Source organism: Chinchilla lanigera, unplaced genomic scaffold (genome assembly GCF_000276665.1).
Source record: "Chinchilla lanigera isolate Chin_1 unplaced genomic scaffold, ChiLan1.0 scaffold00002, whole genome shotgun sequence".
In the NCBI taxonomy this organism is placed as follows: Eukaryota; Metazoa; Chordata; class Mammalia; order Rodentia; family Chinchillidae; genus Chinchilla; species Chinchilla lanigera.
The window spans coordinates 9,327,144-9,399,232 of NW_004955403.1; the positions used below are offsets into that span (position 1 = coordinate 9,327,144).

The 72,089-nt window shown below is 40.7% G+C and overlaps 1 protein-coding gene across 1 annotated transcript; it reads right to left on the bottom strand.

Annotated features, from left to right (window-relative positions):
* Window positions 1–25,471: 25,471 nt before the first annotated feature.
* Wdr75 (WD repeat domain 75) lies at window positions 25,472–56,063 on the bottom strand. Its single transcript, XM_005373322.2, has 21 exons — window positions 54,598–56,063; window positions 52,514–52,643; window positions 50,840–50,905; window positions 50,043–50,133; window positions 47,426–47,550; window positions 45,699–45,769; window positions 44,168–44,287; window positions 43,624–43,712; window positions 39,346–39,504; window positions 38,446–38,505; window positions 38,237–38,352; window positions 36,767–36,942; window positions 35,541–35,698; window positions 34,891–35,071; window positions 33,885–33,979; window positions 33,054–33,149; window positions 32,344–32,513; window positions 31,822–31,881; window positions 28,954–29,100; window positions 28,554–28,645; window positions 25,472–28,161 (listed from the first exon to the last, which is right to left on the bottom strand). Exons 1-21 carry the CDS (start codon window positions 54,681–54,683, stop codon window positions 27,957–27,959), a joined length of 2,493 nt encoding a protein of 830 aa, XP_005373379.1. The 5' UTR covers window positions 54,684–56,063; the 3' UTR covers window positions 25,472–27,956.
* Between the last annotated feature and the right edge of the window lie 16,026 nt (window positions 56,064–72,089).

Below are 72,089 nucleotides of genomic sequence, written 5' to 3' on the forward strand. Positions count from 1 at the left end.
GCATAGCATTGTTGGTGATTCAGCAAAAAAGAAAAAATCATGGCTTTAGCTAGAGAAAAACAATTCAGATCTTCACATCAGTGCCATTTCTCTGAAAACACTGCTTTTTAAATTTGCCTTTAGAAGAGAAAGAGACTGTTTATGAAAATTATCTCAATTACAAGGTTATGGGAGAATCATACCAACTGTGTCTGCTGGAGGCGTTTCCTGGGAATGAGATAATTCAATGTTTGGTTAGGCACTGCCTTCCAGATAGCACTCTCTGCCAGTTTTGAGGTTTCTGTGTTTTGGACTACAAACTGTCAAAATCAACGTCTGCTTACACAAGGACAGAGAATGGAATGTCTTTTCAGTTGAAGTTTAGTTTGTGAACGGGATGGTATATTTGCTGTCTGAGACTTTTTCCCTTTTCTCAGGAAGATGCTTCAAAACCAAGGCGACCCCATTTCACTTCTCGCTGTTGGAACAAGACTGCAAGACTGAGGTAGGGAAGCAAGGTCAGGCAACGCCGACAGGAACACTTTTGTTGTCCACAGAACAGTGTACATACATCCACAGTGCGGCTCATCTACCTGGGAGTGAGACGTTACATTGAGGGGATTGATTAGAAAATGATAGCTTGATTATTTATTCATTTACCAGATTTGTCTTGACCACTGACTGTATTGGCCCAGCTTCTGAGCTCAGAGAGCTTGTGATCTGTTGGCGGAAACCATCAAGAAAGGAGATGTAGCCAAGATAATATTCAGAAAACACAAAACAGATGCTATTTTAATTGCCAATAAATCATGATACCCTCTAGCTCCCCACAGTGTGAACACATAGCCGGGCTAGGCAATCCAAGCCTGAGCGGAGGAGGGAGTAGCTAAGGGAGCTACCCTCTAAGGATGAATAAGAGCTGGGCCTGAGTGAAGTCAGGCAAAAGCAAGAATAAGTATGAACTCTAGATGCAAGAGAGAGCATTTGAGGAACAGAAAGAAATTTAGCATAGCTGGATTGAGAAGGAAAGTGGCAAAGGCCGAGAATGGAGAAGCAGGCAGAAGCCAGGGCACCATGCACGTGTACCTACAGGGAACTGAGAGGGGGTCACTGGGGTGAGAACCGATATATGTAAGATCATCAGGTTAAGTTGTGTCCTGTTTGAACTTTAGAGTTTAGCTGATTTTCCCAGCAGGCAAAATTAGGCAATAGCTAAGGTTGTTCCTGTGACCCAGTTAGGAAGAGGACCTTACGTGAGCAAGAAAATGAAAAATAATTTGAGTGTCGGTTCTCACTGAATAGAATATAGGGAGTGGTGGGCTCCACACGGGAAGGACATTTGCACCTGCTCTGATGGTTCATGTGTGACAAGGGTGAACTTAAGCTCTGGTTCGGGAAAGAGGAAAAGAAAGTCTGAAGCAGCTGTGAAGATTTCCCTTCCTTACTAAAGGCAGCCCCCTAAAGACATGGGAATTAGCATTCATAAGAGGCTGTGAAGCTGATCCTCTAAAAAGACATAGAGACCCACAATGAGGTGGAGCGAGAGTGGGGCAGATCTACAGGGAACTGTACCTACAGTACAGTTACTATGGAACTGTAGGAGTCAGAGGTATCAGGGAGCTTAGTCTATAGTGTTGTCCAAGAAAGAGGAGTTAGTGTCAAAATCACACAAAAGAAATCAATTATGGGTCCAAAAATCAAGCAGAAATCCAGCGATAAGATGAAGAAGAGCAAAAAGCTCACAAGCAAGAGGATTTAAGTCTGGCATTTTTGCAACAAGCAGAATAATGATGCTTGGGGTCTCCTTCACTGGGTTGAATTTGTACAAACAGGTTGGCCTCAGTTAAGATAGCGGGTCATGGGAGGCAGGTACAAAAGTGAGGGACACTGTTGGTAGATGATCACTATTAATTAGAGCCATCACCTTCAGGAATCCTCATTCAGGAAAACCATGGTGACCAGAGAAGTTACCAAGATCGGGAACTGCTGACTGCTGGGATTGGGAACTACTGCCAGGAGAAACCCCTGACAACCGCAGCTAACAGCCCCTACACGGCCTGTGGCAGAGGCCTGGAGGACCAGGCCGGAAGGTGCATGGCTTAGCGGTCTCTATCCAGCTTTCTCTGAAATTGCAGAAGTCACTTTTGATATAAGACAAGGGAATAGATATGGAAAAGAATTGGTAAAGAGATTCTTGGTGGGGTTTTGCTTACACTCAAGCAGAACATATATTTATCCAGGCATTGTTTGTTTTATCAGGGGCCAGAAACTATTTGGGAGCTGTCTGATAGCATTTTCTTATTATTTTATTTTATTTTAGGTCTACTGGATGAGCTATGTTTCATGATTTAAAGTCAGATACAAGTAATCAAGTCATTTTAAATCAAGAGGAGTATATGAAATTGTTGAAATAAGGAACTAAACTGGGCATGGTGGTACATGCTTATAATTCCAGCACTCTGAGAGGCTAAGGCAGGAGGGTTGAAAGTTTGAGCCCAACCTGGACACCTTAGCTACTTAATGAGACCTCTGTTTGGAAAAAAAAACCCTAGGAACAATTGTTGTTAAAAAAGACTGATGATGTGGCTCAATGTAGAGATCCTGGGATGAACTTCTGGTACTAAAAAACAAAACAAAACAAAACAAAGAAAAAGGAACTAAATATTTCTGAGTCTTAAGTTTTCAATAAAATGGAAACACAAACACATTAAGTAATCCTTCATGTGCTTCTGCTAGGTTTGTCAGCTAAGCATTTTAATTCTTTTCCTGAAAAGAATTAAAATGCTTGAGGTGCCACTATGCAATTTTCTTTATTACTTAGTCATTAGACTAAAAATGAAATTAAGGTGGATAAAATTGTAAAGATATAAATTTTAAGACCAATTATAATGATGTCAATGGTTGTGGAAAGGAAGAAATACCTGTAGCTAGGCTGAAAGGAGTGAAAGAGAGCAAATATTAGATCTGAATTTCTTGGTAGTTAATGGCAAAAATAAATCATGCTGTACCATCTAGTTCTCATCATTGAACCTAAGGAATTATATTTTTGTTATTCAACAGAGCACGTCATCTTCCCAAAGTCACTAAGAGAAAAAAAGGTTTACCACAACACATTTTGTTCATAGCTTAGGAAAATCCAGATATGGCTATTTCTCATGAAAACCCTTTCTAAAATAGAGGGTAAGGTGTTCAGTCAGGTCCGTGTCTGTGTGAGCGCAGGTTTGTAATGGAAAGTTTTTATGCGATCTGATTGTTGCAGGGGTAAACTGTTGAGAAGCTGGGGGATGAGCGCCCCGCTGGTGACTTGAACAGCTCAAGCGGGGAGGAGCAGAGGGGGAGTTCCCAACCAAGCCTGTTCCTGATGTCCCAGGACTCCCAGGTGCTGGGTGGTGGGAGTTCCTCACCTCGCTGCTGTCTGTGTGGAGAGCAAAGTCAGAGTTCTTCTGTTAACAAAAAGGCTTTTTCCACCCCTGTCCAGAGGGAAGGTCCTTCTTACATTTTCATGGAAGTGGGCTGCGAAAAAGTCAGGCTTGGAAAAATTCATGTTTGTGGCCTCTGGCATATGATTCGAAGAGAATATAAAGCATGTATTGACTATTTGGATTAAGAAAAAACTGCTTAAACTATCATTTTCCAAGTCATGCGGTGGCATGGCCTGTTGACACAGCTGCCTTAACCTTTGAGCAAGTGTTTGTCAGGTGCGTTCCTCAGTACCATGGTGCTCGGGGGAGTGCTTAGGCAAAAGATTGCTAAGAAAATGTGCCACTCATTCTTTTTCACTTGGGATTCTTTAATGCAATAGATATAGATTTGCATGTAGCTTAAAAAACATAATACAGAGCTCCCATTTATAATTTTCCTATTTTCCCTCAATGGTACCATTTTGGAGAAATGAAGTATAATACCACCACCAGAATATTGGCATTAATACAATACCTGATTTTATCTAGACACTCCTAGCTTTACTTGTCCTCATTCTTGTATCTAGTTTTATGCAAATTTATCATGTGAAGATGTCCTGTATCTATCACCATAGTTGATACTGAGGAATCCTATCATGACAAGGAGCTCCTCTCGTTGCCTTTTTATAACGACATTCACTTTTCTCCAGTCTACAAACCTCACCCCCATCCTAATCCCTAGTAACCTCCGAATTGCCCTTCATTTCTAAAACTGTTACATTAATGGAATCATATGATGTATAATTTTTGGATTGACTTTTTCACTCAGCACAATTTTACGAAGATTCATCAAAGTTCTAAGTTTTTGGCTTAGTAATTTTTATGGCTTAGTAATACTCCATGATATGGATGTACCATAGTTTATTTAACTGTTCATCTGTTGAAGATTATCTGGGCCATTTTGAATTTTTGGCTATTACCAAGAAAGTTGCTATGAACATGTATAGATTTTGGTGTGAATGTAACTTAATCTCTCTGGGATAAATACCCAAAAGTGAAATTGCTGAGTCAAACTGTAATTGCATGTTTAGTTGTGTAAGAAACCACCAAGCTGTTTTCCAGCACAAAAAGTACTTTTCTACTTTCCATCAGCAATTTATATATGATCTAATTTTTTTTTTAATACCAGGAATCAAACTTAAGACCTAGTGCTTACCAGACAGGTGCTATGCTGCTGAGCTGTGTCCCTGGCCTATGATCTAATATTTGCACATCCACACTAGCAATCAGTGTTGTAACTATTTTATTTTAGCCATTCTGATGCATGGTATTTAGCTTGCAGTTTTAGTTTGCATTTCTCTGATAGCTGATGGTGTCTAATATGCTTTCATGTGCTTATTTTCCAACTATATTTCCTCTTCGCTGAAATGTCTGTTCATGTCTTTTGTCCTGCTTTTTATTTTTAAATGTACAACTTTCTAACTTCAGTGGTGAATTTTTATTCAAATTAGAAATACATATTAATATATGTGCAAGTTATCTGTCATGTTTCTCTTAAAAAAGAGAAGCTGCCATACTTCAAAAGTTAAACCTTATACAGTATTTGTTCTCTAGATTCAGTTGAGAACTCAGCAATCAGGGGGATGGGTTCCGGCACTCTCCTTAAAATTTATTGTTTTGGTTATCATTTCATAAAGTATTTGGACTCCTTGGGAATTTTATTTGTTTGTGTTCACTGGCCAATAAATTAGGTCAGTAGTGAGAAATAAACTTCAAGTGTTTGATGTATCTGAAGTGCAGTGTGTACTATATTCATCATCAACAAGTAGGCTCAGCTAGAAGAAAACTTCCAGGGGAGAGGAGAGTCCCCAAGACCCTGGAACCAACTAAAAGGTGCTGTGGGGGAGGGTTACATCCAAGCCATTGACGACAGAGATGGGTAAGGTAGACTCAAAGGACGAGAAGTGGACAGGACACATCTCCATGTAGTTGTCCAAGAAAAGAAGTCTTTGCATGTGACAAGGCCCAAAACTCTGTAGAGAAATACTGTGTCCTATTTCCTCCTTCCAGAATCAAACTATGGAGGGCAGCTTTGAGAAACCAGAACCCCCGGGCCGGTTGGTAGTGGGGAGTGAGCGAAGGAATAACCCTCTCCTTTTCACTTTTGGATTCTACACGCATCCATCTGATATCCGACCTCCTTCTCCGAAGTTCTCCAACTCTGCAGGGGACTGCACTAAAGGACTGACTTTTATAATTTGAGGGATGAATAAAACGTACCAAATATTTCCCTACCAAACTTCCTGCTGAGCTACCACAATCCTTTCCTCTTAGTTTTCACCTTCACATTTCTTAAACGAATTGGTCCGATTTCCTTACTCCCTCAGTCTTTGTCTCCATCTCTCTCCCCATACTGTTCTTATTAACTATCTCTAGGTCACAAAATACAATGGGTGCGTTCTTCAGCCTTCATCTTATTCCACTATTCAATAGTGGTTTCTTTCCTGTGACTTCATGTCCTTATATTGCCCCTTTGTCTTTCTACCCTGCTTTTCAGACATGTCTTCCTCTATGCACACTAAAAGTTGGAGGCCCTTTAGGCTAATTCCTAAGCTTTTCTCATGGTCTATATACATAGACATGAGGCGTCACTCATCCTCTTTTGAAGCTACCAAATTCCCCATGGCACTGAACTTACCAAATTATTCAAGCTGGCTGTTGTTCATGCTTGATCTCTTCTTCCCCATTCCCTTAAATAATTTTCCACAGTGTGATTTAAACAAAATCCTGCCCTTCTTCCTGCTTAGGTCCTCTAACGAAGGCCCACTGCCCTTAGATAAAGACTGCTTGCCTTGCCTACAATTGCCGGGTTTGGGCGCTGTGAGTACACACACCCTTCAGGTCCTGCTGTGTCAAGGCCTTTGCTAAGCCAGTTCCCTCTGCCTGCTATAGCTCTGCCCTCCTCTAGTTGTTGCCTAATTGTCTTTTATGTTTTTAGCCTGTGGTAACTTCCTAAGCATAGCTTCCTAATCAACCAAAAATAGAATAAGTCCATTTCTGACTTGCTTCACTGCCCCCTGATCTCTGCCCTTAAAGGGTTTTCAGTGTTTGTGTTTATCTTGGTAGTTATTTGATTAATGGGTGCCTTTGGTACTTGACACTAGTCTCCAGGAAAGAATACACGTGGCTGTGTGTCCTATCTATTCCCACAATCAAATACACAGGAGGAAGCCACCTGTTAGTCCTAGTCATCCAAGAGCTGGGACATTTTCCTTTTGGCTCTCAGATCTTCATGGAAGAAGTTTTCCACAGCCAGGGCACATGGAGATACTGGAATAGGACATCAGCCCCAGAAGTGAGCTCAGCTTTTGGTGGTCTTAGAATTAATTGTGTCAGGTTCAATTTTTAGTGATCTTCCTTTATTTAAATAATTCACAAAAGCCCAGTCAGCCAGGAAGTGTCTCAGATTTTATTGTTCGAATGTTTTTAAGTAACCTTTGTAGAACAATTTATAATGCATAAAGTATATGCATTTGACCTTATGTTGTTTGAACCTCTGAATATCCTTTGGCACGATCCATCTGTTCTTAAATGACAGGTGTAGCTAGTGCAGTGCGGCTTGGTGGGATGATGTCTAAGCCCCAAGGCCCTGACTGAGCTCTCTTAATTAATAAGGGATTGAGCAGGGACTTCATCACAGGTTTTGCCGCACCAAGTTCCATCTTCCTGTGACCATGCACTTGCTTATGGCTTCTCTGCATTTGCTCAAGTTGAATTCGGACATTATGGTTCACAACACTACAAGAACAATATAGCTTTTATGGAAAAAATATATCTCCTGATTTGGGAAATGCCTCCTTTTTTATCCATCTTTCTTATAGTAAAGGAGAGACAGTTGACTTAGGTAGTTTATCTTTGTAAAGTGTCCACATCTTTCGTTTTTTAAATTGATAATATTCAGAGGGAATAGTTGAACAAGTTTTTAGAAAAAATAAATTAAACCCTCAAATCTTCAGAAAGATGTTAAGGCCTATTATTTCTATTACTATGTTTTCATTATACCAAGTCTTATTTATGCTATTTCAGGTAATAATCTAAAATGTAAACTGATGATTGGATTGAGAAGCTTTTATAAAAGGTGCTTAGGTAACCTAAAGTGGATAAATATGTATTTTTTTCTCAGAATAAAAAATATATAATAATACTAATTCAAGTTGACAGTTACAACTTGGTCTTTTATTGCTGCTTGTGTAATTGTAGAAAAAACTTTGGTTATCCACTTCATAATTCAAGATTTGTGAATGGTAGATTAATAACTGCTGAGAAGCCAAGAAACATAGTTGAAACATGGAAAATAAACCTCTTTGATTTGGACCTCTTTAGATTTTTATCAAGTGTTTCTTCCCCTTAGGAAAAATTTTATGGTGGCAGTTAAAGACTCATTCTTAGCTCCATAAATAATTATTTGAAGTTATTTAAAATCACACATAGACTTAGATTTTAGTGCCAATAATATTAACACGCTTTAATGTATTCTCCACAGGGTCTCAATAAAGGAAGAAAAGTTGCTAAGGAGCTTGTGCAATACATGTGTTAAGTGCAAATACAATGAACTGTAAGATTTAGCACTACTTTGAAAACACTTCTTTCCTTTTTTGGGTCAAATGAACAAGAATATACCTCTTAAGCCAGCTCATTGGAAAAGAACACGGCAGTGTTTGAAATATAGCATGTTCATTTAAAGATATTCTGCCTTCAGAAAAGTTAAGCTCAGAAAGCTCCTGTATTATAGAGCAGAGGAAGCTAAATCCGCACGGTCAATTATTTTCTAGTTTATATTTGAGTCACTGGAGAAAAAGGACATCAAAGACATTTTGTTTACTAGTTATCTCAGTTCAGGGGATTTTAGGTCTGTGAGCATAAAAACTGCTTGCGAAATATCTCATGATAACGTGTGACTAAACTGATTTTAAAAGATGGAGGCTTTAAATAACAATTAGTCACTGGCAATTAGATATTTCTTTTTTAAAAACATCTTCAAACATTTTAGATTCTTAAACATGAATAGAGGAACACTCAAAAGAAAGATCTTTGTATTTTGTGTTAGTTTTAAAACAATTATACACTTATTAAATATTCACTTTGGGTAAGTAATTCCATTCAGATGTTTTGAAAAAAAAAACCTATGAAATGTAAAATATGAAGTAATTTGTTTATACTGAAATAGACTTGTCCTGGGTGAGCTGGGGGTCTGAGGTTGCAGTTTGCTTCTGCATTTTGTCATTTTCTATTTTTATTTTATTTTGTCTTCTGTGTTTATGCTTGTAGATTTCTTATTGTAGATAACTTTATGCCTAGGATCACAGCTTCCCTAGGGAATGTCTGCTCCTCAGGGATGTCCTCTGGATGTAGTTGGTACTTGGTACTTGTGTCCATCCCTGGAACCTACCTTCCCAATGTATGAAGGATGAGAAGTTGCTATCTGTTTTGGTCAGCACCCAGTCCTTCGGTACTGGACTACAGCAATGGTTGTGACCCTAGACAATCACAGTGTTGTCATACAGGGGAGAAAAACTGATTATAACAGGTATGACATCCTGGCTAAAGTAGTACAATTAGCAATAACAATCGCCTCAAACACAGACTGGCTACTGACATACTGTGGTGACTATTAGCCTGATACCTTTGACCATAGGAGCAAATTCCGCGGTTATATAACAAAACCCAGCATATACACAGAACCCTATGAAATTTATAACATTTATAATCAAGATAATTTACTGTAACAGCTTACATGAGCTTGATTTGGTAGGTTGGAAAAAAAACAATAATCTCCAGTGCACTGGTAAAAACCTAAGCTGTCAAACTCAGGTGGGAGACTGACTTCCTCAGACGTTGGCCAAGAATCAGTAGAGACTGAATGACAGGCATTGCCTCATGTAAAAGTGTAACGGTGTTGAAACTATTGGGATGAAAGTTCTTTATTCTCAATGTGGGACAAAGTGTTTAGTACTAAGAAGATAGTTAATAGTCTAAAGTTTTACAAAGTTTTCATAAATAGCTGCAGTTGGAAAAAATTATAAAAAAATAAGTGTGATGATTTTAATTCAGAATTCTCCTAGAAAAATCATTAATCTCTGTTTTATTCTTTAAGTTCCTTCTGAATTACCTCCTCTTATAGTTGCCTTACCCTAGAGCCAGTGTTGGAGAAAAATCATGTTCTCTAATGGAATTTCTAAAAATATATTTCATTTTTTAGATGCCAGAAACTAAAGAGAATTTACATTCTGAGTCATTAGTACCACAAAATAGAACCTGTGGTGGGTGGGTACCAGTCAAAATATCAGGTTAGATCGTTTTCAATGACTGTCAAATTACTAGAGTCAAACTTGTTCGAACAAATGTTTTACTGTTTTTGTAATTTTTCCCTTAATTGAAAATGATCAAACATTAGACAAACGGGGTTAAATGTAGTTGGACAATGTTTTTTCTTTACAGTTGATACCATGTGAGCTTTGTAGGATGACTTTCAAAATTTTAGATTTCCAGAAATGGATTATTACCATGAAAGGAATCACTGATCGGGTTGGAAGTTTCCTATTCCATCTCTAGGAGATAGGGATAACGTGTGACTTTACACAGGATAGTGGGTAGAGAGAATACAACTGACTCTCTGATGATAATCTGAGGTCTTCCTTGGCAAAAAGTTATACATAAGTGTGCAGTAAAAATGAATGCCTTTTTATCTCAGTATAAGCTGTGTGGTCTAAACTTGGACATTCTTAAATGCTTCCATGAGGGGGCAAAAAAAAAAAAAAAACCCTACCTTCAAAGATCTTAGCTTCTTTTATACCTTTAAAATTTTTACAGCAAACTTAGTAGTTGTTCTGTAGGGGGCAATGAATCTTAGCATACTATTTTAGATAAAATAGTTTAGGAAAAGCCTGCATGGTGCCTTGGGAAGCCTCCCGGGACAGTGCAAGAGCTAATTTCCCAGATCAACACTGCCCAGGAATGTCTCCCCAAGATAAGGGGGCGCCTAGGCCTAGGTGACCCTCCGTGACCCTGCCTGGGTAGTGCCATCTCCTGGCCCTAGGTAAACATTGTAACCCTAAAGGAATGCATAGGTTGTAAAAGAGGAGATAATGGGGGGGACGACATCTATCACGGTTTGACATGCGACCTGCAACTGACCTGGGGTCCAACAGGATGAGAGAAAGACCACGTGCCCACCGGGGTCAGAGAATGTAACACCCCAATCTGTTGTCAATGGAAACCAAAATGTATATAAGGGGAAACAAAGTTAGCCATGGGCCCCGCTTCCAGATTGGCAAAGGAAGTGAGGGTGGCTAGCCTCAAATTAAACTCTGATTTGTTCTCACTGGCGATTGGCGTCTCTTGTGGAATGTTTGGGACAGACGGGAATTTTCTGCCGTAACAGTTCTACAAATGCATATTTATTCCTTGTATTCATGCACAGTGTGCCCTGAGTTCAACTAAACAAACTCCTTTAACTAAATAATGTTAATATACTTCCCTTTCTGTAGCACTCGCTATCCATGGGCATACCCAGTCTCAACAGGGTTTCCTTATTTTGTAGTGACGTTTTGTGTAGTAGATGACTGCAGCTGATGATGAGTTAACCCATTCACACCCTCTGTGCTCCTGTTGTGTGATTTGCTGGTAGATAAATAACCAGAAAGACCATCTGACTTCTCTTCGATGCCAAGTATGAATTTTGCTGCTTGGGTTGAGAAATTTTTAGTGAGTCAGAAAATGGGTAGTTGCATTTAATCTTATGTAAATCAGCCACAGGAAACTTTTGCTATTTATTCTACAGTCCGTCTTTCCTATTTCCCATCAGTGTCCTCAGCCCACCCATAAGGCAAAGCTGCATTGAACTGGTCTGCATGACAAGCTGTATTGAACTTGTCGCTGGCTGTGACATGCCCACTTAGACATGGGGTTGAACACGTTGAATAGAAATTAAGTGTGTTAATGAACCATTGTCCGCACAATAAATACTATTGTCTGTCCCTTACAAATGGGGTATTGATTCAGTGTCGGTGGGGTTTGTTTTCCACTTCATGAGGTTGGACTGTTACAGATCCAGTCACACATTGCTGGCGACCTTACACACACTTTGAGAGAATCTGGCTGGGGCTTAAGAATGTGATTTGCACCTGGAGTCTTTAATCTTGTCCAGGTATTTCTTGCTTACAGGGTGACCGGAAGTGGTAAGTCAGCAGGTACATAAAGTCCCTTTTAGGGAAACCCCGTATAATCATTTACAAATGAACCAGCATGAATCACATCTCCTTCACAATGGCAACCAGGTAACCTTTGCTCTCTTCTCTATCTTAAATCTTTCCCCATGCTGTTTGGCTTCTACCCCGAGAACACTGCGGCAAGACTAAGCAAATGCTTCAGTTTCTTCTTGTTCTTGTCCTAACGCTCCCCGCATAGCTGCTGCTACCTTCAGATTAAAGGACTCTGCTATGGTGGCTGCGCTTTGCAAGATGACTAAAATATTGTTTTAATTTTTGCCTTACCGGGGATCGAGCCCAGAGCCTTTGCCCTGAATTCTATCCTCAGCCCCCTTTTACTTTTTATTTTGAAACATGGTCTTGGTCAGTCGCTAAGTTGCTCAGGCTGGGTTTGTGCTTGTGATACACCTCCTCAATCTCTCAGAGTACTGGGACCATAGGCTGACTTTGTCTCAGTTCATTTAAGTACTAAACTATACACTTTCCAAACTAACTGATCCCACTTCAATATGGTCAGAATTTTATTCTGTAGTTAGCCTGAGGTCCTCTATGCACTATTTGTCAGAATAATAAATGTCTACTAACACAAAACTAGAGTTACACCTCCTTTTGTATCCAAGAGCATCCTGAGGCCCCGGAGTGCTTCACACACCCTGAACATGGGAACTGACGCACACCACCCTTTCCTCTCTGTAGCTGGTGGTCGTGCTTCTCACTGACATTAAGAGATTGTGACTGTTGATGTCCACACCAGAGTCTTCCAATGCACGCCTGCTCCATGTCTATTTAAATGGTGGGCAGGTATAATAGAGAGAGTTACCACGAGGTAAATGATGGTTAAAGAGTTTTGGTGGCATGGCTTGGAAGCCCAACCACCAATTTCGAATTGGACATAGGAGTAATACATGTTTTCTGAAACAAGTAGCTGAATCAGAACTAAAAAGAAAGGCAGGGAAGATAAAACTAAACCCGGCACAGAAAAAGGCAGGATTTCTATTGTGTGTAAGGACAGATTTACTTGAGTGGTTGGGGTGAGGAAATATGTTTATTGGTTTTCAAAGCTGATCTGGTTACAGTGATTTCAAGTAAACTTTAATCAGGTAATAGTTAGAAGTATCTTTTCAAAGCAGGGAGCTGAGTAGTAATTGGATAAGGCGGGAAGATTAATACAAGAAGGATCCAAAACTGGGTTCGGACTTGGGAAAAAATTGTATTTTTTCCATCCTTGGGTTCATTTTCCTCATCTGTCTACTGATTCACTTCCATTAATCAATAGTTTGAACAGTTAACCAAAATGCAATAGGCAATGCTGATATGATTCTCCACTGATAGATAACCAAAGTCCTGGATTCATAATCTAAAATTTATTTTAAAAGATACTATTCAATGTATGCAGCCATAATAATTTCCTCTTACCCTTCCAAAAGAAAATCTGCTTAAGGAGGTGGGGTGGCAATAAACAAGTAGTTAAATCATACTCTAAAATTATTCTAGGGAGTTTTATACCCAAACCCTGGCTACAGACACCAACCCATCAAGATTGAACCATAGCACCCTCCAGCCTGTGCAGCAGCAGAGCTGAGGGCTGAGCCTGCAGGGTTCACAGAAAAGGGCTGGACTTTGTTAACTGAAGATTTTCTTCAGGCAATACGTTTTCTTATCGTGTGTTTATATAATGTATGGACTTCAAAAATGTTGTTCCCTCTTCAAGTCAAAGGAAACCGTTATTCATTTTAAGGAAGTCAATTATAACACCACACCCCAAAACTCCTCCACTCCACTTATCTAACTTGCCCTGGACGTTTTAATTCTTAAAACTGGCTTTCACATACTTTGTCCTCACTGAGAAAATAACATTGTAGTAAACATCTTTTGAGAGCCCCGGGGACTGGATTCCACTGTTTGGTTTGAATGCACAGGGAGAGCTCTGGAAGGGGATGTACCAGACTCTTACAGGTCAAATTGTGACCTCTCTGTAGGACAATGTTTTCCTAACATTTTTATATGGGATTTTGACCTTGTTTCTAAATATTAGCAATCAAAGGATTATTTATAGCCTTGATTGATGTTCATAGTTAAAATAACACTTTTAAATTTTCATTTGTATTACACAGAATACAAATGTTTTCTTTGAGGATAGCTTTTCTGTGTAAGTTACACAGTGATTTTTATTGCTGAGGATACCTCTATTTGACCTTTACTTGGGTGCACTATTACTACCAAATCAAATTTTCCCATGTTACATTTTGCAAATCTAATTTTTTTCCAAGAAGATTGTGTTCTTCCATTAATTATAATCCAACATTTATCATGCATAATTTTTTTAGCTATTTTCAGTTTTATTTTATGTTAATTATTTTTTCTAAGCTTAAATTTTTCTTCAGGAGGAGTGAGATGAAAGATAGCTTTTGCATTTGTTATTACTTCAGCTCATTTCCTAACTATTAAAATGAAACAGGGTCAGGACCACATGGGGTCCAGGTCATAGGAGGGAGTAGATACAGGAAAGTGTGATAGCTTATTGTTTTGTCCTTTTGAGATTTGAATCAAAGGATTATTTATAGTCTTGATTGATGTTCATCGTTAAAAATAGCTCTTTTAAATTTTCATTTGTATTACACAGAATACAAATGTTTTCTTTGAGGATAGCTTTTCTGTGTAAGTTACACAGTGATTTTTATTGCTGATGATACCTCTATATGACCTTTATTTGTCTTGGGGTCTGTGTCTGGTCGCTCACCTCTTTCTGGTACTGTTTCCCTGTTCTGTTTGCCAGTGGCTAGGAACAAAGGAAAGTTGCTCCACCATGCCTTTCCACCATGATATTTCTGCCTTATAGCCAGCTAACCACAGGCTGAATCCTCTTAAACCATGAACCACATTAAATCTCTCCTTCTTTAAGTTGTGGATACCATGTCCAGCAATGGAGGAGATGACTAATACAGGCAGCAACCACCACTGTGCAGAATAACAGTGACTTTCCAGTCCCCATCTTATTTGACCTCTCAGTGCTTGGTTCCTTAGAATTCTTTCTTCTTTGGACCACTGTAATATCACCAATCCATATTTCCCGCCAAAATTCCAATTTCTTTGGTTGCTTTTGAGAATTCTTTATAGGATTTTTAAATGTTGGAGGTCACTTTCTTGGTAATCACTTTCTTTTTATCTAATCTGTTGTTCCTAAGTATCTCCTGGATTACCAAGGGTTTAATATTACTTATATGACAATAACCTTCATAAGCAGATTTTCTGATATTGAAAATCCTGGAATTTCTAAATCCACAGTTGATTATGATATAGTTTTAATTTTGTGTGCTAAGGAATACAGTTTCCTAATGCTTTCTTAATGTGTTTTGGATCCATATTTGACAGTGAGATAACTTTCAATTTTTTCTGTACAGCCCTTGTCTAGGCTTTTTCAATTTACCCTAGCTGTGGAGTAGCTTTGCATTTGTTTGTTTGTCTTTATTTTTAAAAAGCGTGTTCAAGGTCAGAGATTAACATTTTTTGAAGTCTGGTAAAATTTGGCTATACAGTTGTCAGCCTGTTGCTAATTTTTAAGGGAGAACTTGGATTACTGATGACATTTATTTCATAGATATGGTATTTTCAGATTTTATGACTTCTTTGTTTGTTTTCATTTTTTTTTTTTTTTTGAGACAGGTCTTGCTATGTAGTCTGGGCTAGCCTTGAACTCAGTATTGCCCGACCTTTTGATCTTCCTGCTTCAGCTTCCTTAGCACTGGGCCTAAAGCATGTACCACCACTCCCAGCTCAGACTTTACAACTTCTTGAGCCATTTATGGTCATTAGGGTTTTGTTTTTAAGTCCTTTTTCTTTTTGTTTCCCTATTATTTTTGAATCACTTATATACATTTATTCATAGCAGATTATGGACATGGATATGGTAAACTGGAACTTGGTATTCATCTAACTTCCCTTCATTGTGTTCTACTGTTTGGATCTTAAATGCTCCCCATAGGCCCTGTGCTAAAGCCTTGGTTCCCAGGAGGCACTGCTGGAGAAAGTGGAACCTGTGCGAGGCAGGGCCTGGTGGGAGGTCTGTAGGTCACTGGAGCTGTGCCCTTGAAGGGATGATAGGGCTCTGGGCTTTCACTGATGAACTCTTTTCTCCCCAGTGATGAACTGAGCTGTTTTGCCCTACATGCTCCCACCAGGATATGTTGCCTCACTCCAGGCCCAATAATAATGGAGCCATTATAATGGCTGGCTGTCACTATACCGAACCAATGTGCTTTGGCACATTTAAATCATGCTCCAGTCTGGATGAATTTGCATTTGAAACTTTCTCTCAATTTACCTCTTAAGTGGATGAACGCTGAGGACTGACCCAAAATAAATTACGTGAGTGTGTGTGTATATGCAGGGGGTGGATCACTACTGAGCTACACCACTGGCCCATAAGCTACTTTTAAAAAATATTTTGGGAGAATTAACAACATTGTGAAAGCCTGACTTTAAAAAATGTTCAGAAATTTTTGTAGAATTCCATATGGTTATGGAATTTATGAAAAACATTATCTTTGAGGCTCATGTTCTTCATGCTCAAAAAATACTTTGGATTCCACATGAAGAGCAGAGAGTTGAAGACAGCAGGATTCAGAAGTCCCAGCTTCTGGAGTAAACACACTAAGCTCTGGTCCTTCTGAAATCAGTATCACTGTTATAGCAGGAAACCCCAGCCCGGGAAAGAAGATTATAACTCCCACTTTCATAACTTCCTTCTTTTCCTTCTGCCAACTAAACTGGAAAAATAAATTTCTATGGCTTGTTTCAACTACTCTAATGTGAAAGATACTTTTGGATGCTACTCAACAACTATTTCTTTCTTGAACTCAGAGCCCCAGTCTGCTGGAATGACGTGACATATCAGATTTCCCCCCCAACCCTTCATTCTGTCTCCATAGTGAGTTATACATCTACACCTTTTGGTGTGGGACTTGGTAGCACTTTCCACTGGAGTAGGCGGAATATATGTTCCTGTCCACTTGTGTTGAACTTGGTCAGGTGCTTTGCTTGGCAAATGGAATGCTACTGAATGTAAAATGAACAGAGAGTCTAAGCATATTTGTGTGATTTTTATCTGGCTTCTTGCATGAGTCCTACTTGTCATGAGAAGAACGTGCTATGGATGACTAGTAGTGTCAGAATAAATATACATGTGGGGAGACATAAAAACATCACAGTTTAGATCCATATCCAGTCATTCCTGACCAAATCCAGCAGAATCATAGATGACTTACATTTGCATAAATGAGGAACAAATGCTTTTTTGCCCCCATAATCCACTAAACTGAGGCTGTTGGTTATGGAATATAGCTGCCCAGCTTTAGGTAATGAAGAATAATCAAGCTAAATAGATGCTGTTGTTCTCTTCCAGACACTTGATTTCTTCTCTTGAAGCTCTGGGCAACCAAACGACCCAGTGTTTATCATCACACTGTATGAAAGTAGTCTATGGAGGGTTTCTGGACGTGCTTTTGTTTCTTTGGAAAAGGCATAGTGGGGGCTGGAAAGGGCTCCTTTTTGACCTTTTTGAAAATTCACTGTTCATCCGAGTCCCTAATTTGAAAGGTACAGTGAGGAAAATCTGACAGCTAAGAATGACAAAGCAGATTGGAAATCGGGGTTCTAGTTAATATGTTTTAGTGGTTAGGCAACACTGACAATTACCTATCTCTAGACTTCTGAGTCAGGTTTTCAGCTTCTTGCTTCTCAAGGCATTTTTTATCTAAGGAACCTAATATGTCAGTTTAGTCATACGAGTCACTGCTAGAGGTGTGAGTGATGCAAGAGAAAGGGTAGCTGCATGACCCTGTCTCCTCACGTGGCCCCAGGATATCTAACTTGTTATTTATTAGGTTGTAGGAACCTGATCATTTCCCTGTGCTTCCTCTTTGTTAAAATATGTATAAAGACAGTGAAGTGATTGGCTCGTGGTTGCCTTTAACTAAAAACATGGTGGAGACTGATTTCGATACAGTCCAGTACATCTTGTGAGACCACTTTGTCAAATGTTGATTTCTCAAAGGGAAGCTATGTCAGCTGCTAGGCCACACCGTGAGAGCATCTCTTACAGAGTTACTAAGAAGTGGCCCGTCAAGGTGTACAAGAATGTGATGTGTGGGACACCATCATCTTCACCTCACACCGGGTACACACAGTGCTCAGCATGAATTTGAACTGTGTGGGGTGTTAGGGCATGGAAGGGAGAAATCACTAAGAGGGTACTGTTTAAAAAAGTTTCCCTTGGCAGAGATTTGTGAAGAGTCAGATACATGAACCTGAGAACTTGATGCCTACATAGAAATTTCTGGAAAAGCTCTCGGTTGTTGGAAAGTCTATGTTGTTGGAAACTGTTCATTTTGTAAAAGCCATCTGTGAAATAAAGGCAAATTGTCTCTGTTCAACCAGGCCATCCAAGCCGTTTTCAAAGCCAAACTCAAAGGAAGACATAAAGCAGGCTGCCTCAGTCAGGGGAAAACCTATTCTTGGCGCTGTGCCTCAGCAGAATCCCGCAGTGCTGGAGCGAGCAGCCACGGGTGGCAGCGCAGCCTCCTTACCAGCCAGGAGTGTGAGATTTTCCTGTCTTCAGCAGCGGGAACATCAGTAAGGAAAACAGGAAAATGGAGATAGCAATGGACTCAAGAATACAGCAAAAATCCTTGAAGACATCTTGGTGTCTTTGATGGAAAATAAGATGTCCTCTGATTTACCTCAGAAAACTTAATTTCTCAAGGCCCATCTTCTGACTGTCCTCAAACTGGCTCTGTGATAATCACCTGCTGTGGCTAGAAGATCTCAACAGCAGGAACACCTGGAATGACTTTGAGGCTCACTAAAGTTGAGGGCAGCCAGTGAGGGTGTTTAGAATGCATCAGGCATTGAACACTCAACTTGGAAAGCTCGAATCCTTCAGCTGCAAGTCAGGAAGTCAGCGTAGCTAATTGTAGGACCAGTGACCTGATCACAAAGGCCACAGTAGATGGTTTCTGCAGTGGATATGAAGTTGTTTCAAGTCACTGGAACATGGAAAACAAGGTGAGACAGCAGGCTGAATGTGGTCTCTGGACTGCCTAACACTTTTGTGTGACCAGATCTAGGTCCCAAGCTATATAAAGCTTATATATTCATTACTCCAGATGACTGGAAATATAGAATAATGAGTTCTTACTGGGATGTAGCTGAAGCAGCTCATGTTATGGTCTATGTGGGAATTCCTAAAGGTCAGAAGAGAAAGTCCTCAAAATTCCCAAAGATGGAGATGCTGGTGAAATCAGTAATTCACTGAAGAATTTATTGGCACATATATACTACTAAAGGCCTGGGAGAAGATAGGAGATTCTCTTAAAATGACACCAGAAGAGAAGGTGAAGAAAACCTAGCAGACCATGAATGATCCTGCTCGGGATCAGAGCTGGTGTTTAGACCAGTCACAAAGACAGCATTTCTATAGAGTCTGGAGTTCAAGGATGGTTTACTGCAGTTTCTCAGAGATACAGTATTTGTCCCAGCAGGGATTTTACGTAAGACTCATTTCCTTATACAACCTATAGCTAAAGACACTGTGTTCTCCAGAACATGTTAAACAGTGCTTCCAGCTTACTTAGGAATTCTGTCCTCTGTCACAGGCTCATCCCCCTGTGGAGGTGTATCACACATGAAGAATGCAGTGGAAGATGGTGAATCCAATTTTGTCACACTCTGAGGAGCTCCGTGATGCCTCAACATGATGGAAGTGACTTATTGCCGCTGTTCAAACTCTTCAGGCAGGATTCCTGTGGACTTTGACAATCGTTACCTCTTTTTGAACTGCACCCAACTAGTGAAGATACTTTGCCTGCTGTGTATCTCTGGTGTCTGCAAATACTAAATGTGTACGCAGAACACGCATCCTTATAGGCAACTTCTACTACACTCCACCAAACCTTCTATCAACTCTGAAACAAACACTACAAATTCCCACTGTTGGAGGGAACATGGTAACAGATTAAACAGGACACGAGAGCAAAAGAACAATGCGTTCATTGGGGACTAGCAGAAGCCCGCAATGTAAAGCAAGGCATTGCAATGGAAAGCGAATGCCATGGTAAGGTACGGTGTATTCAGAGTGAGTGAGAAGGGTTACATAAGATGCGTTGATGCCGTAGTCCTTCAGCACAATGACTAGCAAGAGTGGTTTCAGCCTGAGGCCGGACAGAGGTCCTCACAGAAGTACTTTTTGTGTGAAGTACTCTGTGTAAGCTCGTGGTGTGCCGAGTCTTTTGTCATTACCAGGCAGTCAGGTGTAAGAACTCTTCCCTCATAATCTCCTGCTCAATTACTGTTATTGTCGTTGTTGTTAGGGTTGATGTAAGCGACTTCATGCTGATTCTGTCAGCTTTAACATTTCTTTCACGAATCACTGATGATGACATGGGATGTGCAGCAGACGGCAGATCAGGATCACTTCTGGGATGGGGAAGAGAATCCCCCAGGTGAGCCCCTAAGGTGTGGGCTGAGTGGCACATGATGCAGCCTCAGTAAACACCGAGCATTACTTTTCCTGATGGTCGTGGGATTGTTATACCTCTGGGTGTTTAAGAAACTTATGCAATGACTCTGCGACAGTTGTTTCCTCCTCACTTCTCTCTGCCCCTGCCCTTGCTCACTTCCTCATCACTCACCCACATACTGGAAGCCAGCACCCACCGGCGCAGGTCCCAGGCGGGCCTCCCTGCAGTCTGTACCAGAAGGCGTGTGGAAGTGTGCCTCGGCTTTTTCATTGTATACAGTATTTTGCACACACAGTAGAACCATCTGGGCTATTAGCATATTCGACAATGAGCTAGCATTAGCAAAGCATTCATGAGCATCGTAATTGCCAAAGGCTGTATGAAGCACCGTGTGATCAAGGACTTCCAGTGCTGACGGCCCCTGAGATGACTGAGCCTTCTCTCACTTTCCAAAGGAGGAGACGGATGCCCCCTGGAAGTTACAGTGGCTTTTCCAGGAAAGGCAGAGTCATGGGGACTGAAGAGGGGGAGCCACACTCTGTGCCACAGCTGCTCCTGGAGGCAGAGTCCACGGCATCCTGAGGAGTACATGCGGCCCACAGTGGCAGTTACGGATGGTGCTTCTGCTAGAGATGCTCCCCAAGGAGGCGGAGATACTCAGAGTGGTCTATTTTCCCAGTGGAGAAGAGCAAGCTGAATGACTCAGGAAGAAGACAAAGGCAAATACAGAACAGAAATGCCTCGTTCTTGGTTGGACCTATTCCCAGTTATAGGATATACCAGCAAAGGTGTGTCCTCCAGGTGGTCTGGTTTTTGGTAGCTGAGCACACCCTTCATATAAGAGACGAGGACATGGATAGCCCTTTTTATGAGACACCTGGACGCACGTGGGCTATTTTGCAGGGTCCAGTGTTTCCTGTAGGTCACCTTATATAGTCAGTGGGGCAGTTCCTGCCAAGAATATGAATCAGAAGATGGCAGAAGTGTTGGGTGTGCTGTTTGAATACACCTGAGGGACTGGAGCAGAGTGGAGTGAAACGTTTAGCTAATATGAGTTCCCAAAACCCCTTCACTGCCTGGCGAAAACTCACGGACGGCGCTATCCATGTTGCAGGATTATCGCTCCTCAGCGGTTACAGGGAAAGGGTGTGTTCACACGGGGTCAGATTTGGCTCTTCCCTTTCACCTTCACTGTTGAATGTAAGTAGAACCACGACCCTACTGTCTCTTCGTTCTTTTTTATGAGGCAAATCTGAGTGCCTCTTGTGTGTCTGCCGCTGACTCCTCATTCTGTTTTGTTTCGGTCATCATTTCTGGCACCGTTGATGAGGACGAGTTCTGACTTCAGTCCAGTCCTCTGGGGTACGGTCTGCAGAGATTCGGGCCAAGAATATCTTGAGCTTCGGTGAGCACAGGATCTTCTCTCTCTCATTCAGAAATGTGGTCTTTGGAGTTGCTTGGTTCCCCTCCCATGCAAAAGGAGGCTGGAAGGAAGCAGCTGTGCTACGCAGAGGCTTTTGGATACGGGCCGCAGAGTTCTGGATGCTTTGGAGAATCACAATTTAAGCATCAAGAAAAGGCCTTCGAGGAATAGCTAATGAAACTCAGCCCTTTTAGCTAGAGATAAAAATAAGAGCTCAAATAAATTAATACAAGTACCACCCAACCTAGTCAGAGGCAGAGCTGGGGCCAGGGGTCCTCTGGCTCCATGCTCGGGATCCTGTAGCACAGACACTTCCCAGTGAGGACAGCGGGGCTCGTGGACATGGCTCACAACTGCTCACAGGCGTTTGTGAAGAAGCAAGGTACTTGCGTTTACCTTCCTATGTGAGAGGGCAATGTCGATATTTGCATTCACGGTGCTTGTTTTCAAAGCACATGTCCACCCTTCCACTAAGGCAGTAACCACTGAGGGATGAGGATTATCAAAATGCATACGACGGCGGGAGGAACTGGAGCATCTTCATGTCTGATCATTTCATTTTGGGAACCAGCTGCTCTAATCTCCCACTGAGTTTCGAAGTCAAAGGTATGTCATGCCTGAGATGGAAAATTCAGGTAGCCATCTCTGCATGATCCATACACACGTATCACAAAGTCAGTATGCACAAGACCGGTTTCTTGGCGTTTGGGGGCATGGGATGGGCTTGGGGCTATACTGCAGCACTCTGAAATCTAACCACTTCACTCATTCACTCATTTTTGGTCACAGAGCAGCAAACCAGCCAGAGGTCATTTTGTTTAATTCTGCAATTTAGAAGAAGGAAATGTGACTCAGATGAAGTGGGTTGCTCGTGATTTTTAGAAAGTAAAAGTAATTGAAGCAATGAAATCAGCGATTGCATCTCTGTGGTTATGTGCTTCATTTTGATTCAGTTCTGCTCCACCCCACCCCACCCTGCTCCCTAATGTACAGTGTCCGCTCCTGGTTACTTCTCTTTCTACGTTGTTTTAACCTCAGGAGGGTTCACTGATAAAGAATCTACCTGGGGCCCTAAATCCTTTCCAGGTCTTATGTTTCAACATTTCATTGAGGCTTCTGTGGTGATACAGAATCTTTTTCTAAAAAGTTTTAATAGTTTTTGTTAAAAAAATCAGATTTAGTAAGTGATTTATTGTGGCTGTTCTCTTAGATAAGGTTTCCAAGAAATATGATCTTCATTCCCCGGATCTCCAACACAGGATAAAACAATAACAACAAAACAAGCGAAGCAAAACAAAAAAAGAAATGTTATCTAATGTGACATTATTTTCCCTACTCAAGTCACTTGGACTGAATTTTTCCAGTGGAGAAGTATTTGAGTTTACACACACGTTCACACCTGTCATCTCACGATGGCTCAAAGTTTTTCAGTTGCTCAAAAATGTTAGACCCACCATCCAAAAGGTCCTGCAATTGAGGAAGAGAGCTTCAAGGCGTGGGAAAGAGGGGTCTGGAGGGCTCCACGAGGAATTATTCTGAAAAGTTCCCAGAGAGTTGGTAACAGTTTCACGCCTCCTGCAGAGAACGCAGGAGCTACAGCAAGGCAGGAAGCTGGCTCTGCATCAGCAGTAGCCTCACCTTCCGACAGACTCTGGCCCTGATCAGATTAGGGTAGCTGGTATAGGTTTCTCCCCAGACATTTATCGTTGGATGTATTTGGAATGTTCAGAATCCTCTCTTTGTGCTGTTTCAAAATATTAAATTAATCAGAACATTAGACGTTATTCCTCCCATCCAGCTGCACCCTTCCACCCATGAACCACCCTCCCTCCACTCAGAAAGTAATTCTGTCATTTCCATGGTTATCAAGAAACACAGATAACAGAGGAAAGCTTAACTGCCATAAGGAGTAGCTCAGATAAAGTGGCCTCACAGAATCTCAGTGATATTTATAAGACTTAGTAAATTCTAACTAGATGGTTGTATTTAACAGGTTTGTGGTAACAGATCCATTATAATTAAGGTACAAAAACCTGAAAATGTTTAAAACATATTATCTACAATATTACAATATGTTCTACAATTTCCATATTGTTGCTATTCTATGAGAAGGATGAAAACTCCAGAAAGGAATGTTGTGCCAGTGTATTAACAGTAACCCTGTCATCTGATTAGCCTAAATTTGTTAGCAAAATTTTGCATATACTCCAGTGAATAAGCTGATATAAAAATCTGACACTCTTTGTATTTGCAACATAATACTACTGGTCAGGAAAATAAACCCACCTGCACGAGAAGCGAGTACCTCATTTTAAAGATTCAGGGGTTAAAACTCAAATGCTTAAGACTTCAGCCAGATCACAGAGCTAGTCAACTCTTGTTCACAGCTGGGATCAGCCCTACATCTGGGCTACTTTATTTATGATTTTAAAATTTAATTTTTTGTCTTTTTGAGACAGGGTCTCACTCTGCAGTTTAGGCTGGCCTTGAGCTCACTTTGTAGCCCAGGCTGGTCTCGACTCTCAATGATCCTCCTGCCTCAGCCTCCCGAGTGCTGGGATTACAGGCGTGCGCCACTACACCCAGCTGTCTGGGCTATTTTATTTTCACAATTCCTCCCCAATAATAGGGGGCTTGGCTATATTAATCAGCTGCTTTAAGAGTTTGGGAGGCAATGTTATTCTACAGGCTAACACTGGGTACCCTGTAGGGCAGAGAATTTGCAATTTGACAGGGCATGTTCTCGGTTTTAGCCCTTTCTGGTAGCCTGGGTAGGACTGACTTAATCCCTTTACAGCCTGTTTCCTCATTTATCAAACTGGAGTAGTAACTGGGGCACGGGATTGTGGATACCACGTGATGTGTACCGCGCATGAAATGCAGGACATACAGTGCGCGGTGAGCCTGGGGCCCACCCCCTAGTGAGGCTGAGATGATTATTTCCTGAACCACAGGCCACGCTTTCTGTCACAGACAACAGTGGGAGCACCAAGTGTAACAGGCATGAGCACTGCTGGGGACACGAGATGAACAGTGAGTAAGGAAGAAGTCTTTGAGTTCTCCCACCATGACCGGGCAGGATCCTGTGGGAAGAACCCGAGGGGAACAGCACGACAGATCCACTGCACAGAAGCCCAGGGCCTAAGGAACTGAGCAGCCAGCTCCCCTTTTTATCAGTTTTCTTAAAAAACAGAGAACCGATTATTTTTTAAAATTAACAAGTTGTCACATTTTAGTGTAAGAAAAAGTAATTAAATCTATCAAGTGATTTTTTTAAGGTTACATGATGATTACTATTGAAGAAAAACATGTCCCAAAATTAAGTAATTTCTTTTGTAAGTGTAAAATCTTTCATGCCTCACTGCAAAAGTAAGTTACTTCTTGAAGTTGGAGGTGTCACATCAGCATGCAAACATGGCAAAAAAACATGGAGTTTATGTGTGACTGTCATATGCTTCCCCAGCCCAGGGAAGGGCCAAAGAGGAGGCTGATGACCAAAATGAAAGAACATGATCTTTGTTTTCCTTAAATATCCCAAGTCTCTAGATTTGTGTTGTCCAAAATGGTGGCTATAGGCGAGGCATGTAGCTGTTCAAATGGAGATGGGCTCACGGTGTAACACATGCTGAACTTGAAGCCTGAGAAAAGGTCTCAAGTGTACAAGTATTTCTCAAATTGGCAATACGGGGCCAAGGGTATAGCTCAGTGGCACAAGTGCCTGCCTGGCAAGCACAAGGTCCTGAGTTCAATTCCCAGCACCAAAAAAAAAAAAAAAAGGCAGTATGTTGAAATAATGTTTTAGATACATGGGGTTATGTGAAGTATATTAGCCCTACTTTCATCTGATTTCAACTTTCTTATTGCTACTAAAAAAAACTAGTTACATGTAGGACTTGCATTTTATTGGTGTTGGACAGAAATACAATCCAATATTCTAGATACAACTACCAATACACAGAGGAGAGAGGACCATATTAAAAGCCATTAAAACATCTGAACAATCAGTGATCCCACCCCAGGCTGGATTTGTTCAACACACTGCACACATAAAGGGGGAAGAAAGGGAAAGACAGGACACAGATGTGAGACCTGCGAGTCCCGCTAGGACAGTGACATGAGACCCAAGGGCTGGGTCCTCAGAACAACCATAATTAGTGAAAATTACACTAAGACACTTCAACATTTAAAGTCTCCAGGAATTATCCCAAGGGCAAATAGCAAATAAACTGTGGCTCCGTTAGGTCACAGGGCAGCAGTTCTATGCCAGGAGAGGACCAGAGGCTTCTGTCTGCCCAGTTCGTGAAGCGCGAGTGTCACTCTGAGATGGGCCTTTGTGATCACCCAGTTACTAAGGGTTTGTAAAAGGCAGTCCGTATGAGTAGAGAACGCTCACATTATTTGAAATAAGATTGCAGAAGTTCAAGTCTAAGGTGTGTTTTCAAAAACAACAGGGGTGCGTGGGGGTATAGCTCAAGGGCACAAGTGCCTGCCTGGCAAGCACAAGGTCCTGAGTTCAATTCCCAGTACCAAAAAAAAAAAAAGCAAAACAAAAAACAAAGCAAAACAAAAACCCAATAGGGATCTTGGTGGTAAGCAATTAAAAGGAGGCTGGTAGCATCGTGAGAGCAAAAGCTAAACCACAAGCAGTTCACCAAGAACAGAGGCAAGAGACCGCTGGAGTCTACTTGGGATTAGCACAAACCTCAGACTGGCCTCAAAAACTAACCCTGCATTTTCAGAACAATACGTACTCTGTAAAATACCACCTTCTCCATTTTGCTTTCACTTTAAAATTGGTGAAAAAAAAAAAAAGACTTAAAACAACAAAAACAACCAAACCTTGCAAAGGGTCCTTCATTTAATAAATCAGGCTATGGGGTCATTTATGTGCCGTAATGTAAATATAAAATAGGACAGCTGCTTTGTTAAGACTCTGGTAATTCTTTAACAGGCTTTAAACGTAAGAAATTTGATCCAGCACCTTCACTCCAAGGCATATACCCAGGAGAAATGAAAACAATAAATAGGAATATAGAACTAATACAAAAGCAGCCAGTTCCAAAAAGCCAGTGATTCCACTTTTGACATCTAGAATAGGTAAATTCACAGAGATAAAGGTTGGTTGTTGCCTAGGGGTTTGGGCGGGGTGGTTGGGGGGAAGGGGTAATTTTGGGGTTTGAAACTGTTTGAAAATTGACTGCAGCAATGATGTACAATGCTGTGAACACACTAAAAAACACTGAATTGTCCACTTGAAATGCATGAACTATATGGCTTGTGAGCTGCTATAGACCTTACTTCGATACTAGTGCAAAGATACTCAGTCCGTTTGGGCAACTTTCAATAAAACACCATTCATAGAAATCTGTCTCACAGTTCTGAATGCCGGAAGCCCAACAAAATAGCATCAGATTTGATGTGCAGTGAGAGCTGGCTTGCTGCTTCACAGATGGTGTCTTCTTTGCTGTGTCCCCACACAACGCAAGAGGTGGAAGAGCTCTGCATTCTTGCATGTGCGCTCAGACGCTACTCATGAAGGTTTCCTCCTCATGATTCATCATCTCCCAAAGGCCCTACTTCCAAGCCCGAACAGGCTGAGGGTTAGGTGTAGGTTTTAACACGATGGCGGGGGGCACCCTGGCACCCACGCAGTCTCCAGTGCATACCACTAAAAAGGCCCTTGTAGCAATCCCGTGAACATCCACTGTGCTGCACTCTTGGGAATTGTGCAATTCACTGTTTTATGTTAATACTTTCATATAAAGTTTATAGAATTCTTATCAGGGAACTGGAAAATGTAAAATGCTAAGTAGTTTAGATGTCACAAGTTTATGGTTATAACATAAAAAAGGGCACTTGGACTGTTTTCCACTTAGCAATGGGAAACGTGGACCAGATGATTTGAGTTTGCTATTGTGAGATTTTTAGACAGCCCCTAACAGCTTTAGTATGGCCAGTGGAGCACAACATTATCAAATTATCTCCAGATTTTTCTGGGATAATTACATTAACAGGAATGAACAAGGACGAAAGCCCTTCCTACCAGTGCAGGTCATCTCTGGCTACTGAATGCCTTTCAGTTACAAACTTCACATCATCTCCGACTTGTGGCTAGGGGCACGCACGCCGCGGAAGTTCCAGCCCCGGGTGTGCTTTATCACCTAGTTTATGAGGCCGATGGGACTCAAGATAATGAGATACGACTGAACCATCGAGCAACTGCCAGCACGGAGCACACACAGCAGTGTATTACGAGCTGTCAACATTTAATATTTTAAGAACAGAAACAATATTAAAAATATTTTTTGGGTATCAACAAACAGTCAAAAACAGAAAGCGCAGGGCTCCCCAGGCCCATCCTCTCCCATACCTAAAGAGCAGTAATCCAGCTGTAGTCTACTTTCCGGAATTTCCTCAGTTCTTTTTCTTCAGATTTTGACAACTGATATATAACATCTTCTCCCAAATCTGCGTTGCCCGTAACCTGGACATGTTCAGTAAGATTGTTTTCTTCGTCTGAATCATCACTTTCTTTCTCTTCCTCCATATCTACATCATCAGGAGTTTCCTCAGCACTTTAAACAGTAACAGAATTAAACAAACACTTTAGAAGGTTTCTAGACTATAACTTTCTAATTTAAGAAGATGTAGAATGAAAAAGCAAGAACAATTTGTCTTGAATGGACTTTAAAAATTATGGGTTATTATAAAAGAGCAGGTGAATTTACGAAAACTCTAATCTTAAATCATACACATCTGTAAGCACACAGGCACTGTTTTTCTGGGCTATCTTTAATAGATGGCACTTTTTTCAGTGTTTCCCTGATCCCACGTTCTTAACTATACTTGAAAACTGAAACACAGGGAAAGACAGTGGAAGAATCTCTTCATAAAGGGTAACACAAACTATCCTATTTCCCAAAACAGACTACATGATAAAATAAACATGTTTGAAGAACTGCTTTACCTTTTGGTCTCTTCAGACAGCAGCAATGAATTTATGAACATGGAGCACAGGAAAGATGCAGACGGCAGCACATGGGCCGGAGTGTGGAGCAGCTACAGTGCAAGAGAAAAATAGTGTCATTTAAAAAGGTTCTCCTTTGGCACAACATGTTTCTTCACCGTTGTGAGCGCTGAGAATCTAGCACAAAAGGCTTTCCCTGCAGCAAAGCCAAACTGCAGAAAAACTCTCCTGCTTTTCTACCTCTATGCAAACCCTCTCTCCCATCACCCCAGGCCCAGCCAAGAGAATCCCAAATCACGCGGTTAGGTTACTTTGTTTGGGTATTAATGTTATGTAGCACACTAACGATTATTCAAAAATTAAAGCATTTCTGTTTTACATGGTTTGCTCTGCTACTCACCTCATTAATTGCAGGTATGTTCTCTGTTAAAGGGAGCTGTACCAGTTCATTCTCTAACGTTTCATTGAGTTTTTTATCCTGTTGTTGCCTGTGCTTTCCCAATATGAAATAAAATGGGGTTGTTGGAAGGCTTTCTTCTGCTAGCAGCTGTAGGAGTTAAGATAAAAGGAAACTGCCTCAATAAAAAGGAAGGGTACTTTCGACTCAGTAATGTAGTACTAGAAAATCATAAACATCTGGGATGGAAGGAACTTGGGAAATTATTTAGTATGATTCATTTTGCATATGAAGCAACTGAGGCCCAGTCTCCCATTTACTGTGGGGAAAGCTAACAATGGCTATTTAGATGACAGAACCAAATCTGCCACTGCTTCTTTGTCAAGTTCTACAAAAAGTGACAGCAGAAGGGCTTTCAAAGGGCAAAAGCGCGCAACGATAGGGGGACACGCTGGGAGGACGGAGCAGGTCACAGGATGACAACACAGAGCTGAGAAAGCCCAACTCTAAGCTGTGGGAAAAGCCGAGAAGCTCCCCAATTCCCACACAGGGTCCTACAGGTGCTGAGCAACTGACAGCATGTGTGCAGGGTGCGCTGAGAACCCAGCGGGGCTGGTGGGGATCCATGCGGGAGGCCAGGGCTCTCCCTCAGACCCGGCAGAGGGCTCCAAGTACAATCTCTGGTGAACAGAACAAAAGTGTGTTTTTAGACTAGATGCTGGTGGCCGGTTTCATTTTCAGAGCTGATGGTGGCTGTCCGTCAGACAGGAGATGTCTTAGAACACTGGCAGCGAGGTGTAAAGCCTTCGGTCAGGGGCGCGGGTATAGTTCAGTGGCACAGCACCTGCCCGGCAAGTGCGAGGTCCAGAGCAAAACCAAAAACAAAAAAAAAAAACACCTTTGGGCAAAAGTTTAGAAGTATAAGCTGAATCTGAGCGGCCTAGGACATGAAGACTAAAACTAATGACCCTGGAGAGTCCGTCGGTGACGGTTCGGCAGTAAGGAGAGGCTCCACATGGGCAATCTTCCGAACTGCTCTGTGTCCGCGTTTAAGTGAGAGCAGACAGCTAAGAACCGTGGCACTGTGAGCAAAACCTACACAAACAAAGCGAGCCACGAGAACTGACTGAAACGAAAGTCTGATGGAAACGAGCACGCAGGAGGGGAAAGGAGACCTGATAAAAGGGAAGGCGGCCACCCAGAAAACAGGAGGAAACACAGCAGTGCTCTAGAAGGCCCAGCACTGCAAGATGAAGCTCCATGAAAAGGAACAGCAACGATGGGGGAAAGCAATTCGTCCCTTCTTAGTCGTTTCCCGGAAACCGGCCCGGGCTCCACACTTCGCTCACAGGGACGGCAGTCTTTTCAGGAAGGCCCCTTGCAACTGCTCATTCAAAGCTGCAGGCGCCACCTCACTTACTGCTTCCCGGGCCCGCCCTCGCCCCAGCGTAAGTGCTACCCTCTTGTGAAGGAATACACATTTTACTTAGACGACGCTGTTTAGTGCCCCTATCTTCCTGCAGACTATAAATACCTCCAGTTTAGAGACCTGACTATTTTGCTGATTAAAGCATCGCAAGTGTCGAGAGTAGTTTCTGGTCTGTAGTAGGCGACTGACAGTAAACTCAGTGAGTTTTAGGAGGAAAACAAATCACGGATGAAGGATCGAAGAACAGGAAAGGTATAGGACTTTTCATAACGCCAGAGGCTGTTAAGTGGAACAATACCTTTCAAGTGCTGAGAGAAAATGCTTTTTAACTTACAAGTCTGTACCAGCCAGTCGATCTAGGAGGAGAGAATAAAAACATTTCCAAACACGTGAGGTCTTGAATCTGCCTCCAGGCACCAACAGACTGTGCTTCCCCCAAAAGCAAGGAAGTGACCCAAGAAAAAGGAACACTGCGTGGCTTAGGAGAGGTGAAACGACCCGTAGCAGGATAGCAAACCCGAGTCCAGGATGACGACTGTGATGGAGACTTAACAACCAGCCCTGCCTGGAGCAAGTCAGAGACCTTCGGAAATCCTGCTCGCGACTTGAACGGACACCTAAGGGTCTGAAAGATTTACAGAACTTGCATAGCTTGAAGAGTCTGGGGCTCAATGAGGTGAGGAGTAAATGAAAAAAGGGAACTGTTTTCTGCACAGAAAACAAAACGTTGGTCACAACAGCAAACGCAATTTGTGAGACTACACAGTGTGGCTATGACAATACACGCTGACCTGACCAACCCCACTCCTCTCGGGACAAGCAGGGGACAGGAGGGGAGTGTGGGCTGGGTGGATGTGGGCAGTGGTGGTCAAAGCTCCAACAGCTTCGGGAGATCAGCCTTAACAGAAGACACCTAAATCTGAAAATTTCTCAGTAAGCAATACAGTTATGTTTTTCAGAGATACAACACTGAATTAAATACTCCAGCTAAGAGTATCCAGTATACTAAAGAATTTCTGTGGGTCAGGGCAGTGGTGTGGAGCTTTTCTAAGAAGCCTGCACACTGTAGCTGCTCCTCCGTGCCTATGGGATGCGCTTCCAGAACCTTCCATGGTAGTGAAGTTTGAGGGTGCTCAAGCCCTTCTATCAAATGCCCAGTGCTTCCGTGTGCCCCACCCCTGGCTTCCTATACTTTGGCATGGTCCCCCCGCCCGAATATTTTCAATCCACGATCAGCTGACTATTTCAGTCCACGGATACGAAGGGCCAATTTTGACTCTTCAAATCACACATTACTGACAATGTAAATTAAACCAGCTTAGAAGGCCCCTGGACTTCAAAAGAGGCTCACTGGTCTCCACGTGCGTTAGAGCTCGCTCCCGACTGTGCTCTGTGCAGCGAGGGAGGCGATGCGGCCCGCGCGCTGAGTGGCTGGCACACACCTGTTTGCTGGTTGGTGTGAGCTTCTCTTCTGGAGACTTTGCACTGAAGGTCAATAAGCTCTGGAAAGAGATCAATTGGTGATGTCAAACAGAAACTGCACAGTGCTAATCCAAATAAGGTCTTCAAAACTGAGGCCCATTTTTTATTGTGATATACATGTGCTTACAGAAAACACTTAACATGTGCTTAATAACCTCTGTGAGAGTGGTAAGATTGTGTTGACAGATACTTAACAACTGGTGATAAAATTCAACTGACAGACCAAACTCTAGCCAGCATTTTTTATAATAGCACATTACCAAAACCAGCACCAGCACCACCGACGACAATGGGAACCAGGCTAACAAATATAATTTAATAACTGTTGTTGCCTTTTGCTTTCTTGTGCCTAAGTGAATGGACTCAGTGCTCTTTAACTGAACTATTCCACCTAGAAAGAAATCCATACCCCATAATCACGGACTATATTACTCTTTAAAAGTACATGTACCAAGCGGTCACCTTCCCGAGGCAGCAATTACCTGTGATTTTGTTAGGAAGTAAAACTGGGATCTGTTCAGCCACTGGTGGGCTTCGGAGGTGAACGACTCAGGCACGTCTCGGGGAACAAACACTCCCCACTGCACTTCTTCTCTGCAGATGCTCTTCTGAATATGCAATGGCCTGGGCTCACTAGGTTTAAATACAAACACTGGAGGGGAAAAAAGACAGTGACACTCTGCCTGCAAAGGTTAGGTCCAGCCTCACTCGGGAGGACCACACAAATCCTGGGTCTCACCTGCTAGAGTAATGGTATTTACTGATGCCTACTACGGGCCAAGCAGGCTGGCAATGAAGACTGATTTGAAAAAAGCAAGGAGCCTGGCTTTGGAGACCAGGAGTTACTGCAGAAGACAGCAAAACATTGCTGAATTATTTCACCTTAAGTACCAGAAAGTGTTCCAAAAGCATGGAGGGGGACCGGGTAAGGCTTCTTAGGGGACTTGGGACTGCACTGAAGGGGGAAATCTCTACTGGAATTTTGACAGGGCAGTAGGGATGTGCTGAGCTCACCCAGAGCTCCGTGTGAAGGTGCATGGGAGGAGGCGCGGGACAGAAGGGAAGGGGGTGGCCTCAAGCAAAATGGCTTCAAACCCACTTGAAGGCAAGTTTGAGTCATTACATTAAAGACATTAAAAAGAACACAGGCTATCGGATTTCCTTTAACTTTCAAATTATGGCTCCTACTTACAATCGGAACCCCCAGAAGACCGAGAGACGGCAGCGATGTGCTCTGAATGTGGATCTGGTTCCATAACTCCAATGCTTAACTTCGCACTCCACTCCACTGCGGGGGAGAAAGTACTTAGGGTGAGGGTCCTTGTCCTTCCTGGGACAACAATTCTAGTACTCTTAGCGAGGACTCTGTGTTTCCAACTAACAATGGAGTCGCAGTGAAATAACCTGGGGAAGAGGTACTCAAGCGGCGAGCAGGAAACGGAAAAACAAAAGACTTCAGTACATCTGCAAACTGTAAAAATGTTATTGTTCTCAGAAACTCACGTCTAGTGCTTTTCTGCTGCCGCTGAAAGTGGGTGAGGTGTCAGCCACAGTCACTGTAGAGAATACAGCGCACACCTATTGCTAAGCAACCACCACACCTTCCCAGCCCCCGGCTGAGTACAATGTCATTGAATTCACATCTGTTAGGAGGGATGATGGCAAACTTCATTCAAGTGTATCCCATCAGGGACACTGCAGGTTAACAGGCTTAGTAATTGGCAGAAATACTTCTCTAGCTGTTATGGATTTAAAGAATATGGTGAGCAACAGAAAGTCACACACCATGAAGACAGTGGGAAAAAGCAAAGACAATATAATGGAAGCTGATTTACCAATAATTAGGCAGTTTGTAAGCGCTCTATTACACGCTACAACTTTAAATTTTGGTGCTGTATGTCGTGAAGAATGATAATATGTCTAGGCAGATTCATGAAGGTATGACAGAGCCCTACTTCCTAAAATATCACATAGCAATTCCATGTGCTTTATCCAATCACCGGAGCATAAAAAGGTATCTTACATGCACAGCTGAGCAGGTTCCAACAGCAGAGAATGCCGTTTTCAGTAGCACCCAGAAGATACTTTGAGCACGTTAATCTCCCGAAGCAAAGGCGCCTAGGATAAAACCACAAGGAAGTCAGCAACAATCAGTCCTAGCATGTTCAGTTACAAGGCACTTTGGCTTCTATGCACCATACTAATCATGTGCAATGCAGATTTGAAAAGACATTTATCATTGTTTATACTTACACTGAGGAATGTAAGAGGAAAGTTTTATGTAAGTGTTTCACTTCATTTGGAAAACAGGTTAGATGATCAATTCTCTAATATGCCATGCATGATAACAATCAACATGTAACAGAAAATGTATATAAAATGACAAGAATCATTTAACAAAAACCTTGTGTTCTACCTAGCAGATGAAAACTTGCAATCTGAACTTTGAAGGAAGTTTTACAAAGTAGATTTAGAATCAGATATGCTGGGAGTAAGAGACAATTTTCTTTCTTTTTGCTGTGCTGCGGACTGATCCAGGGCCTCCTCCAGGGTCTTATGCATGCCAGGGAAGTCCTCTACTACTGAGCTACATCCCCAGTCCTAGAGACAATTTTACCTGCCATTCTGTCCCTATGCCTAGCTACCTGAGGTATACTGGAAGATATTGTTACCCCACCTTCTCAGAAAATAATGCCTTCTGTGAGTAACACTTTTTATGCAGAGGACAAGCATAATTTGGATCTACTGAGGCTTACGCCCATCCTCTATTATTACACAGCACATGTTTGAAAGTGTTCACTGCCAAGAAAAACTCTGCATACCACGAAGGAAATGCTAATCCCGACTCTGAGGCGCTGGCACACAGTTCACGTACTCAGGACTTTTTAGCTCTCTCTAACATTTGGCTAGCTGCTCGCTCCCCTTGTCTATGCTACCTTCAGGGAGAGCATAAATTTTTACTGAAGTTTAACATTTTATTTAATAAATCAAAAAACACCACATCCATAATAACTAAGTGATTTACCTACCTTATTTTCCCAGCTCGTTGGCAAAATGTACACTTAAGCTCCCACGTTTCTGAATCCCACACGGTAACTATTTCCTCAAAACTAACTGCTAATAAAGAGCCATCTTCAGAGAAACAGCAGTCAGTTGCCTGATACTTGTGATAGCTACCGACAAAGTCACAGGTCCAGCCCACAGCTTTTTCTGTGGAGATATAAGCCGTACGTTAAAAGGGGGCTTTTAACGTATTATTAGATAGCGTTACTGGGACATTATGAGCTTTAAAGGTTAAGAATCAAAAACAACCCGCTCAGCACAACTTCTTTAAATTAGAAATGTTACAAAGTACTGACTGACTGAAAATGTAGCCCCTTCCTGGAGACCTTGATCGCCCCCTAGTGGAGCAGAGAAAGGACTAATGGCAGAAACCCTTCCCTGTACCCTCCCAAGTTAACTGGTGTATGATTAATCAAGAATACCAATTAAAAAGTACGGATTTTGGCAAAAAGGCATGTAAAAATGTAGCCTCTTACACGTACTAAACTTAAGCAATATCCTATTGAGTTCATCAAGGTAGAAAATGTCCTTCCCAAATGGCTACCGGTCAGGAGATAAATACAAACAATTCTTAAAACAATGCACCATTTCAACACAATCTACTTCATAAACTTACTGTATATATCGGAGTCATCTGTTAATATCCACACTTTGAAGTGACCGTCTTTGCTAGCTGTAACCAAGGTGAGAGCTTCACACCTTTCTGCATTACGGAAACAGAGACCTGTGATGTGGTCATCATGTGGCATGCTAATCTTCGTGTTAAGGACAAACCTAGGAGAAACCACACGTTATTCTTACTCCAGAACAATGTGATACGCTCTCATAATGGTCTAAGAATTTGTTACATACCATACATTTGACAAGAGAATCTTTAAGAATGGGCAACTGATAGATCCTCGAATTACAAGTATTTGTGTGCTGTCTAATGGTCACAGGATGCAAAGAGTTCTACCAGTGATCATGTGACTTACTCAGAGCTCATTATGGACAGCAGTCACCTTGGTGGAGCAAAACGAATATAAAATAGGGGCCCTTAATCAATTTTCAAAGCCTACTGTACCAAACTGTACAGGAAAACTGCATAGAACCCAGATGTCTCATCATCTACTTTTTTTTTTTCAACAACCAACTTTGACAGACAAAAAAAATGGAATGCCTGTGAAAGGTCCTACTCATAGCAAGAAAATATGGAATGAAAATGACCATCCCAACTGCCCTAGTTACTAGCCAGTCAACCTCCCCCATAAGTTTATTACCGGATTAAGAAAGTGATCTATACACGAGATACACGCTACCACTGAGATCTTAGGATGATCAGGATTGCTCAGTGTTGTGATTTCACATGTGGACAACAGGCTTATCTTACGACATCCTTCTAAAAAGTAGCAAGACAATGGGCATGAAAGCACAGGCCTAGTTTTTGGCACACAGGAAGGAACTGAGAAGTGGTTACTGAAGCCATGGGAAACCAGTGGGTCCTATCTAATGACACATGTTCTACGCTACACCCATATTTCCACTTTCCCAAGGAACGCAGAACGATGTCAATGGAAGAACCAGGGAACAACTGGGTTCAAATTCTGGATTTGCCTACTTAGGCACTGTGTCCGCAGGTGCTATTTTCATGTTTATCTATGCAACGAGAAGACGTAATGACTCAGAAGACCCCAATGGTTTCTCAATACGGGAATCTTAATTAAAGGCTTTATTAGAAGAGTAAAACCCTCCCCACATCATTAGGCATAAAGCTTATCTTGAAGACTGACAACTATAGTCATAAAACAAGAACTCAAACATTTTAATATCTGAAATTCAAAGTGGCTACACAGGTAACATTACCCTTGTGTTTTCTTGTTGTATTTCCACAGTTTCATCTGCAATTCAAGCTCAGATTCCTTTTCTTGCCGTTGCTCCACTGTTGCCAGCCAGTTACCAAAACAACCAAATGCAGCCTTTGTTAGCTCAATTTGGAATAAACCGGAATCATTGATATATTCTTGCTGCACAATATCTAACTGATGTGTTAAAAAGAATTGAAAATGCCTATTAATGCAAGCACAATGTTAAAGCATTCAAGGAACAACTGAATACATCCAAGACAACTCTTAGACTCTAAATGTAGCAGATTTTTAGACAACAGGAAAAACGAACCAATTATTATAGACATCTAATTTGCTATTAAAAAGGGGGACACGTTGTACTGTATCATTTTGGGAGTGATTATTCTAAATGGCCTCAATATATTAGTGTTGACTAAGACCCACCGCATGAATCAATAGAACCGTCCACCTACAACAGTGCTTTTCTCTATAGAAAGAGTCATTTTCTGTGAAATCTGAAGGCTAAATTCTCTGTCAGTAGAAGAGCTCAGAAATAAACTTACAACCTTTTAGGGGAGTGTGGGAGGCAACAGCCTATGTAGACCCGTGTTTCATTTATGATTTTTTAAAAAATGTTTTTTCCTTGCGTACGTATAAGGTAAATAAAGTGGCTACTAAATGCTTTGGGACCAGAAGTGCTTCAAGAGTGCAGGTTTTACTGCAGTTTGGAATCTGCTTATATGATATATCTTGGGGCTGGAACCCAAGTTCAAACGTGGAACTGATTTGTTTCACAGGTACCTTATATACACAGCCCAAGGGCAATTTCACACAATACTTGCAGCACATCCGCCCTGTGACACAACCCTTCACAGGAGGGAGGTGTGGGATTTGCCTGTGTCACATTGGTGCTTACAAATTTTAGGTTTTGGAGCATTCTGGATTGTAGATTTTCCGATCAGGGATGCTCAACTTGTATTATGCATACCAAGGAGCAGGCATCCCTTTCGAGGGGTTTAAAGGACACAGAAGGAGCAAAGGTGTCACAGTTACTATTACCAAATCTGTGCAGAGCACTGTGAGACCCGAGGAAAAGGCAGGAGGGCATTATCAGGACTGTCAGACATGTTCCTCCTCAATCTACACTGGAAATGCTATCTTTGGTATGGGAACGTGCCTGTCTCACTGCCCGGCAGATACAGGTTTGACTGTGAACCCACAACAAATGCGCAAACGCTGGAGACTCTAGTGGGTCTGCACTCTGAAACAAATACAAAGGAGCAAGTGCAAGAGCGCTTGGCTTCCATGTCAATGCAAGAGTGGCCTCTGAATCATGCTCTCAGCAATAACCTGACCACAGACAACACTATGTTCAGGTAAACAGGCAGAGGATCATGCACTAGAAGCCACCAAATAAATTACTAGACCTCAGGGGTCCGGTAGAGAATTTGCATTAGGTTTAAGGCAAGCTAATGGATCAGAATCTTACATTGTATAACTGCTTATCACTCTGGAGGGAATAAAACTGCAGGTGACCAGGTTTTCCATTTAAAACTAAAGCTTTAGTTTTTGGATCAATCATCAAACCAGTCAAGATACTTCTATCTGTAAAAGAAGTGACAAACTATCGTTAAAATCAGAGAAACTCTCAAAATACATGTAATTCCAATAATTCCAAACCCAAGGATTCTGTAATACCTTTCACCAGGCCTTGAATTACTGCTGATGTGTCAAGGTTTCGGTGAATAACCATTATCTCTATGGGTGAAAACAAACAAAAGTATTTAAACATTAGCAGGTCAGAACTTCAAGCTGAATTCATTTCAAGGTGCATTTATTTCATTTTGAAATAGGCCAAAAGAAAAGAGCCCAATAAGTTCAATGAATCTGGCAGTGTTTCTGGAAATCAGAACTTACATCTTGTGATTTAGCTGAGAAATAAAGGGTGGAGACAGAGCTTTTCTGTTAGAATCTTTTAAGGTCTATACACTGTGGTCTATGGAGATGATTCACACATCACTGTTACTTGTACATCAACAGCATTTCTAAAAGACAGTTTAAATTTGAAGTCACCAGGCCACAACGGTTCTGTGCTGGAGGGAGAGGAAGCAGCGAGCCACAGGATCTCAGAGGCCTGGCTCAGGCTGCCAGGAACAGGACGAGCAAACTTTTAGGGGCTGCAAGGGCGCCTCTGTTTCTATCAGAATCTATCAGACTCACACAGACTTGAACAGCTGGATCAAAAGAGAAGCTCACAGCATCCTTCTGTGAATGCCTTTATTCGTGAAAACACCCACGCCCACTTTAAAACCCCGCCTGCATTTCCCCACCCTCCTGTTTTAAACGATTTTGAAAACATAAATGGCACAGCGACCGCCGAACACAAGAGCCCTTCATTTTCATAAAAGCAATTCTGAAAACGTTGGCTTCAGCTGGTATCTTGGGGTAGAGATATGGAGAAAAGAGGAGAAACAGCAAGAGAATGTGCTCACAAACCTCACGCTACTTTAAATAAGCTCGGTCTCCTTTCCATTCCCGCAGAAGCAGGCGATGCACGGCATCAGCCACAGTGCATTTCTGCAGAGGAAACGGACTTACTGTTATCCGCGTGAGAAGTACAGAACAAGTCTCCGGCGGGGGCGACAGAGATGTACTCGATGGCGGCTCCCAGCCGCGGGAGAAACTCCTTGTTCTTCTCAGCTGCATCGCGCCACTCCACGAGCACACACTCCCGCCCTCCGCTCAGCAGGCTGGCGCCTTCACACCCCGCCAAAGGAAGAGAAAAATACAATTCACACTTTTAAACTCTTTAGAAATACACCATGTCCTTATATATTTTTAAAAATGGAAGTCTTATTTATTATTATTTCCAGTAATTTTTCTGTTATTTTTTGAGACAGGATTTTGCTATGCAGTTCAGGCTGGCCTTGAACTCACTATGTAGCCCAGGCTGGTCTTGAACATGCAGCAATTCTCCTGCCTCAGCCTCTTGAGTGTTGGGACTACAGGCGTGAGCCACCATTGCCTGGCCTATTTTTTTAGTCTTTTTGAGACAGGTTTTCATGATAGGCGTGTGCCACCATGCCTGGCCTTAAGTTACTTTAAATTGACACAGTAATCATACAAATTTATAAGGTCAACGTGATATTTCCATAAATGCATACATTGTGTAATGATCAAATCAAAGTATTTAGCCTATATATCATCTCAAGTGCTTTTCTTTGTGGTGAAACAATCAAAATCTTCTAGCTGTTTTAAAATATGTAGTACATCATTATTAGGTAGTTGCCCTACTGTATGATAGAGAAAATAGTCCACAGAACAAAGCAACAACTTGTAGAGAAAATATTTGCAAACTATGACGTGTGATCATAAAGTACAGTGAATATTTAAATAAAAACAATTTATTACAGCAGAAGACACACTGCCATTCATCCCCATCAAAATCCCCCTCCCATTGAACACACATCATGCACCTTTCCTGACCATTTTGACTCTGGGGAAAAGCCAGAAGTCACATGGTGTCAGATGCAGTGCATAAGGTGGGTGGGGACACACATTAATTCTTTTATTTGACAGAAACTGCTGTAAATGTTTTCAATCAATGGAGGACAATAAGGCAGCAATGACAGTGCAACTAAAGACACCCATGAAATAGTACTTCCCGAGCTCCCTTGGAAAGATGCAAGAACAAAGGCATAAGTGTGTTTAACAGGAAGGGGAGGATTTTGAAGGGGATTAATGGCATTGTGTTTCTTACCATAATATATTTTTTAAAAAAGCATAAACATTTATATTTTTGATATTTCATAGATACCTGGTAAAGAGTTAGCATCTAGAATATATAAGGAACTCGAACAACTCAATAGTAAAACCACAAGTATGACTGAAAAATGGCAACAGACTTGACCTGAATAGCTATTTTTCAGAAGAATGGCCAACAAATACATGGAAAAATGCTCAGTATCATAAATGCAAATCTAAAGTACCTCACTTGAACTCACACATATGGAAAACAGAAAGAGAACAAATAAAATAGCCTAACGCTGCACCTCAAACTTTTAGAAAAAGAAGAACAAGTCAAGCCCAAAGCCAAAGAAGGGAGGAGATTATAAAGACCCAGGCAGAAATTAATGCAATTGAGACAAAGAAAACCCTACAAAAATTAAATGAATCAAAGAGTTGGTTCTTTGAAAGAATAAATGAGGGGCTGGGGATTTAGCTCAGCGGCAAAAGCGCCTGCCTGGCAAGCACAAGGTCGTGAGTTTGGTTCCCGGTACCGGAGAAAAACCAAAAAAAAAAAAAGAAAGAATAAATGAAATTGATAAACCCCTAGCCAACCTTATCAAGAAAAGAAAGTACTCAAATTCATGCATTAAGGAATGAAAAGGATGAAATTACTATAGATTCTATAGAAATTCAGAAGATCATTAATACCTACTTTGAAAATCTTTATTCTCATAGGATAGAAAACTCAGAAGAAATGGACAGATTCCTAGATATGTACAAATTACCAAGGTTGAGTTAAGAAGATATAAAACTGCTGCACAACTCAATATCAATTAACGAGATTGAAAATGTGATTAAAAACTTACCGACAAAGAAAAGCCCAAGCCCCGATGGATTCAGAGCAGAATTTTACAAGAGAAGATTGAAAACCAACACTCCTCAAACTCTTCAATGAAACTGAAAAGGAAGCAATTCTCCCTAACTCATTTCTGGAGGCAAGCATCATACTGATACCAAAACCAGAGAAAAACCGAACCAAGAAAGAGAACTACAGACCAAACTCACTAATGAACATAGACGCAAAGATACTCAATAATATACTAGCAAATAGAATGCAGGAAATCATCAAGAAAATCATACACCACGACCAAGTAGGATTCATTCTAGGAATGCAGGGATAGTTCCATATTCGCAAATCAATTAATGTTACACACCATATCAATAGAGCCAAGGACAAAAACCATATGATCATCTCAATAGATGCAGAAAAAGCTTTCGGCAAAGTCCAACATGCATTTATGATAAAAACTCTACAGAAAATAGGAACAGATGGTCTTTACCTCAACCCAATCAAAGCCATCTATGACTAACCAACAGCCAACATCATACTAAATGCACAAAAACTGAAAGCTTTTACTTTAAAATCAGAATGATAATTATCAAAGCAAAAAGAAAACAAATGCTGGTGAGGTTGTGGAGAAAAGGGAACACATACACCCTTGCTGACTGTTAGGAAGCTCTTAATGCAGCTATGGAAAAGGTATGCAACTTCATCAGAAAGTTAAAAAGAGAACTGCTATGTGACTCAGTAGTCCCCCTACTGAGTATAAACCCAAGGGACAGAACTCAGTTTATCAAAGAGGATAACACTGATTAGGTTTGTCCATCCCTAAATCTCAGCTTCAATGAAAAATGTGAAAAAGCCATTACCAGGCCAGAAAGTAAGCCATTTAAAGGACTGTCTTTCATTACTTAAATGTCAGCGGCTTTCACAGACAAGTTGTCACCTTAGGGTTCTGGTCAAAAAGTTCCTATCATACATTACTAAGCTTACAGTTGGCCCTTGCCCTGATTTGTGCAGAGGCCATGGTTGAGAAAGGAACTGAAGAGGATGGGCAGAAGAAAACAAGCTACAGTTAGGAGGGGAGACAGACCCTGCTGGTACACCTGACACGCACGCACGCGCACACCGGCACACATGCCAGACGCCGACACTCCTCAGCATTCTGGGGACGTGGGCATACAGGAAGACAGGTAAGTGAGAAGTCTGCAGTTTTCGTCTGCAGGGTTAATTCCTCTTTAATCTCTTTCTAGTCTCAGACCCCGTGTGTCACAGCAGCACCTCTGCTTCACTACGGTGTTAGGTTGGGTTTCTCCTGCATCCATCAGCCTCCACTCTAGAAGGAGACAAAGATGCCTTCTACTTCCCAGGGCTCCTGTGAGTTAACCCCAAGTAAACTTTCAGGGTCCAGTAAGAGCAGCTGGTACCATCTAAGAATTGTCCTGTCAGGCTCTGGGAAGGACAATCACTGCTGTGTCTTCTCAGAGTTTGGGAGAATGTCCAATATATGGCTGTAACTTCCATCACATGGGTGGCCGTGTGGTGCTCAAAGTAATCAAAGACACGATGGAGTTTTTCACATTTCTGTCATACGCAAATTTCAAGGAGGTATTTTTACTCACTGTAGCCACACTCTTACGCAACTTATACAGAACACAGGTCTGAATTAATTTAAAATAGCAAGTATTAAATGAGGTAACCTGTCAGTTAAAAACAAGCTTTTATTCCAGGCCCAGGTCCAAACTCTATTTATTAGCCATGTTACTTTAAGCTAGGCAATTGTCAACTCCAAGCCTCATTTCTTTTTTTTTTTTTTTTTTGGTTTTTCTCCCGTACCGGGAACCGAACTCACGACCTTGCGCTTGCCAGGCAGGCGCTTTTGCCGCTGAGCTAAATCCCCAGCCCCTAAGCCTCATTTCTTTCATCTGTAGAAAGAGGACTAATGACACTTCTTAGGGTCTAAGATAATGGATATAAACACTCACAGTTATGTGCACCTGACAGAGTACAGCTACAGTACGGACCGCCATGACGACACACATTTAGACAGATGAGGGCACAGCTTACGTAAGTTTATTATGCTAAGACTTTAGCACAAATGTCTACTCTGGAACTAAGGGCTTGGGAAAAACCTGCCATATACAGTACTGTGCTAAGCAAAGGGCAAAGCCTCAGGGCCACAAACAAGTGTTTGCAATTCATTTGGCCCATGCAACTTTAAATCTCCCAAACTAGAAATGCAGTGACTTACAATATGTGATCTGTATACTTTCAAATTTAATTTTAACTATTAAACCTGCACTTACCTGTCACAGAGAAAGCCAAATCCATGACCATGTCATGGTGCCAGTGTAAACACGTGTAAGTGTACTTCTTGTCATCATCAAAATTCCTCCTATTGGACAAAACACAATTCTTCATTTCAGTAAAAGCATGACAAAGGTAATAAATTGCAATATCAAGCTTTCTGGTCATGTGCAAAAAAAATGCACTTTCATTTCTAATCTCAGTCACTGCTCCACACAGTATGTCACCTGTGGCACCCTAGTAGTCAGTGTCATCATCTTTCTTTGGGACAAAGGCTGACAGAAAAGTTCTCTTCAGTGAAAGGATTGCAGGCAGCATGGACTTTTTCATTCTCCCTAGAAGCCTAAGGCTGGGAACCCTAAATAGTACAAAACGAAGAACACAGGAGTGAAAGACACAAGGTGTCAGCAAAGCCCACTCCCTATTTCCAGCTCTGGGTTCTATGTCTAGTACGGACCTCTGTTCTTCACTCAGAACTGGCCTGTCCTGCAGGATGAGCATAAAACAGTGTCTGAGGGACCCCGGGCTTTGGGCTTCACTGACCAGAGACGAATTTTGCCATCCATGTGACCAGATGCAATGCAGTCTTCCTTTGGGTGGCAGGCTACACATGTGAAATTGTTCTTGGCATGTTTCTTATTTCTTGCTGATGATAAAGTATACCTAGGAGGAAAAAGATTTCCCTACATTATTAAAGTTTCTTGGGAAGTACGGACGTAAGTAAAAGGGAGTGCCAAGCCTTAACAATCAAGATTGGAGAATTCTCAGAAATCAATAAAGGTAGAATTTTAACAGTTTTTGACCAAGAATCAAGCATTCTGTTTTGCAAACATGTATTAGTACACAATATAAACTTGATGTGACTAATACCCCACCACACCAACTTGCTATGGAAGCCAATCTATGTAAGCAATGAAGACAGTTCTCCTCACGTTTTTTTTTTTTGGTGTGGGTACCACTTGTTCAAATTTCTTACTGAACCTAAGTTTCTGTATGAGGATAAGTCTCATAAACTACATCTAAGACAACTAGCTAGTATGGCTACAGGAATAAATTCAAACAGATAAATCTACTTGCTATGATATCTACACTATTTCCTACTGCTATGGTTTGTGTCTGGATGTCCCCGCAAAGCCTTACGCAGTCATGGGACGGGCTTCTAGAGTACATGATTGCTTCATGGTCCAGTGCTGGGACTATGGATGTGAGTGCTACACTGGCCCTAGGGCAGGTAACCTGCATATAATGTAAGGGAGGGAAAGAGCCTGCTCTCTGCTGCTCCCCCATTTCTTGCTCTTATTGCTTTTGCTGTTTTCTGCTGCCATGAGCTGTTGCCCTCTGCCATGTGCCACTCTGCCTTGGAGCCAGCCAAGTATGGACTGAAACCTCCACAACCTGTGAGCTAAATAAACCTTTCCTTCCTTAATTCTGGGCGTTGGGTATTGTGTCTCAGCAATGAAAGAAATATAACCAAGACACCTACTCTTAGGCTGAGTCTCTGTCAATCCTTTGGCTCTGAAGAAGTCAGGATCCTTATATTGCACAGAAAACAAATGTTAACCACAGCAGGGCAAATGGGAAAAGGAGAGGGTGTCACTACTTAATGCTTAGCACCAGTCTCTCTAAGCACATTATCTTACTCATCTTTACAACTCCATTAGGTGGACATTATCTCCACTTTAAGTATTTATTAATTTGAAGTACACAGGGGTTCAAATGGGCCAAATCTGATCCATTTTAAACCCAGCTATCCCAAAGCTTATACTCACTCCTACATCCATACAATGGGAATAAGGAGCATCGGGCAAAGTCTTTTCGATCTACACCTCACTTTGACACCAAGTACACAGACTAGAATTGAGGGGTACGGGCTTTGGGCTGACGCTCCCTGCCTTCGTTTTAACTAACACTCCGCAGCCCCATCTGGGTTAAACACTACACTGCGACACCTTCTGGCCTCAGAGTCAAGTAATGAAGCTGAAAACATCTTCGGACCACAGGGTAATGAGGACAAAGTAAAACTGAAATAACCTCTTGAGTAAATAAAGCAAAGTTAACAGAAAGGAATTCTTACCTCGAAGTTGTTTTCTTTTTGAAAAAATAAACCGACAAGTAAAAGTCCCGTACCGCAGCAACATACTCTCCCTGGTGTTTCAAAGAGTGGGTAACAAAACTGTCAGTGCTTTTTGAGACTATATTAATGTAAAATAATACAATATACTTTGCTTATGGAAAGGATAATCTTACTTTTAAAACAAGGTGAACTCAAACCCTCAATCCTACAATAAGACTCTCTAGCTTTAAGTATGATTTACATTTCTTTTCCATGAAAGGCGTAATTTACCAACAACAAAATGCAATGCTTGGCCTCTGTGTATGGCCACAGACCCTCTAGCACGGTCAACATGGGGGCTAGAACATTTCTTCCTGCACCTTGGGGATGTGGCTTTGTGCTTTGTCAGCTGCTCTCCATGTCCCCATCCCGCCAGCACTCATTCATCTCTTTCACCTTAGACCAGCTCTCTGCCTGTCTATGTTTGCATTCTCTCTCAGCATCATATTTTTTTGTTTTTTTTGTTTTGTACCGGGAATTGAACTCACAACCTTGAGCTTGCCAGGCAGGCGCTGTGTCGCTGAGCTCTATCCCCGGCTCAGCACTGTCTTTTAAAGGTTCATCTATTCTGCATGCATTGTCAACATTTTGTATGCTGAGTACCACCCATATGCACTGCACAAACACACATCACAATTATTTATTTGCTGGTTGGTGACTATTCGGGTCATCTGTGTTGGGGGCACATCACTTGTGGTCATGCTTTTTTTTCTACCTAGGCATGGCATGGTGGGATAAAGCTACTTAACTTCACCCCATCATTAGCACTTCCAGTGGCTGTGAAATGGTATCTTGCTGTGGTTTAATTCAATGACTCATGATATTGAAGAGTGAAGAGTGTAACCATGTTAAAAAGTTTACCCTGAAAGCTTTCCAGAAGAATGACAAAATAATGCTACAAAACTCAAGGCTAAAGAAACATGCCACTACAATGATTTTAGGCTCTTCTAGTGATATTTAGTTTTAAATAATAAAGTGGTTAATGGCTGGGGATACAGCTCAGCAGCACAAGTGCTTGCCTGGCAAGTATAAGGTCCTGAGTTTGATTCCCAGTACCAAAAAAGAAAAAAAAAAGTAATTGACAGCAGATTTTTTATATAAATCATGGTATGGACACACAACATCTCTGGCAATCATTTTACTATACATTCATATCATAATGCTAAATGGAAGAAAAAGGTAAAAAGATTTTTGATCCTCATTCCTTTTGCGAAAAGTTAGTTTATATGTATTAAAGTCTAGAAAGGCATCTTTTTAGTGAGATTGCAGATTTTGTTTCCTCGCTGTAGTTTCCTGTAATATCTGAATTTTTATAATGGGTACATTAATTTTGGATAGAGGTTCTATTTTCTAGAGGTTTACAGTCTAAAATGAAACAATTTGAGCAGCTTTTATAGGGGCCAGGCAAAGAAATGCAGTACAATCATCAAAAATTGTTATTTTCTGGAAAACTGGAGGGTTTACAAGGTCAGTAAGACAGAACACAGAAAATAAAGGTGGCCCTACAAAAACTTCTACCATACATACATACTAAAGCAATGAGAACCCAAGGCCTCTTACTTGATAGCAAGCTATACTAATTCAATAAATAGGGCGATATAAAATCATTATACCATAAAGTGGTCTGAGGAGAGACTGCGGGAAAGAGATCTTGTGTATAAAATAGGAAACAAACAAAGCAAATTTACCTCACGTCCAAAGGCAGTGCACTTGGGTGACTGGTTGATATAATCCAAAACAGAAGACAGTTCCTTAGCTTCTACTTCCTGGCTTGGGGATTTTGGCAGTTTCACTGAAACCAGCTGAAACACATCTGGCCAAAGGAAGCCATATTAGTGTAAAGCTCCTCTAAAGAAAGTAGACATGGACGCTTACCATACGGAACTTTAAAATTCAGTATTCTAGAATTTCAAAATTGTAACTGTAGGCTACTGCATAAAACATACCTTAACGCTGGACTCTGAATATGCAAGTTTTAAAAGGAAGTCTAATTCTACAACTCACATACCTGGGAATAAGCCCTGTAGAAACAGAAATGAGCTGAGCTTTAACGTGGACACAAACTACGAATCTGAGGGGACGCGAGCAGCCGAAGCAGTGAGCCACCTCAGAGTCTGCGGGACTGTGTGGGCGTGGCGCAACGTTCACAGGGCAGCTGTCTCCTGTGACACTGACACGCTCTTCTCCGTACAGTCCTTTAACACAATTTCTCCCTAAGACATTTTTTTTTATCTTGAGAGTACAAGTAAGTCTTTCAACTAACCTACAAGGCGACAAATAAGCTACCCTCCCCTGGCACAACCTAGCAGAACCTTCCTGCTAGTCCGTGAACATGGCACGCATGCTCTCACTACTCCTGACTCCTCTCCTCCAGGGGCCTCCGCTGGCCACGCAATTAGCAAGTGCCTCTCCCACACTGCCCATTCCCCTGCCCTGCCTACTGTTCCTACACCTTTTCTCTTATTGTTTGCTGAGGGATCTGGGCAGCTTATTGCTGGGACTTAGGGTCTGTTTTGTTTCTTGCACTAAAAATGTTACCTGGCACATTAGCTGCTGAAGGATTGTATTCTACAGTCCACAAATGAAGCCATAAAATACAACACGTAAACAAAAGATTAATTTGTTTTTAAACCACAGCAGCATTTCTCAGATACAGTTTTCTGCCACAGGCTCTGCAGCTGCGGAATAAGTCGGATGGTGGTGCTGTACGCGGGCAGCTGGCTCGAGGGATTCTCAAGCCCCATGCGTGTTTCTGTACCACAACAGCCAGACTCGCACATGCTGGGTGCCCCAGGGTGCGAGGTACTGGGAGGAAACTAGGTCTGCTGTGCATCCAGGTTAGATCATGACCAAGGCCTTTACTCTGGATCGGCAGCTCTCTCGCTTGCACAGTGGGCCCAGCTGGGAGTTTTCAAGTGAACAATCAGGGCCCACGCAGAGAATCTTATTAAGGCTCCCATGGTGCTTCTCCCACCCGCCAGGGTTAGGAATCACTGGTCTCACAGCTCTGGACGACAAGTTCTGTCATCGTGTTGGCGACCACCTCTCCACAGAGGCACGAGGTGATACAGAGGTGGTTAGCAAACCCTGCTGATGAGAATCAGCTGGGAAGGTACTACAATGAGACTCCTGAATGATATCCCAGACCTGGTGCGACACCGCAAATCTGAGTTTGCAGTAACCATGTGGACGAGTATTTAAAACCCACCGTTTATTATGTACAAAACAACTCAGGTATGGAAAAGAATGATGTGTTTGAAAAATCCCCATCTGGGAAGATCACTCATTTCAAGGATATTGCTATTTTCAGGACATTTTGTGCATGTCCTTTAGAGGTGGCTTAGGAGCCCCATAAGAAACCGAAACTTATTGTTTTTCTTTTCTACCACATTCTTGATAGATACAGTATCACGCATTACCAGATTTGTCATTCAGTAACTTTTAAGTAAAAAAAATAGATTTAGTTTTACAATTGAAAATTCACAGGTTACTTTATATGTATATACATATATAAAAACTTATATACATATAATTCATATATATTTATAATTTATAAATATTTTAGCAAAATCTCCAAAATAAGTAAAACTATTGTAGGGTTCGCTCAGCTAAGGAACTACCAAGGAGGTGAGCTGACTGCCCGGTATCCATTTGAAAGCCGCTCTGTACTTTCATTATGAACATAGCTGGATTTTACAGAGGGCACCACTGGGCGCAGTGGCATTCTTGAGCTCTGGGTTTAGAAATTTTCTTTGGCTGTATCTTTCACGTCAACATTCTGTCCTATCAAATTCTTTGATTTAAGGTAAGTATTTATAACCACTGACAATATTCTAGGAATTCCTGAAATGCTGATACACGGCCGTTTCAATGGAATAGTATTCTAATGATAGTAAAAATAAAGTAATTCAGTCACACTGCTGGTTCTTAATATAACCCTATTTTCTATACCGTTTCCTATAATGCTTTAGTATTAACAAACTGGCATATAATAACAGGTAAAAGGATGGTGACGCTTAAGCATGACACACTTTAAATTCAGTAGAAAGAAAAACTCTAACTCTTTGCAATGCAGCTTTAAAACCTGAGCTTTGAAGTGTATTATTGTAAGTGTATATAATCACTCTCTCACTGTATATTTCGGAACTAGTAGCCTCTCTGAACAAATAATAAAAGCAATGGAAAAGCCAACCTCAAAAACTGTTAGCTTCAGATTAAAACCAAAATGTTAAGTTATGAGAAACTGTAAACTATAAAGAGCTATTCCACACCCTTTAAAAACAAAATAAATGCAGTATACCATACCTGGTTCTTCTTTGTTTGTTATAACAAAGACAGAATCCTCAGCACGGGTGAGAGTAAAGAGGGCATAAAGTTTAGGTCCAACAAGGAAAGTCTGAAAGATAAAAAGGACCATGTTGTTTATTACTGTCTGCTTCCACCCAGTAGAACGTTAGTTCCACAGGGCAGGGACTTTTTAACTGCTTTGCTTGATGCTATGTTCTTAACATTAGAAGAGTATCTGGTCTACAGAGGACAATCAACACTTATTTGTTGAATAATCTTTACAGTCTGGTACATATAACTCTACCTGACTTTCACAGTATTCTAATGAATGGAATATATCGTAATTTTAAGTGGTATCAAGGTTATACTTAATTTTTTTCTACCATAAATAATGTTTGAAAGACTACATGCACAATTATTTAAACGAGAAATTATAATAGGGACATTACGGGAAAGAAAGGTATTTATTTACACTGTTATATCCTCACTGATTAGGTACAAAAATGTCTATTTTAATACACTTTATTTCTCTTTAGGTCTTTTCCCAATGTGCAATCTGGCTAAACTGACAGAGAAAAGTGCTACGTCATTTGTTTTTTTACACTGTTCAAGTTATTAATGAGGTTAATCATCTCTGAGGTTTACTGGCTATTTAACATTTTTATGTAGTCAAATATATAATTTTTTAAATGGTGTGTGGATTTCATCAGTTTTCAAGAAGTCTCACCAAAGACTGTATCTTAGAGAAGACAACAATCTGTCAGTATGTTGTTATACATTTTCACACAAGGAAAACTTGAGATTAAGCCACATACCTTTATCAAAATGCCATCTAGATAGTCCCACAATTTAATTGTGCCATCGAAGGAACAAGAATACAGCTGAAAGGGTAAAAACAATACAAAACTGATCAAAAACAGAATCCATTAAGATATAAAATGAGTAACTGCTGATCCATTCATTTCAAGTTCTGACTGAAACCGAGGGTAAAAAGGCAACCTCTGTCAAGAAGGACTCATAAAGTACTGAATTATGAGAGGTATTCAGGAATTTGCTTCTGTTTCTCCCCCAGAACCTGGTTCCTTTTTATTAGCTGTACCACTTTAATCTTACATGAGCTTTCTCAAATCACTGGACAACGTTCTATTTAAAAAAAAAAAAAAAAAAAAAAAATCCAACCCATCATGGACAATACATTCATAAAATACAATAGAAATTATCATGCACTTGGGTGCTATGGTAATGTCAAAACACTATAAAGTTCCAGGACACTCAGCTCCTATACTTATCTCACTGGTGATTGGCACCCACCTGTTCAGGACGATGGTGTACGGGTCCACGTTAGCGCCAGAAAGCCTATGTGACACTGTGGGTTTATCTGCGCTGCAGTGGACTCAGTTTTACTAAGTTTACATTACATTTTTTTAATTGGTGCTTATATGGCTTATGAAGAATTTTAAGGTTTTTTTTTTAAATCAAAGTGGCACTTTTAAGATTTCTGTGAACACACGTGAGTTCACAGTAAAATGTTGGAATAAAAGAAATTATCTACTCAAGTAAAAGAATTACAGTAAATAGAAAATGTGTATTAGTCACTATAGTTAAGAATCATAAACCTAGATTACTAAACAAGCTAAACCTATTCACCGTCAAAATAATGGTTCATACACAAATACTGTGACTTCTTAAAGGTCAACCAAACCTGATTAAACTGCCTTTCTCTAATTTTTCTAACTTTCAATCATCTGAAACAGAGAACCTTCACGTAATGTGTATATGGCGTCTGGGGATAAAACGTAAATCACGCACATTTTGCAAATTCCAATTATAATCAGAGAAGGTTTTTGCTATTAAAACGTGCAAGTGACACATGTACGAATAAATTTTTGTCAAATAGCACAGGATAAAAAGACTATCTGGGCCTTCCAAAAAAGTTACTTAGAGTTTTAAAAGCATCTCATTTAATTTTGGAAAGAAATCAGTGTTACTTTACGCCCTACTTCTTTTGTGATAAAGGCTACTGAATGTCGAAGTAAATCTATTTTTAAATCAACAATAACTTACAAGCTGGTATATGGCTAATCCAGAAGGGAACTTGTTAAAAACTGTGGAGCAAAATATTGTTGAGATAAGATTTAGAAACAGATAAACATTTAGATAGTCACACTGTCAATGCTTTAAGGGGATCTGAGAAGACCTGCAATTGAGAAATAATTTTAACTGAGCATCAACTTCAGAAATTCATACAGCCAAGAACATCCTTTTCCAGTAATACTTATGAAGCATTCTTGGGAACAAATGCCTAGTGGAAAATCCTACGACCTGTGGAACTCTACTTTCAAAACTGAACAGCTGAAAAACGCCTTGAATAAGAAAACCAACAGACCTTGCCCTCAGCCTAAACTGCAAAGTTTCCTAAATCTGATTCAGTTTTTTTCTTTCGTTAACCAGGCCAACGTTAAGATGTTCAACCAGAAACTGTTTGGTACCTGCAGATGGTTGCTAGGGTTGAGCTGGATTCCGGTCACCAGGTCTGTGTGTCCCTGAAGAATGTGCACACACTCTTCTGTAGTTGTGCTATAAACTTTCACAAAGTCCCCAGAGACACAGAAGATATACCTGGGGAAAAAGAAAGAAAAAAAAGTTTCACACACTCTGTAGATGGTATAATCTTTTTATGGTCCATTACAAAAACAATAGCACCCAACAGAGATTTCTTTCAAAATAGTTTAAGAACTGTACATTCAAACTTGGGACATCTATGACTGATTCACTCACTAACTCAGAAGATAGCATGAGGCCAACATCACATCTCTGGCTGCTCAGACACGGTCTACAGAATCACCCTGCACAAACAGCCTAATCAAGTGCCTGCTCACTAAGTGGGTGGAAACTGTGTTACTAATTTACTATTAACTATTACTCTCAATGGTTCCCCTACCAGCAGTGCGTTCCCATGTGCCCAAACTTTCCACTGCTCACTGGGGACACCAGCTTACAAATGTTAAATCATAGGGTCTGTTCTGATTGGTGAAGTCCAGCTCTCTGTAGTAGAACAAAGTACAAAATCTTTACATTAGTTTTTTTTCCTTGTTGCTGAAATGCTGGTTTGTTTTTCTTTCTAGATTTGAGGACCTCTCTCATATAGCAGAGGCTACTAAATTATGAAAGGTAATTAAACTGAAATAATACTTGACTTTTTATAACAGAAATTACTGAAGGACAAAGTACACACACACACATTTTTCAGTAGCTTCCAAATAAAAACTGCCCTATGCCTATTATATCTGACACTTTTCTCCTACTGCCTAGGCATTCTGTGCTTTTCATCTCCTGTGAGAAAATCCCCATTACACTGCAACCCACCAATCAGGCTTTGCCTAGGTGTGTCTTCTTCAGCAATTTTCTCCAGCCTCCTCAGTCCGAAGCTATCCCTCCTCCTTACAAGCTCCCGCAGTATTAAACAGCTGCCCCAGAGTTTCCTTTTCTGCATCAAATGAAGCTCCTTGAGGTAGCATCCATACTGGACCTATCTTTGTTTTCGGCATCTCAGCTTGTTATACACACAGCTGATAAATACTGAAAAATGAACTGTGGGGTTCAGCAACCGCAGTGGAGGAAACCTCAGTACAGTAACTAAGAAGACAGAGACTAGGACACTGGAGGACATCGGGTAGGCAGATATGGGGATGAAAAGGCACAAGTCTGACAACTTCTTTAAGGTTCAGTTTCTTCCTTTGATGAAGGTCAACAGAACCTTGTAAAAACTAAGGGTGCATGCGCGCGTGCGAAAGCCCGTTCCATCAGGCATAGTCAACAATTATCTGCCACACACTCCTATGCAGGATTTCTTACACACCGTGAGGTACCATCTCTATTCTTTTAAAAAGAGATTTTTAACAAGTATCACTCTATCCTTCAGTGATTTGAAAACCTATTCTTACAATGTCACTTCTGTATGACGCAGTGCAGCAAAGACAGCTGACAGTGGGTCATTCAATGCACTGCTGTGCAGACGGTATCTACTAGGCATTTAATTCTTCCAAGAACCCGTGACGGGGAGATATTAAACACTATCCCCCTTTTACAGACGAAGCAACTAAGGGAGAGAGCACGGAGCTTGGGCAGGTCCCACTACGTAAGAATCAGGTGTGGACCTCAGAACAGCTTGCTTTCTAGTACACCGACCTGCTCTGGGAAGACCCCAGGCCGAGCCGTCTCCACCTCCCCGGAACGGGACATGTTTTCCTGCGAAGCTCGCACACAGGCTGCCACTCCGCCTTTTCGAGAGCGCCTGTGTACCCGGGACGCGGGACGCAGCCGAATCCGCGGCGTACACGCCGACGCGGGGAGCGCTTCCCAGCGCCCCAGGCTCTAGCCGCGAAGCCGCGGTAGCCCGTGCCCATCCTGAGCGCCCCAGGCCCGCGGGCCCGCGCTCCCCACGGCCGCCGGGGTCTCCGGCACGCGCGCCTCCTCCGCAGAGCCAGATCCCGGCGCGCCTGACAGCTCTTCCCCCGGCCCTCCGGGAACCCCCGTCCCTCAGCCCCGCCGACCACGCGCGCAGCCCTCATACTTAGAGTCTGCGGAAAACACTGCTCTCCTGAAGTTCAACTCGCTGCCGCCGCAGTGAACCACGCGGATGCTCTCCTCCTCCTCCATCTTCGCGCGGACGCACGAGCTACCACCGCGGGCCACGCCCCCAGCTTCCGGTATTGGGGAGGAGGTGAGTCTCAGGGCGCGTTTCCCCGCCCACAGGCTCTTCTAGGCTTGAGACTCTATGGTACGACCCAGCGCCTTCGCCGCCATCTTTTGTTTGGGCAACGTCAAATTAAGACGTAAGGTTAAAGCAAAACAGATCTGGAGACAGTTTATATTGGATACCGCTACACAATTACAGTATTTAGTGCAGAGAGACTTCTTTTCGGCCTTGTCCATCTGACTGCATAGCTTCTGCCAGAAGCGAAAGTTGGCTCACGATGTATCACTTGAGCTCAAAGATAATACCTCCAGAGGCTTTTCCTTTCTGGTAATCGCGATTCCGGCCCCGGGAGATGACGCAAGCGTCCGGCGTCCACTCTTTTAGTTTACCAGTTGGACTCTTGGGTGGAAAGGTAGAAGTTCACTTCTTGCGCTGCTTTCCGCTCCTCTTTTAGCTGTCGCTTTTTTTCCGTTTGTGGAAGCATCATGTACATTCCCATAGAATCTCCACAGGCCCAAGGGCCTTGCCGTTTTCTTTGGAATTTTGGCTCCTACTCTGGGGTCTGATGCATCCTTCCCCGCGCAGCTGCTCTGGCCGTGTTGACCTTGTGCACCCAACCCCGACAATCCCCAGGTCGTTTCTCTGGTTGGCTAGGACTTCTTTCTCCCGCGTTGCCTTGGTTTCAGTTTCCCCAGTTAGTCGACAGAGTCTGAGTTAGGAAGCTCCGATCTCCGAAGATGTCGATCCCTCCGTTTGCCAGTCCTTTTTATAAAAGTTACGCGCATCATTTTCGTGGCCCCTCTGTGTTAGCGGATGCCTGTCGCTATTCAGTCATTTTTCCGTTGATATTTACATTTGCTCTGGCTGTGGGCCACGCCTAAGGAGAAGGAGCCACCGCCGCTTACCTTTAACCCGAACAGATGGAAGCCTTGCGCTTTTCAATCGACATGTTGGAATTTACCACACAATTAGGAGGTCACAAGCAGGCATAAGTTTGTCAGTCGTGGGAAAATAAATCCACAAAAGGCCAAAACATGTCTACAGGTATCACTATTGCCAAAAAAGGGAAAAATTTGCGTTTTGCTGGGAATTCAACTTACGGGAAACGCTCAAGGCATTATTTTGGGAGTCAGAGCTAGTCAGGGAGACACTATTGTTCTGGTTTATTTCAAGCTGCAGAGATCTTCCCCAAACCTTCGACTGAGATGTCTGTACTTTGCCATGGAGGAGCATGAGGCGTCATTTCTAGAGACAATCTTTCTTGGGGGCTTTGAAATCTGATGTATGCTTTCTGTTCCTGAGCCGAGAAACAAAGAGAATTCCAGTCAAAATTTGGACTTACATGTTTTATATTTAATAGATTATGTGATGAAATGTATAGATAGACTATATCAGTAGCATTTATTATGTATTTTCGACCTATATTTCTCTATAAAGTAAACTTTTTGGCCACTGTATTGTTTTGAAGTTTTGTGAATGTTGTTTCAGGCAAAGGAACAGAAGCTTTATTTTATTTACTTTTTTAGGTTGCTAGCACTATGGTATAAGTTTGTATGTTGATGCATAAAATGTAACAAACAAGAAATTATTACTGTACAACTATATTTCTGCCTCTGATAATGCTTTATTGCTATTGCAGTTAAATGTCTTAGATCTTTGAAAGGAATATATCTGTTACTTTTGGAAGAAAATTAGAGTTGGCATTTTGCTTCCTATATCATTCTGAGACCCATTCAATATTACTGATTACATTTTAAATAAAACAGTAGATTTTTGTTCAGCTCAGCTTTTGTCACAGCTCACTTGATATTTCTGTTCCTTAGTGTTATGTGCTGATTCATACAGCATGACTACTCAAGAAGACTTTGTTATCAAATTACGTTTTCTTCCCCTTATGACTTATGAAAATGACTACAGTGGTGTGCAGAGATAAAACTTGGAAGACAAATTCATAACTTCTACAGAATAAAATACAGAAACTAATTCCCAAGTAATAACAGAAAACTTCATTGTGTGAATGTATGTCAGGTCACAGGAGAAATACCTTCTTCCAGTTACTACCTTTTAATGGCATTGAACTGTTCTAGATTCAGTCATGAACTAAGGAAGGTCTCAGTTCTTGTAGAAACTGTATTGTAAAGTGAAATAAATCAAACATACATGTGCAAGCACCACATTGTGTCACTAGTGTAAAACTTGAAAGAGTTAATTTAAACTCGGAGGTATGATAGACACTGTGAAATGATAGGAAACCACTGAAGAGTAAAGGGCTTCTGGGATGTGGGAAAACAGAAGGGAAAGAAGGAGAAATTTTGTATGTATGTATATACAGGATAGATAACATGGTTGTTCTTCTGTCTTCTATTTCTATGCTGAAAGAAACTGTCAATGAGTCTTTGGTTGACCAGTATTGCATGTTTATATCTGTTTTCATGAGAAGCCACTTTGAAGATATCAATATGTAATACAACCACCATTGTTAATTCCCTACCACTTTGTTTGTAACTCTGTATTGTCTGTATTGTGCTTGTGATATGTTGTAAAATGTTGTATGTCTGTTAATGTTTCCCTCCTTTTATCTTTAAAATAAAAAAAAAAGAAACTGTATTGTAGTTCTGCAATAGAAGATAAAAATGAATATGTAAATTAGAGTTAACTTAAGGAGAAGTGACCTGCTGTCTGGGATGGGGATTGTTACTTAACTCTAAGTTGCGTAACAATGCTGATGTGGCCAACATATATCTATAAAAGGCAAGACAGTAAATGTTTTGGGCCATATGGGTTACATACAGCCTCCATTGTACATTTTATAACCTTTTAAAAATGATAAGATCTATTCTTACCTTGAGGCTGTACAAAAATAGTCTTGTTAGTGAGACCAAGGACTATATTTCAGTTGGGGAGTATTATTGCAAAAAAGATGTTTTGTTGTTATGCTGGTCTTTGTTTTCTCATATTATCATAGTGATGTGTCAATTTAAAAATTCTAACTGAACATTTGTTTTTGTCAACTTTGCATCAGTGATTAAAATACCTGGCACATACAACTTAGGAGGTAAAGAGAAGTTTCTTTTGGCTCATGGTTCTGGAGGTTATACCAGTTGTATCCCTCAAGAGATATTCTAGGTTTTTGTACCAATTTACTGGATTCTCCTCTCTACAACAGTTAGTTGTGATTATACTGGGACCACCTTAGGGTATTTTCGAAAATAATGAAACCTACATTCTACACAGGAGATTTCTATGTAATTGGTTTGTATGTTCACCTGGGCATCAGGTTTTGTGTAATTTTTAATTGTCATAAGAACAATATACGTTTTACCATTAGTGACATTTGGTTCACTTACGGTATCATGCAGAAATCGTCTCAACCTAGTGTCAGAACAGTTTTATTCACTATATAGGAAAATGCTGTACCCATCAATCAGTCAATCACTACCTATTTCCTTCCTTGCAAGTGTATAGAAACACAACTGTTTTTTGTGTGTTCATCTTGTGTCTTACAACTTTCCTAAATCCATTTATTAGCTCGGATTGTGTGTGTGTGTGTGTGTGTGTGTATGTGTGTGTGTGTGTATGTGTGTGTGTTTCTTAAGATTTTTATGTATAAGATCATGTCATCCTTGAATAGAAACGGTTTTACTTCTTTTCTTTTTGAATCCTTTGTATTTTTTTTTTGTTGTTTTCCCTGTTGTTCTGGCCAGATCTTCCAGCACAATACTGAATAGCAGTGGATAAAGTGAGCATCATTAACCTGTTTCTGATCTTGGTGGACATTTTCAGTCTGCCACCAAGTATGAGGTTAGCTATGAGAATTTCATAAATCCCCCTGAGCTTTGAGGAAGTTCCATTCTACTTCTAGTTTACTGAATGCTTCAATCCTAGGGAATGTTGGATTTTGTGAAATGACTTTTCTGCATTGATTGAGATTATTGGAATTCTTCCATCATTCTATTAATGGGTTATACTATTGGTTTTCATATTTTTAACCATCCTTGCATTGCTGTAATAAATTCTGCCTAGTCATGACATATAATCCTCTTGAGTTTAGCTTACTAGTATGTTGTTGAGGACTTTTGTTGTTGAGGACTCTATCACAGGAAATTGTGTTTTCTTTGTATGGCTTTAGTATCAGGGTAATGCTATGTAGTGGATTGACAACTGGCGGTCAACTTATAGCACCCAGCTGAACTGAGTAAGCGCGGTGCTGGGTGTGGGAAGCCTACCTGAGTATTGTTGCCAGCAGCGTAAGAGGAAGAACTGGAGAAGTAGGCTGTTGGGAGCTGTGAGAAGCTTTTGGGTGCTGTTAGAAGCCGTAAGGAGCTGTTGGTTCTCTTGGAAGTGCTTGTCATGCTGACTTTCCTGACCAACTCGGCTGTTCTTCTCATCCAAGAAGCTGGGACCTTGTGGCTGAGAATGGCTTCGGTTCACTTTGGGGGAGCTCTGGTCCTCACTCTAAGCATTGTTTCCTGGCTCCAGAGGGGAAGATAGTGAACTACTCAGTCTCCTGGAGAAACTTGTTGTGTTGGCTTTTCTGATGGGAACTCAGCTGTCCTGATCATTGGAGGAGCTCGGGACCTCACTGTTGCTGAGGATGGCTGTGGTGCTTTTCAGGGGAGCTCTGGTTCTTATTTTGAGCATTGCTTCCTGGCTCCAATGTAGATCCCTCTGCTTGCTAGCACAGATCCTTCATCCTGCTGGCACAGACTCTCTAGCTTCCGCCACACACCTTTGGGCTTTCCATCACAGATCCATGAAACAAGCCTGCATGAGACATTGTCATGGGCTCTAGGCCTCTAGCTGGACTCATGGAAGGCATTGTTATGGGCTCTAGGTCCTTCTGAACTCATGCAGGACACTATCATGAGATTCAGGCCTCAGCTGGATTCTTTGGTCTTTAGTGTGTGGACAGATTTCCTGCACTTTCTTATATATGATTCTTTGGGTGATTATTATAAATAATCTTATAACATACATGTCCTATATTATTTCTCCTTACAAAACCCCAACCAACACATTCTGGCTTCATAGAATGAGTTAATAATTTTGCTCTCCTCTTCTATTTTGAGGAGATTGAGAAGGATTGATGATAGTTTTTTAAAGAGGAATTCAGTGCAGTTCCCCAGAGAAGCCATCTAGTTCTGGACTTTTGTTGTTGCTGTTGTGATGTTTGTGATTTCTGCTCTGATGCCTTTATTTATTATAGGTGTGCTAAGATATTCTGTTTTTTATTTTTTCATTTTTTTTGGACCGGGAATCGAACTCAGGACTTTGAGCTTACCATGCAGGCACTTGTACCTCTGGGCTATATCCCCAGCCCCTGATATTCTGTTTTTTAGTCAGTTTTGGTAAGTTGCATATTTCCAGGAATCTGTCTATTGTATTTAGTTTATCTAATGTTAAAGAACTAATCTTGGATCTTTCAACCCCAGTCAAGCCTAGCTAAAACCACACTGACCACCTCTGCTGAGATGTCCTGCACATATTATTGAACCCTGGAGTTATAAATATATTAATGGTTATTGCTTTAAACCATTAAGTTTTGGGGCAATTTGTTATGCAGCATTGGCCAACAGAATCAAGAATTTAAAATAAAATTTCAAAAAGAAAGTATATTTGGAGAATATATTACTTTTTTCAGTGCTATATAATGCAATGATATATTTAGAGTATATCTATAGATGACAAATTAAAATCCACAAACTATATTATTTCAATTACTTTAGAAGTCATTAAAGTAAGGGGCAGAAAGAAAATATAGGCTTGTGAGTAAAAACCAGAAAATTTTACGCTTAAGATCTGTAATAGAAAAAAGTGTACCACATAGAAGTACACATGGATTATGTAAGCAAAGGAATGGAAGCATGAGAATAAGTTAAAAAAGAAATACTAGAAATTAATGAAACAGCTTTAACAGAAATGGACCATTCTTTCCATGGGGTGATCAGTAGACTGGTCACTGAGATGGAAAAAAAGATCCATGACCTTGCAAAAATGTCTGTACAAATTCCATAACTGAAATGCAAAGAGAAAAAAGAATGAAAAGGAGTGAATAAAATATGCAGTACCTGTGAGGCAGCTACGAAAATGCAACATGTGTGTAAAGGGAATATGGGAAGGGAAGGAACAGAGGAAATACTAGTAAAATGACTTGAGAATTTTCCACAGCTAGAGGTAGATATCCAATCACAGATGCTGGAAGTTTAGAGAACACCAAGATGAATAAGTTAAGCACACCAACTCATACCAAATTTAAACTACAGAAAAAGCAAACGAAGAAAATCTTGCAAGAAACTATTGTGAGTGAGTGAATGTGTGTGTGTGTATTTCTGTCATATCATTGTTGTTTTCTACAGAATAGCAATGATAAAAATTATATTTTCCTCAGAAACCCTGTAAGCTAGAAGAAAGTTGAGTGAAATATTTAAACTGTTGAAAGAAAAACCAACAACTAGGAATTCTGTATCTAGTGAATTTATCTTTAAAAACTAAAGAATTTAAATAGATTTTTTCAAACAGGCAAAAATGGAAGGAATTTTTATCCAGTAGACTCATTTTGTATGTGTCAGTTAAAAGTAAATTTTAATTTAAAAGTTCTTCAGAAGATGATGAGACAAGTTAAGAAGTCAGGTCTATATAAAAAATGGAAGGGTTCAGAGGAAGAGCAAGTGAAGGCAGTAGAAAATATTTCCTTTTTCTTGTTCTTAATTGATCTAACATATAGCTGCTGTAATGAATAAATGTTCTAAGTAATAACTGCAACAACTATTGATTATTGGGTGATTCTAGCTTATAGATAAATTAAATGACAACAATGTTATAAATATGGGAGGGGGAAATGAGAATACTCTAAGATACTTTCCTATCCATAAAATGGTAGCGTTATTTGCAAGTGGAAGTGGATAGTTTTAAATGTATATTGGAATCCCAAGGGTAACCATAAAAAAAGTAAAAAAACAGTATATAGAATAATAAAACATGTATTTAAAAGAAGGGAAAGCAGAAATTGAGTGGAAGACAAAAAAAGAAACAACAAACAAGGAAAAGAATAGAAATATGTTAGATATTAATCTAACTTTTTATCAGTAATCATTAATTTATGAGAAGAAATTATCAGAGTGGATCTACGTTGTCATAAGAATCCACTTTAAATACAAAGGTAAACTCTCTTCTACATACAAAAGTTCCTTGAAGGCTATTTCTAATTGCATTATAAAAGAATTTTGCTTAAATCGCTTAAATCTTGCTTAAATTTCTGGTCATTTGTTTATATCTACCCAATTACAGAGAGCAAATTTGGAAGAAAAAGCCAGAGTTATAAGGGGAGGAAGATACAACATGCTCTCACTAATCAAAAAAATTTGAGTAGCTATGTTAAATTTCAGGCAAAGCAGATTTCAGATGAAGTAAAATTTAGTGGCACCAGTTCAGGGAAAGAGGGTGATGGGGGTGGGTGGAAATGATCTAAGTATGTTACATGCATGTTCAAATATGCCAAATGAACCCCATTATTTTGTATGAGTAGTAAAAGGGACCAATTTTCCAAGAAAATGTAACATCTTTAATGTATACGTTCCTGACAACATGTCAAAATATGTGAGGCAAAAATGTGCCAGGAAACATAGATGAACCTGCTGTTGTAGTTGGAAACTTAAAGTTGTCACACCCTGCCCAGTTTTAGGCAGAGGGGAAACGGATCCTCCTCTTAACGAGAGCCATGGCAACTTTGTAGGATGGGAGGCATGTTGTGGCCATCACTGGATAAATGCAATCCGCCAGAGTGCACATTCTCATGCAGGGTGTCTGATCTTTCCTAGAGATTTTCCTCCCCATTATGGAATATTCTGGCCTCTCAAATTCGTGTATTCTTGGAGCAGTCACTTATGGTCTAGGCCTATGCAGGAGTTGAGACAGCATCTATAGCCGCAGCCTCCACCGGCAGTTGAGCTGATCTTTTGCTGTGGTCACTGATGCTCAACTGATGTTTTTCTGTTCTTCTGTCCTAATCTAGGGCATCTGTTCTTCTGCTCCTAATTTAGGGCATCATAGGAGCCTGCAGTACCAATTCAGGCTTCTTCTTTACTGCATAAAAGAGAGGCCTAGTAGGCATGTGATTTAGGAACAGCCTGAAACAGTGCTGAGAACCACTGTCCTCCTGATCTTAGACACTGAAGTCCTCACTCTGGCTTCACTTGTTCCATATCCCTTCTTTTGAATCCCTCCATCGGATGATTATCTCAGCCCAATTAGGGATGATTCTCCACCAACCCGTGGAACTGAGTAGTCTTACGTGAATTGTAATATTTCTTGGCAATCAAGGTATTCCCTGAATATTATCGGGCAGGAAATTGAGAGGCTAACAGTTAGCAAAGCGTATGGGAGAGGAGTTTGCCTAACTGCACTAATATACTGTGATGCATGTTTCACTAATTGAGAGCAACTTCAAATCCAATCTGTTGATACTAGTAAGTACATTAAAGAACTCACTGTGAGAAGTATGGGTAAAAAAAATTAATAAAAACCCTTTCCCTTTGGATCATAAATACATGATCTTTAGTTAACTTTCTGTCTGTGTTCCACTGGAAAGCAGATAAAGACAGGATGTGAACTAGCTAAGGCAATATTGCCCATGGTGAAATGATTCCTGCTTCATAAATTGCATGTAGAAATGGAGGACATTTATGTAGATGTAAATGTCCCATGAATACTCTATGAAGAGGCCATAATTTTGGCTGTCCTGAGTATGTTACTTCTTGCATAATTGAGTACCTTTCTTATGAGCCATGTAAACAATGCCTTGTAGTTATTACAATTTTTTTTTTGTATGGGGAATTGAACTCAGGACCTTGCATTTTCTAGGCAGGTGCTTTTGCCACTGAGCTATATTCCCAGCTGTAGTTATTACAAGAGATGAAGTTTCTGGTGGGTGATAACGCTCTTAAGTGGAGTAGCTTCTGCATCTGTAAGATGAGATGTGGGTCAGATAAACCACTAAGGTAAACTGAAATTATAATTTTAAAATCTCCAATTCCCAGACGTCATTTTAGAAGCAACCCTCTTTAGAAATCAGTGTCTCAGAGCAATCTTTCCGGGACTCAGGTGGCTGTCCAGGGTCTCTGCAAGTTCCAAGGAGCCAATCAGCTCTTTCAACATAAAATTTGGGATGTAGAAGCTGAAACTGAAGCCTACAGTATTTAGATTTGGAAGCTGCAGGTTATGTTTGTTAATGGGGTCATATGCGATCAAAGACAGGGTATCCAAATTTGGGAGGTCTGTGGCAGTGTAATGGATTGACAACTGGTGGTCAACTTATAACACCTAGCGAACTGAATAAGTGTGGTGCTGGGAGTGGGAGGCCCACCTGAGGACTGTTGCCAGCAGCATAAGAGGCAGAACTGGAGAAGAAGTTAGGCTGTTGAGAGCTGGTAGAAGCTGTTGGGAGCCTGTTGGAAGCAGAGAGAAGTTGTAAGGAGCTGTTGGTTTTCTTGGAGGAGCTTTTCATGCTGGCTTTCCTGATGGACTTGGCTGTTTTCATCCTCCAAGGAGCTCGGGACCTTGTTGGCACTGAGAATAGCTTCAGTTCACTTTGGGGGAGCTCTGGTCCTCACTTTGAGCCTCGCTTCCTGGCTCTGGAGGGGAAGATGGTGCACTGCCAGTCTCCTGGAGAAGCTTGCTGCATTGGCTTTCCTGATGGGAACTCAGTTGTCTTCATCATTGGAGGAACTCAGGACCTCACTGTTGCTGAGGATGGCTAGTACTTTTCAGGGGAGCTTTGGTTCTTATTTTGAGCATCATTTCCTGGCTCCAGTGTAGATCCCTCAGCCTGCTAGCACAGATCCTTCATCCCACTGGCACAAACGTTCTAGATTCCACCACTGACCTTTGGGCCTTCTAGCACAGATCTGTGAAACAGGCCTGCATGAGAATTTGTTATGGGCTCTAGGCTTCCAGCTGGACTCGTGGGAGACATTGTTATGAGCTTAGGTCTTCAGCTGGACTCATGCAGGACATTATCATGAGATCCAGGCCCTCAGTTGGTCAAGATGCTTTGGTGTTTAGCATGTGGACAGATTTCCTGCACTTTCTTGTATATGATTCTTTGGGTGACTATTATAAATAAGCTTATAAAATATGTGTCCTGTATTGTATTGTTCCCCTTGCAATAAACCCCAAACCAACACAGGCAGGCTGTGTAAAAAAATCTTTAAGTCAGTGTATTACAGTTGTCCCTTGGTATCAGTGGGGATGGCTCCAGGATCTAAAGAGATACAAAAGTCCTTCGACACTCAAGTCCTTTACATAAAATGGCACAGGGGAGGATGTGGTTGGGCTTTGCTTGAGCCTTGTATAGGAATTTTACTTATCCATGAACTTTAAGAATTATCAAAATTTTTCATATATAATGTGGCTGTTATTTTTGGCTAAGATCTGGGCACTTAAGAGCCCATGATTTGGGAACACCTTTAACATCCCAGAAGGCATTTTGAAAGTTGGAGGATAATAAAGGGAAATCATTGCTATTCTGAATATTAATGTAAAGAGGTGTTTTGTAGTGATTAGTAATAGCTGCATATATTGTTACACTTAGGAAAATACTTTCAGTGACAGTATAAACTTTTACTGTACTTTCGGGCAATTATTATTTCCGTTCAAGTGAGGTGTGTAAATTCCCCCTTAGTTCCACACATACGAAGATTAAAATGTAATCTGAATTTCACTTTGCAAATCCTTTCTTCTTCATGGCGCTCTGTGATTCTATTTTAAATAATAAATCACTATGGCGTCCCATAAAATATGGTTCACAATAAATTCCCTACTTGAAGGAAAATCTTTTATCACCCATTTTGAGCAAATAGACCCAATGTTGGAGTCTTCACTTTTGCCAGGAAATCTGAGTCTGACTCACCTTCTTGCACCCTGGCTTTTCAGTCGTTTGTCTAACCCTGCACCTCCCTGACACAGATGACCTCGTACTCCGCTGCCGACGGGACGCAGAGGCCTCAGCTGCTTCTTTCTTTGTTGAAGTTTTGCTTGTCTACCACACATACACCATTCTTCAAAACATAAGAGTTTAGTGGAGATCAGGAAGAAGGTCTCCCATCTCCTTGGGCCCAGCCATCAGTCCTTGCAAACATCTGTGTTTTTTCCTAGAGACTTGGCAGTGATGTAGCGGTTGACTTTGATTTCAGGGCTCTGCAACTTCAAATTGCTACTTAAGGGGAGGGATTTGAGGATCTGAGTGATGAATTTATTCTCATTTTGGAAAATAAATTATTTTCATATAAATCATTGATGTTCATGTCACGGGGGATCATGTCCACTATGGAGAAAGTGCATTTATGTTGAACCAGTGACTACCAAGGAGTAGGGTAGTAGAGAGAAATGAAGGTTTCTTGGCCTAGTAGTGAAGTCCTGTCATAAAGTGCCCTGAATTGTTTCAATTTTCTTTTTTGTTTTCGTAACTGGAATCGAACTCATGACCTCAGGCTTACTAGGCAAGAGCTTATGCTGCTGAGGTATATCCCCTGCCCGATTTTCTTTTTCTTGCCTCCATAAACGTCGCTGTAGAAGTTATGACCTGAACATTCCATGATAATTCTGGGTCTGTGATGGAGACCACTACAAAGCAGACCTGAACAGAATTTCAATTAATCAATTGGCTTTTCATGTTCACTTGTGAATCTGTCCAAGGCCTAGGCCCTTATCTTGAAATGTCAACTCATTAAGTGAACCTCTGTGAGTCACTAATCCTTACTAAAACCTGTAGTGTGGATAAAGCCAGAAAGCCTCAAGGGATAAGACAAGATCACAGCCAAGGACACCTGGATCAGATCTCAACTGGATAAAGACTATAGCCTCAGGCATCTTATTCTTCAGTGGATTAATTTAATACCTTATTTAGAGAAGTCTTTGAGTGGTTCTGCCCTTCTTGAGTACTCCCCTCCCTTCTTCTGATAACCCAGTAAATATGGGCTACCCAGAGAAGGTCTTGGTCTTAGCCCTGAGAGAATCTTGAATTATGTGAAAGGACTTTGATCCTCCTGGAACCCTGAAATCATTCCATTTGCCTCTTTTTATTTGGCCTTCGCTGTATACTCATTCAGGAGACTACGGACCTGATCAGCCCACGATAACTAAGGGATATTATTAACCCCATAGGTCTACACCTTTTATTAACCTTACCTCAACCTGAAACGCCCTCTTGCTTTCCTTCTGCCTATGGGAGCCTTTTTGGCAGCCATACAGCTTCTTGATTCTCTTCCATGGACATTTTCATGCGTCTTCCTACTTTCCACTCTGAGAACGAAACATTTTCCTTACTGCTCATTGCTCTCTAACTACACAGTAACTCTAGAAGTTTTGCACATTAATGCTTGACTTGCCTGAGTTTTCTGACCTCAAAGGATATATGGGCTTCCAGAGTATGACCACATATTTTTTTTTCTACATAACATTATACAATGGGTTTTCATTGTTGGGTCCTATTTACTATTATTTATTAGTGATTCATTGATATGCAAGTTATCTGTGAACACGTCTTACGTTCTTCAGGTCTTTAATACTACTTCCAAGTACTATGTTAATGGCTGCAGAGCGAAATACGAAACTTAAAAATTCAAGTTATGACTGCAAAAACATGGACATACCACATGGTGGCAGCAAAGGTCCATCATTATTTTTGCAAATTTGCATTACACTGTACATATCAGAAACTCTAAACATCCTATTGGCAGGTTGGAAAATATTGTAAATGTCTAATTAATGGTAAAGAGTAATGGAATTTTTATAGAATATCATTTTTTCATATGAAGAAATGCAAAAAGATTTTCAGACTTTTAGTTATCTTTGTATCTAAAAACATCGTTTGCATCTTAAATTCTAGAACTCCTCCATATTGCTTTTGTAACCAGATTCCTCCTCTGTATTGTCTTTTTCCTCTCTCTTGTAAAGGTTTTATGAACATTAGGATGATGTTTTGTGACAGTTGGGTTTTGAGAGTCATTGGTGTCTCACAGGATGTTCTGCCGGGTAGAATGTGAACCTATACGAATTCCCGTTGTTGATAGTACATGTAGTTCTTTTGCAAGCAAGCTTCTTCTAAGGCACGAAGCCTAAGTTTAATTTCCATGTGTAAAGTCATACTTAAAGTATGTAAACGGAAACAGATGTTAGTACTCTGAGAATGCATTTGGTTCACGAAGGAACAGTTCTTAGCCTCTTCCTGTGCTCCCACTGTATTTTGAAAGCCTTTTTGAACAGAAAAGGGCCTCTGGAGAATCATCTCGTGTCCTTGACCCCATTAATGTGCAGCGATTCATTCCTGGGAAACAGTTGCCTCAAATAAATGTTAGATCCTGCCTGAAACTCCTTTAGTAACAGTATAGCTTTCTTTTCTCCTCTATAAACTTTAAGCTTTAATTATTCTTTAGCTAGAAAGTTGTTCACCCTAATAAAAGTTTTCTTAAACACAAAACTAGCTCTTAAGTGATATCTTATTTAAATAATAACTCTGGACTTCTTTTTCACCAAAGATTGACAATAATAGTGAAATATTTGTACAATACCCATCTAACTCTTTAACACTACAGCTCCAGATATGAATAAGTGAACTATTTTCAAAGTTTTATAATACCTGAAGTATGTTGGCCATAGTTCATAGATTTCTAACATGTGATGATTTGTGTCTCCAATAATTTTGCAAAAGTAGAGTGATTAGAACTAATACCTAGCTACCTTCTCTGTTTTCTTCTTGACCTTCCCTCCATCCCTTTCCCTTTTCAAAGATTTGCTGTGATATGTACCTTGCCTACTATTCTAGAAGAAAAAATGATGATTAAATCAGTTTCTAGTCTGAAAGAACATTCAGCACAACATAGGTATAAAACACAGAGACATCAAACCATACTTCATTGTACTCGCAAAAAAAGAGAAAACTCTGACAGCAAAGAATAATCAATCTATATATTTGAGGCACTAAGAAGACTTAAGAGGATGATGTTGGAGTTGGACATTGAAAAACAGAGAAGAACGTCTATGTAGTGAACGGGAAGCATATTTTCCAGGTAGCAGAATGGAATAAACACTAGTATGGTGTATTTGTTGAGCATAAAGCAAAATAAAGATACCGTTCTGATACATGGGAGGAGACATTAAATGATAAAAATAGAAGGATGAGGTTTAGTCAAGCTGAAGGTTTGCAAATATGGATGTAAAATTCTTTAAAAACTAAAAGATAACTTTGAAGGATTTTGATTTACATTAACTTGAAGTGATAACAAAGGACTCCCTTTTGCATAGTAAAAATTCAGATGGATATTCTTGGTGTTAGGAGTCATTTTCTAATTGCGTCTGTAAGATACATTAATTGATTAAAAATTTAGGTAAATCCAAAAAAAATTTAGGTAAATCCATACATAGTCACATAATTTTCCCATTGCTATATGAATAGTATTTTAAAAAGCTTCCTTGAATTTGTCTTTGTATTTAATCCTTCAAATCCATAAATATCTGGCATCTAGGTTAACAAAGCTTTTGTGAAAAATGCAAATATATGGTCATATTAGAGTGCTAGTAATTGATTGATATTTTAATCTTTCTAGTGGTCAGTTCCATGATCTTCTTATAGCTCTAGTGTATTAAACACAACTAAGAAATAATATAATTATGTAGACAGTATTTTCTTGCAAAGTAAAGGTTGAGTTCAAAAATGAATTCTATGTTATTTTGTCTAGCTTTAGAATCATTGATGGAAATAGTTCATTTACTTTCTGTTTTTTAGATACAAAATGTAATTTCCATACAAGTACATTAAATTACCCTGTTTCTGGTTTCGTATTTGTTTTAGTTTCAAATAATGTATCTTTTGATATTGACACTAAATTCTTGGCTATATGAAAGAAAAATGATTACCTAATTTGTTGGGACATATGTAGATGTCTTTAAAAATGTTGGAGGTTGATCCTGAAGTATTTTATATATCTAATTTTTTTCATAGTACAAACTACTTTTAAGTAAAGAAAGAAGCATTCATATTGCTCTTTTATTTAATACCTCACATTGAACTCCCTCTTTATTTTTTTCTGCTTGAATTATAATATAAAACAAACAAAACCTAAGTGCTCTACTTTCCATTTTAAAGTTTCCATCAAAGTGTGGTTTTGGGAGTGGATAGAAAACTATTATGAAATTCTTTAGGTTTCCTAGTCTGCTGGAGTAATTTAATAAATAAACAGAAAGCTTCAGTGATTTCCCTGATGAAAGCCACTTGAAAAAATAATTGACCAATTAAATTATCTTGTCAAAAATAAATTCAGTCCTATAAAAGGGGTATTATAAAGCTTCTATTCTCATTTTTTCCATTAAAGTAGTTCTATGTTTAGAATTAAGTAAGTAGTTTTAAAGCTATTAAATGGTCTGAATTTTTAAAATTATTGAAGATTTTCCACTTTCCCTCCCAATCAGAAGTAGAAATCTCTCATTTCTAAGACTTCTCAAAGGAAATAGTGGGGCTGGGGATTTAGCTCAGCGGCACAGCGCCTGCCTGGCAGGCGCAGGGTCGTGAGTTAGATTCCCAGTACTGGAACCGCCCCCAACAAAAAAAATCAAAGAAAATAGTGCTGAGAAACTAGTGATAATTTCCTTGTTTCATTACTTCTTTACAGAATATTGTAGAACCATTGAACAAATAGAGACTGAATTTCTGACTGACTAGGGTATATATCCTGCCATTAATAGTGTATTTATAAAATTTAATGAAATATAAGGGTATTTCTATAGTTCTGTGAGCAGACTATATCCTGTGACACTTGTGAATATAATTTTCTCTTGAAGCAAAAGAGTACCAATGACTTTTAGGGGGAAAAAAGGAGAAAACACATTCCTAAACAAGAATACATGCCACAAAGTGAAACACTGTACAAGTAAGTTCAAAGGAGGGCATGAATTGGCACTGATTTTCAGGTAAATAACAGCAGTTGTAAAAGTAGTACAGAGAGCCAATAAAGAGCAAGTACTCTGGCCATTAGACAAATGCAAGTTAAAACAACCCTGAGACTGTACCTTACCCCAGAAAGAATGGCTATAAGGAGGAAATAAAATAGTAACAAGTACTGGAGAGGCGGTGGGGGAAAAGGAACCCTTCTCTGTTGTTGATGGGGATGTGAAGGAGGACCATCACTATGGAAATCAGTAAAGAGAGTCTTTGAAAAACCAAAACTAGAAATTCCACTTGACCCCGCTCTTCCCCTCCTAGGTATCTTCCCCAAAGAGCTGAAGACATCATATTACAGTGATATGTCTAGACTCAGGTTTATAGCAGCACAACTCGTAATGTTGCTGGATGGCACAGTGTGTTGTGGTTCCAGGCTCTTTCTGTCCCATCCAAAGAATTTCTAGGACACTGATGAACAGACAGATGCAACTTTTCCTTAAAGTAAAGGAAGAATAAGAAAAAGTGAAGAAAGTGAAAGAGCAAGAATGATAAATCTTGCAAGAAACAAGAAGACAAGAGGCTACCGCAGAAACAGGAAGCCAACAGGACAGAAAGATCACAGCGCTGGCAAAGTCTATGGCTGATGCCTTTTATACTCTCTCAGATCTGGTCCATCAGAAGTGGCTCTGTCCACACATTCTGGCTATGATTGACAGGTGACATTTTGTTGTTCAGCCTCTGTTCCACATCTTTGTAACTGACAGGTTACGTCCTGTTTTCCAGCCAGCCTGCTGTTGCCTCATCTCTTACCTCAAAAATAGCTAAGTCTTGGGGGTGGTGTTGTATGTTCATCAGCAGATGAATGGATAAAATGTGGTATTTATACAAAATGGAGTACTACTATGTTTAGTGAAGGATAAACTTGAGTCATCTGTAGGAAAGTAGATGCACTTTGAGGCCAGAATGTAAAGTGAAATAAATCAGACATGCAAGCTTAAGTATCACATGGTTTTTCTTATAGGATAAATTAAGAATATAAAGAACAAAATAAAAGATAGATAATAGGATATAGGAAAACATTTTGCAAAAGTGGAGGGGACTGTCTTAGTTATGTTTTTCATTGCTGGCACAAAATATCCAACACCCATAAGTTAAAGGAAGAGACGTTTAGTTTGCCTCACGGTTTGTAGCAGTTTCAGACTACAGTTGTCTGGTTCAGGGCAGGGTGGGATGGTAGAGGGGCATGGCAGGGGAGAAACAGTTCGTGGCGTGGTAGGCAGAAAGCAGAGAGCCTTCCTTCTTTCTCTTTTTATTCCATCAAGGGTACAGGCCTGTTGGTTGGTATCACACATACCCAGGATATGTCTTCCCCCTTCAGTAAGTCCATCATCCATACTCAGAACTTTGCTAAACCGATCAGTGGACTAATCCACTA

What these genes read in the sequence shown, in the direction of transcription:
- Wdr75 (XM_005373322.2), bottom strand. Translation starts at nt 54,683, where the DNA reads ATGGAGGAGGAGGAGAGCATCCGCGTGGTTCACTGCGGCGGCAGCGAG. An exon ending in GATGGCAAAATTCGTCTCTG is followed by an intron (nt 43,713 to 44,167) that starts GTCAGTGAAGCC and finishes TTTGTCCAATAG; the next exon opens with GAGGAATTTTGATGATGACA. An exon ending in CTGTCTGAAGAGACCAAAAG is followed by an intron (nt 28,162 to 28,553) that starts GTAAAGCAGTTC and finishes TACTGTTTAAAG; the next exon opens with TGCTGAGGAAACTCCTGATG.